The sequence below is a fragment of the Bos indicus x Bos taurus genome, chromosome 17 (assembly GCF_003369695.1).
Source record: "Bos indicus x Bos taurus breed Angus x Brahman F1 hybrid chromosome 17, Bos_hybrid_MaternalHap_v2.0, whole genome shotgun sequence".
NCBI lineage: Eukaryota > Metazoa > Chordata > Mammalia > Artiodactyla > Bovidae > Bos > Bos indicus x Bos taurus.
Window position 1 is genome coordinate 28,321,582 of NC_040092.1, and position 58,874 is coordinate 28,380,455.

At 47.7% G+C, this 58,874-nt stretch overlaps 1 protein-coding gene across 5 annotated transcripts; it reads right to left on the reverse strand.

Moving 5' to 3' along the window:
• Positions 1-278: 278 nt before the first annotated feature.
• Positions 279-47,200, reverse strand: GOLGA3 (golgin A3). 5 transcript variants are annotated; one of them, XM_027567151.1, is made up of 24 exons: positions 46,845-47,031; positions 40,379-40,695; positions 37,597-37,836; positions 35,383-35,495; positions 30,012-30,670; positions 29,286-29,397; positions 24,302-24,608; positions 21,756-21,958; positions 19,578-19,715; positions 17,794-17,955; positions 17,186-17,554; positions 16,355-16,432; positions 15,304-15,567; positions 14,078-14,172; positions 13,092-13,308; positions 11,392-11,535; positions 10,563-10,760; positions 9,648-9,764; positions 7,207-7,346; positions 6,483-6,615; positions 6,145-6,267; positions 5,235-5,399; positions 4,207-4,370; positions 279-3,626 (listed from the first exon to the last, which is right to left on the reverse strand). In XM_027567151.1, exons 2-24 carry the CDS (start codon positions 40,509-40,511, stop codon positions 3,410-3,412), a joined length of 4,491 nt encoding a protein of 1,496 aa, XP_027422952.1. In that variant the 5' UTR covers positions 40,512-40,695; positions 46,845-47,031; the 3' UTR covers positions 279-3,409. The 5 variants fall into 5 exon arrangements, with proteins under 5 accessions (XP_027422952.1, XP_027422954.1, XP_027422950.1 ...); XM_027567153.1 differs by lacking the exon at positions 46,845-47,031 and adding an exon at positions 47,069-47,200 and having other exon boundaries at positions 1,827-3,626; positions 37,717-37,836; XM_027567149.1 differs by lacking the exon at positions 46,845-47,031 and adding an exon at positions 47,069-47,169 and having other exon boundaries at positions 1,827-3,626.
• Positions 47,201-58,874: the final 11,674 nt, after the last annotated feature.

A 58,874-nucleotide genomic window follows, 5' to 3' on the forward strand; every position in this document is an offset into this window, starting at 1 on the left:
GGAGCGTTCCTCTGTGAATGTGTCCCACCTCTATCATCACTAGCACATGGCGATGAGTGAAGCTACAAAAAGAAGGAAGAGATACAGGCCAGGTGCTGCTCTTCTGCTTGGTCAAAAGCAGTCACAAGAAGCCAGATTTCACAGCCATCTGAAGCTTTGGCAGAATAAATTTCTTTTAAGTGTTTGAACAGAGTTGGTTAACAACATGAGGTAAAAGTTACTCCCAGATATGACAAAATATATAGCTGAAAATGAAGCCACCCCCAATGAAATATAAAAATCTTTAACAAAAAATAGTTTATTGCACAAAATTCAAGGAATTCCCAAGCATACTTAAATTTATAAAAAAATCAACATGCTTTTTAAAGTTACAATTTCTTGTGCATGGTGACACCTTTCCCCTGAACAGCCCCAACCTGAGGACTCCCTTTTAATGAGGAAATTTTTAATAGACATGAATAACTTAACACCACCGAGTTTTTCTAGATCCTCTAAAACATGACCCTCAAGGATCCTATCGTAACCTGAGACCACCATACGCTGAGAATCGCCCGGCATGGGAGTGAGTGACTTGTTTGAGTAAGGCTCAGAGCATCTCACACGCCCCCGCACTACGCATGTCATGGGCTCTTAGGGAGGCTCCGGGACATCTGTCTTTCAGATCTGCTGGTCCCTTTCACTACTAGCAGTCTTTACATGACATTTAATTTTTGTTAAAAAAATGCTCATAGGAATATATGTCCTGATGACTCTGCAGGCCCATGGCTTTAGCAGTATCCTTAAGACCAAGAAAGTCTTTAAACTGAGGAAGAGTTTAATGAGAATCTTCCTAACACAGCCTTCCACGGGCTGTCTTCTTCAAGGCCCATCTTGGTACCTGGACCCCAGGCCAGAGAATGAACCAGTTTCACATCCTATCAAAAACAATGCCTGTTACACCTCCTGAAGAGTAGAACGAAGGCATGTAAATCCGTGGCATCTATGTGATGGGTACCGTGGAAAAATCAATGATAACCACCTCGCAGGAAGTTATTTTTGGAACATAAGAAAATCAAGTCATGATATCGTGAAGTGTCCAAGCTGACACGCCCTCCAATGAGGACACGAGATACAGGATTAATAACATACACAAATGCAACGTGACGACGAACGTGTTTCTACAAGTACTCCAGAGTTGACTGTTGTTTTCCATGAGAAAATTCCTAATTCCCACTTCTGCCCACGGAAGAAGAATATTTCAAATGCTGTGAGGCAGGAGTGCCAGTAAAGTCCCTCAGAGGAAAAAAAAAAGCCTTAACAAACCAAGAGCAGATGACTTCAGTCCAACTTCCTCCTTCAGGATGATCTGTTAAGGAAGCCTGGACACAAGGGCCCCAGATTAGGAACTGCAGGCCAGACATGACGGCACAAGGGGCACACACAGGAAAGGGCAGGGGGTGGGGGGCAGCCAGAGCACTTGGGCCAGAGGCAGGCCAGGCTGGCACAGAACTACGGACAAGGCTGGCACAAGAGGTTGGCAGGAGCCCCAAGGAGGCGCTGCTGCTGAAACAGAGGGTGACTCCACAAAGGAAAAGGGGTGAAAAACAGAGACTGGCTTTCTCTTGATGGACACACTCAAGATTCGCTCATCATTTCCTAAGGAAGAAGATGCACGGTGATTTCCCAGAAGACCTTAGCAAGGAGCGAGAAAGCAGCTACAAAGTGAGGCTAAGTGACTTCTTGGCTCTAAAATTAAAGGATAATGCAGCCAAAATAAATAAGAATGTAAATTACCATTTTTCTTTTCCAATGGTACAAAAACAGTTTTGTCAAAGATGATTTCAAACTTAGAAGGAAAAGTAGAATATATTTATAATGAAGGTTCAAGTATAGTTTCCAAGAATAACCCTGTACAAATGATATACGTATTTTAGAAGTTCCAATACTTGCTGGAGAACTTTTAAAAACGCTAAACATCTTTCTGGTTAGTGCTCTTTTAACCTTACTGGTTAACCTTCTAACAGCATATCGTGAGAGAATGCAAGCAGCTTAAAAACACCACGCTGTTTTCTCCACAAGAGACCCAGGTGATGAGGTGACACGAGCGTGTCTGGCCTGATCAGTAACACCGCAGACTTCATCTTCAGACCAGCCGCCCTGCACGGGGGGCACACAGACCCATTCTCTCTCTCTCTCAACTTGGAACAATAAACATTATTTGACATCATCTTAGCAAACTAGCAACAGACTTTCAAACCTCGAGTCTCAGTCATTCTAGGTGGGACCTCACACACTTGGGGTGTCTCGTTTCCAGTAAGGCGTCCCACATGGGAGGCTCCAGAGACCATCTTGTGCTGACCTGCCCCTTTCAGAAACCTTGCTGCTCTCCAGATGAGAGGGGAAGGCCCTTCTGAAGGCTGTCACACACACAGGCCGGCAAATCTTGTGATGACCACACAAGTGCTGATGGACACTTCCACACAAAGGTAAAGTGGAAGGCCTGGGGAAGCCTTGCTCCCAGGTTGGGAGCCTGCAGGCAGCCCTCCTTATTCTCCTCACCGCCCCTCCTCTCTTCTCCTGAAGCCCCTCCCCACACCTCACGCGTCAGGTCAGTGCCTGCTGACTGTAGCGTCTGTGTGGCATCCTGGTGGTCATCAGGCCTGCCCAGGGGTTAGCTGGGGTGAGTGAGGCCATGCAGGACCAGGGCTCGAACAGGTGGGCGTTGTGCACTCATGACAAGGAAAGACCCTCAAAATAGAGTGAAACTAAAATAACAAAGAACTTCTGTCTAAGAATATTTGGCTTTGGGAGGTGAATAAATTTCTTAAAATATAGTTTTTTGACATTCCTAAATTCTACATGTACATTATTTCCTAACAGCAGATTTTCAAAAGGCAATCAATAAAAAGACAATTCGGGTCATTCTTAAATAATATAAGGATATACTTTTTAAAGTTTAGATTATGATTTTCAGTATTTATATACATATCCTATGGAGAGATGGCTATTGAAATCAAAATAAAATAAAATAAAAACCAAAGGTGCAAATGAAGCCTCACTCCTGCAGGGTAGTAAAACTCTTACTGAATCAGGCAGGAAAGTGAGAAACCGGACTCAGCTGTGCAACATCTCTACCAGCAACCGTCCGAGAGCAGCGTCTATGGTCATGCCTAAGATACCTCCTCTACACATATGCTTCAGACACATCCAAAAATGTCTCACTGAGACCTAAATTAGGTTTTTAAGATTTGGTCACTTCATGGGAAAAGCTGGTTGTGATCTGCAAATGATTATTTCTCAATCCTTGGCTCCTGTTTTGTTATTTTACTCCTTGTAAAGGCAAACGCAAAACTTAAATTTCACCTCTTAGAAAAACATAGAGCACACAGTCAAATAAATAACATTGATGAGAGAACATTCCTCGGGGTAGTTACAAACACTTGGGGTGGGGATGCTCGGTGGTCACTGTTCCAAGCCCTTCTTGCGAGGCCCTGCCCTGACCATGCCGCTCTGTGTCTCCTCTAGGGTTGGCGTGATCTCCTGGTGGTGAGGGGCTGGCAGGGTCCCCCTGAGTCCACGAGGACAGCGACTCATGCACAGTGACTGCGTGTGCCTCCATCTGGCGCTGCAGGCTGTCCATCTCCTGCCTGCGGAGACAGGGGAGGGAGAGGAAGGGACGCAGTCAAAGGAGAGCCAGGGAGGGCGCCGCTGCTCCCCTAGAGACAGCCCATCACCTGGGACTCGGCCCTGACGAGCCTCAACTGGACAGCAGGTGCTCACACTCACAGGACCCACTGAACTTCTCTACTGGGACCAGCAAACTAATTGGGTCACAGAACAAAAGGGACTCTGGGCATTTTCCTCCACCCACAGAGGCCCACAAGCCAGGCAGCTCTGCACACGCTGACTGCTGCTTGAGGAGAATGTGGGGAAGACAGAGCTGAATCTGTCCTTCCTGGCTTCTTCAGGGTCAAAAATGATACCTGCCCACACCCTCCAGACACAGGCCTCCTGTTGCTTGGCCACTGAGGGTCATTTAGCTCAGGACAGCTCCCACCTTAGAGACAAAGGGAGAGGCATGGGACCCCATGTTCCCCTCCCACCCTCCACCCCCAGAGCTGCTCAGCCTCTGCTGGACGTGGGGTGCTGTAACAGGAAAGATTCTTCCAAGTTAAACAAGCAATTTATCTGTAAAGACTAAGCCGCGGAGCCCAGTGTGGTTCGTACTTGAGCTGCTGGAGGCAGCTGTTGAGGTTCTTGAGGGGTTCCTTGCTCACGGCGGGAGGGGGCCGCAGCAGTTCCTCCAGCAGCGAGGCGGGGACGGGGCAGTCAGGGATCTTCACCGGTGTCACGGGGCTGGAAGAGCTGGCTTCTCCTTTTGGCTCCTTTCTCTGTTTTTCAAAGCACACAGCTAGTTTCCCACTTGGAGGCCTACCCCCGACCCCTTCCCCAAGGGTCCCTGCCATCACACGTGCTTCTGGAGGCACCTCCTCAGCTCCCCAAAGGTTTCTGGGGAGGCAACTCCCACTCTGCAGAGCTGGAAGCCTCAGGGGTTCAGGAAATGTCTGCTAAATAGAAAATCTTCTTCCTAACCACGTAACAAATACTATAGTCCTGGCTCTTCAGGGGCATGGACCCGACTGGAGGCCCCCTAATGACAGCTCACAGGTGGGGCTTTCCAGAGAGACCAAGGCCTTGACTCTGAGTTTCCCTGAGAAATTAAGTCAATTTTCCAACTCGTAAGACTCCCCTTCCTTGGACTTCCTACTTTTTCCATAGATAACCAAACCATGCTAAATAAACCTCTGAATTTGAGTAAGTTCTTTGCACCAGCAAAGTATTTACATAGGCTGAGGAGAGAAACAAACTGTGGGTAAACAGATAATCTGAAAGAGCTCATGACAGCAGTTTCAGGGGTTCCTGGGCCCCCGAGCCTATTCTGGCAGCTGTGTGTCCCAGCTGGGCTCACCTAGAAGGCCAGGGACTCTTGTTAACACAAGCAAACCATGCCCTCATTTTGTTTGTAAAGCATATTACAATAAAATGGCATCTGAATTCATAGAAAGAGGCCAACGTTCTGTTAGAAAAAGCACTAAATTAAAAAGATTTGGCCGGTGGTCCAAAAAGAATATGCCATCATCATCTCACATGGCTGTTGCCCAACATTGGTTAAATGTAACTTTATGACTGAATGCCTGCCGACCATCCGCCAACACATCTACAACGGCCTGCTGATGGCCCGGGCGGCCTCATACCATCTTGGCTGCTCCCCGCCGCAGGTCCAGCTTGAGCTGCTGGTTTTGCTGGAGCAGTGTCTTCATGTTGTTCTTCAGTTCCGACACTTTAGCTTGAAGCATAAATTTATCTTTCTGGGTCATGGACAGGTCTTCCCGCACCATCTCCAGCTCAGATTTAATATTCTAAAGAAAGTGTAGTCATAGATTTTCAAAAACTGAAAGATCTTAAGCACACTGCACAAATCTTAGTTTGTATGTCACAATTCTAAGGGGCTGGGGCTACTAGCCTGGCTTTGTACACTAAAGCTTTCATGTGACGCTCCCCTCTCACCAACATTCCTCTCTAGGAGTCTACACTGCAGAGAATCCAGTTACAATTCTGTCCTCAATGTTCCCATCCAAACTTCAGAGCTTCTGCTGAGGAACCAGTAACATTTCCATATCCACAGTTGACAATGAACCCAATCCTTGTTTAAATTCCAAGGTCAGCTACTAGAATAAGCTTAACTGTTCCTGAGACAGAAGACAAAGCAGTTCTGATGATTACTCAAGCTGTCCATCCACATGTAGGAATCTCAGTCAGAGTCACCCCCCGCCCCCCTACCCTGATCCCGTCCTCGAGCAGTCAAGACTATATGTATATAGACTTCTTCTCAGAGAAGCTCATCACACACTGGTGAATTGCACTCTCATATACTGGACTTAATGAGATCTCGTTCCTGGGACAATTCCACAGCTCGGCCCAGGGGCTCTGGTCTCTCTGCTCAGTGTCCCTCAGCTGCCTGACCTGGGCTGCTTTCTGAAACATGAACGATCTAGTGTGAGCACTCAATTCATAAAAAACTCTTGCTGTACATGTAGCATACTGCTTGGCATGATACTGGAAAGAGCTGGGGGAGTGCTGCTGGGGCCCTGACATGACCTGTACCTGTAATGACTGCTGTATTCCATCCAACTCCTGTTTACTCTGGTGCTCGGTCAAGTCCAGCTGCTGTTTCAAGGACTGGATTTCTCTCTCTTTCTGATCCACCTCCCATTTGAGATTTTCCATCTAGAGATGGAAAAAACATCACATGACCCAAAGAATTTTAAAATGGCTTTCTTGCATTATAAAATTGCTGTAACGCTATCTCTTCGTATCATTTAAAACACTTAGAAACAAAAAAAATCCCTTTCCAAGAAGACAGGGAATGAAGTGAATGTGTCAAGCAGAGTCTTGTTCTATAAGCCCTGTTAACTGGGGAGGGAAAGCTGCCAGTGAGTCACCTCTTGGTTTCCTATGGGTTCTTTGCTCAGCTGCTCATCCAGCTGCTTCTGCAGCAGCTGGAGCTGGGTCCGGGCCTCTGCCAGCTCCGCCTGGAATTCTGCTATTTCCTGCGAGTGCTTCCCCTCCTGGATCCTAGCACAAAAAACAAGAAGGAGTAAAATTACAGCATTCTTCCAATGACCTTCCTACTCAAAAATGCTTTCAGTTGACTGTTAGATGTCCTGGGTAACATTCATAAGGACAAAACTCGCGTACCGCACCCCCTGGATGGGGACTGTTCTAGGAGTTGTGAATGCACTCGCTCAACTAACGCTCACAACGCCTGGGAGGGCGTCTCCATGAGTGCCCAATCATAGATTACAATGGGAGGGAAAGTGCCGCGGAGTTCAGTGCGTGTGCACTGCCCAAAACGTGTGCACTTACACACGTTCGAGCCGAGACTCCCCCAGTGGGAGCCCACAGTGAGCATCGGTGGTGGGTGCAGCCCCCAGGCCTCTCTGTCCTCACAGAAGGACCAGCAAGGCATAAAGTGGGAGCGCACAGCATCAAGGCCCAAGTTTCAGTGTTAAGGTGCAGGCGTTCTGAGATAGCAATTGGATGCATTTCTCCTCCTTAGATCTGCCTCCGGAGATCTGCCCAGCAATTTGCTAGAACACAGGGGACCCTGGTGTGTCAAAGGTGCTAACTGGAGATGAGACGGTGGCAACACCCACTCCCACTTACTGGAGCCCGTCGGCCTCTGCCTGTAGCCTCTGCACCTCCTGCTCCTTGGCCTGCAGCTCCTTCTTCACCTCGCTCAGCTCTAAGGTGGCAGCCTTAAAGTGGCGGCGGTTGTGGCCTGCTTCTGCCTTGGCTGCAGCAACCTAAAACAAAAAAACATTAGCATTGTCAAGGACAGAGGCAGAACCTCGCAGCACGTGTGGAGGCAGCTGCCCCAACCCCCGCCTCCTAGCCGCTCTTGCAGGCCTTCCTTCCACAGCTTTTCAAGGTGCCTGTCAAGGACGAAAGTACTGAACACACACTTGGCCTGAAAGCATGCGACACGGCAGCAGCACCTGCTGAGTGAACCATTATGTTCAACTTTCTTGGCCTCAGTGGTTCTTATAGTCTTTTTCAAGTGTATCTACATATTTCTTGTTACTTTTGTTCATAATTCATGTATTGAGGAAGAATCTACCTTTCCATCAGACCATCTAAGTATAATAACGCTACTGCTCATCTTCCTTTAAGGATGTAACTAGCTTTTTCATGGTTAACAACATTTTATCTCAAGGTTTCTGAGAAGATAAGCAAATTCTCAGAATATAACAACACATTTCAATTGCCTTTTCAATATTTTAGTTTTCTTGTCTAACTACACTAGCAAGTACTTCATGTAAAAGAAGTTTAATAAAAATATTTATAGTATATGACAAATGAATATAGAAAGAACTCATATACACTTGGAAAAAACTCCAATAGAGGGTATTAGCAGTGGTTGTCATTAGGTAGAGATTCCAGATACTTATTCTCCACATGCACTAAAAATTTCTGCTGCTGCTGCTAAGTCGGTTCAGTCGTGTCCGACTCTATGCGACCCCATAGATGGCAGCCCACCAGGCTCCCCCGTCCCTGGGATTCTCCAAGCAAGAACACTGGAGTGGGTTACCACTTCCTTCTCCAATGCATGGAAGTGAAAAGTGAAAGTGAAGTCGTGTCTGACTCTTAGCTACCCCATGGATTGCAGCCCACCAGGCTCCTCCGTCCACGGAATTTTACAGGCAAGAGTACTAGAGTGGGGTGCCATTGGCTTCTCCGAAAATTTTTGCTAGTATGTACTATTTTTACAATTAGGACTATCAGACCAAATGTACTTGGAAAAATAAATAGGCATCATTTACAATTACTGCCCTTAAAAAAAGAAATCAATTATACATCATCCCCCCAGCACTTCCAGTTAAAAATTGCCTAGTTACAACTTAAAGGTGAGAATAAAACTATTAAGTGATACCTGAGTACAAATCAAAAGACAGGAAGGTGGGGTACAGAAAAGCAGGGAGAGTTGCTGACTTAGTTTAGAACCATCAGATGTGCAGCAACTGCAAGCAAGGATTAAATATGGCAAACAAGGCACATGTGGGTCAAGAAGAAGCTAATAACTGATCACATAACAATATTCCTAATATATCTTAAAACTAGTACTACTTTAAAAGAATGTCTGGGGATGTCCTTGGCAGTCCAATGGTTAAGACCCTGTGCTTCCAATGCAGAGGGCACGGGTTCCGATTCCTAGTTGGGGAACTAGATTCCACATGCTGTGCAGTGCAGCCAAAAAATATTTTAAAAAATAAATAAAAGAATGTCTTACTGTCTCACTCACGAAATAAAAAAAAACTATCTTCTTCTATCTCTAGTACATTATCATGGAGAAATGTAAAAGTAAGTGGCAAAACCCAGGTGACAGGCACCTACACACACAGGAGTGTGCCCACAACAAACGTATTCTGCCATCTGCTCTGAGAAGGCACTGGGGACACGAGGACAAACAAGCCACAGACCTTGTCCCAGGACGCTGATGTCCTCATGGGGAAAGGGCTACACAGAAACCACAGCTGATGCATCATGATGTTAAAACTTTAAGTCTACAGCCTGACGTCCACTCCGTTTGTGGGGTGGCTGGGGCAGGCCTCTCTGTGGGATGAGCCACCTGATGCACTGGTGAACATCTGAGCGTGGAAGGCAGCAGCCAGGAAAACTGCTCTAGATGTCAAGAATGGCACGGGTCTCCAGAACCACTGCTCTTGGGTGCTTCTTTAACACAAATGGGGTCACCACATACTGTTCTTCAGTTTGCTTTTCAGCTCCACACTACATGCAGGGCATCTCTCCCCAGCAAAGACACAGCTATGGAGCTCTGTGCACACATCTGAGATCTGCACGACTGTTCCTTAGTTTAATCTAAGCCCTTTCTTCCACTGATGAGTACGGAGACTCCCTCCAGGCTCTGTCACCAACCCCATGATGACACCCTATCCTTGGACCCATTAGCAAAGGTATTCACAGAGAAGTTCCTGGAAGGGAACTGAAGTGTCAAGGGTACTAATACTGAGTTTTTAGACATTTACAAGTTACATTCCAAAAGGCTCTATGAGGTTGCAGTCTGATACCAGCTGGAAGTTATATACCTGCTCCTCGAGGCTGTGCACCATCACCTTTTCCTTCTGTAGTGCGGCCTGCAAGGCTTGGACAAGCTGCTTCATCTGGCGGTCCTCTTCTTCCTTGCGCTGCAAAACTGCCTGCACCTACAGCACATTCCAAGAGGGGTAAGGAAGGAAGGACATCAAATTTCCAAAGCCTGAAGAGCCCTGGGAGAAAGCACAGGCCACTCTGATCAGGGTCATGTGAGGGAATCAAGCATCATGTGGGAACAAGACATCACGACATGTTATCAACAAACGTACAAGCCAGGAAAGGAGTGAGATTTCTACTTCTGGAGAACATTGTTTTCAAAACTGAAATCTCAGAGCACATGAGCACAATCATATGATCATATTCAAACATAGGGTTAGAAGCCCAAAGGATGCATATAAATCAGGGGTTATCAATGCAGTTGGCTTCATGGCGAGGCAGGTAATTCAGATGGTGGGAACTAGCACATAGGAAAATCTGGAAGCTCTTTAAAGTCTGGATTATTCAAGGCAGGGGCTGGGCTGGTAAAAAAATCCCAGAGGGGCTGCAGAGCTGAGGAACTGACAGCGGGGTCTGTAGGGTGACATCCACCAGAGTTCGAACCCCAGAGCTGAATCACAGGAGGCCCTCAGGTCGGAGCTAGGAAAGGGTCTCCTCTGCATCCCCAGAGTCGCCCACCCCCAGGGAACCTTAGGGACTGAGTCTAGTTCCTTTACAGCTCAGCTCCCCTGCTTCACCCCCACCTCAGGACAGGCAGAGGGGCTGAGGCTCCAGCAGATCCTCTGGGCCTCCATCTCCATGCCTCTACTCTGCAGGCATCTGTGATGAAGCAGACGATGCAGCTGAAGCCCTCAGAGTCTGCCTGGCCTGCAGCAGGTCTCCTCCTGCTTCTGGCAAATGAGTTCCAATACCTGAAGGTTCAGCTGAACTAGGTCTGCTTCCCTCTTGGCTAATGCTGTCTCTAAGATGCTGTTGTGTTCCCTCAAGGCCGCATTGGACTGCCCAAGGCCCGTGAGCTTCCCTCTCTCGTGCTCCAGTTCCAAAGCCAGCTTCTTATTTGACTCCTCAAGGCGCTTTATCTTCCTCCTGAAGCCTCTGGACTCTTGAAGCTGAAACAAATCAAAGTCGCCGGTTTGTGGAGCCACTGCACTCCAGGCACCGAATGATTAATACCACAATGCAACAACACACAGCTGAGCACCAGATGCAGCAGACCCTCGCTCCACTGCTGGCAAGGCTGCCGTGGCCATGCCTGCTTCTCTCCTAGACCCACAGCTGACAGCCAGTCCTCTCCTGTGGGCTGTGGGCTTCTGGAGAAGCACATCCAGGTTGGAGCCCAGGCGGGCCCAGAGCTGAGTGTGACAGAGATGACCACGAACTGTGTACGCAGCCTGCAGCTCCCGACAGCCACCTTGGGACCCTGTGCAGAACCCAGGGGCATCACCATGCTGCAGCGTGTGGCACCACCTGAAGCCACAGCTGACTCTGAGCCTGAGGGTTACGTGGAGATCTTCCAGGCTGGGTTTCTTATTTGCCACACTGGAGCGAGAGCAGGCACAGCAGGCCTCACTGAAGTGCATGTAGGGTGTCCAGCAGTGCAGGTGGTCAGACCCAGGGGAGTGGCTGGACAACCCCCAGAAGCACAGAGTGGAGGCCAAGCACTCAGGCTGGGCTGTGCCCTGACCCTGCACATGGGGCGGCACTCATCCCTGGGCAGTGCGACGGCAGGGCTTGGCCTACCTCGTCCTCCAGCTCCAGCACCTTCTCCCGCTGCTCCTCCAGCTCCTGGCCAGTCAGCGAGATGACCTCCTGCAGCTCCCTCTCCAGCATCATCTTGCTATGGCCGACAGCCTGCAGCTCCGCCTCCAGCACCTGGACCCGCTCCTGACGGCCGGGATGCAAGGTGCGTTTGGTCGGGGTCTCACCAAAGCCCCCCACATAGCCCAGCTTCCCACTGATGGCGTGAGGCTGCCAACCACACGCAACAGCCTTCCCTCTCCTTCAAGAGATGCAATCAAGTACCAGGTGTCACACAGTAATGACTAACTTTTTCAGTTAATGCTTTGGAAATACAGAAAGGTAGGAGCTATAAATTATTGTCTTTGGCAAATATGTGAGTAGATTAATTAAACAGACAGATACTTTAAAACAAAATGGAAACTGCAAGTAAGTTATCCTCCTGACACTGTATAAAGTGTGTGAGAGGGAATACTGAATTTATGTATTTTGGCAAGAGAACACCACACTATGCTACAGTGTCCTCCAACTCATGAATTCTCAAATTGATAAAAGAGAAAAACAAATATGAGAAAAAATACAATTACTAAGCTTAAGTGAAATGACTCAAATCTGTGGGTAATAAATGAAATGCAAATTAATTGAGGCAGAGTTTCATGCCTACTAGCAGGTGTGAAGCGAGGTGGTAGGCTCCACACTGCTGGGATCTGGGGAGCCAGGGCACTTGTGACTAACACAGAGTGACAGTGCAGCCCCAAGGGAAACCCGAGGGCTTTTACGTACGAACACACCCCCCTACACACACACACACACACAGAGGACAAGCACGCCTGCCTGCTGCCCTGCCCTCCTTCCCACAGGCTCTCCCTCAGGACGCCGGACTAGGAAGAGAGGCTCCAGAGGACGCGGCGCTCGACCCTTGCCATGTGCACATTCCCTCTTTCTTCTGACCCCAAGCGTTTCATAGCCACTTCCATCCACTATGCTGCACATACTGTCTGTCCCACGGGCTTGTCTCCAGCACCACCCCGACCCCCGGTCCCCTGGCACTGGCCTCCACGGGGCACTGGGCTCCGTGAGGCCTCCCCATCAGCTCCTCCTGTTGCCATCCTGCCACCTCCACTCAGCTCCCAGCACCTCAGGTACCGTTATTACCCCTGGGGCTCCCCACCGCCTCCACCTGGGGCTTTCCAACAGGACAGTGGTCAGGTCTCAGTCTGCTTTGTCTCACATAAGACCAAGCCCAAACTTACCCTACAGCCAGACACCCACCCAGCCCCATGCCCTCCAGACCCAGCGCATAGCACAGCCGGCACAGGAGCACCCCTCTGCTGAGATGCCCCCCTTTCACTGAAGATGAGTTCAGATGTCACCTTTCCCAAAAGCTTTTCTGGACTCTCCAATCCTCACCCTGAACCCTCGCATGCCGCACTCGTGCGCTCACAGAACTTCACCTACTTACAGAGCCTCTTCCCCACAATGAGGCAGAGGAGGACTGGAGCGAGCAGGGGACACTCCACACGCTTCATCAGGGTCCCTGGTCATTTCACGACCACGAGGTATTTGAGAAAAACAATCCCCACACGCTTACCCCACACCGTTTTTCTAGACCCTCTTAAGAGGGTTTCGGAGAGGAGTTGCCTATAAATGTCATGCCCCTACACGAAGTCTCTGCAAGTGGCCGAAGCAAACGAGTTACCCACATGCAAGGTGAGGTCGCTGCCGCCGGCAGCCGCCTGGGCTCTCAGCTGGCTCAGCTCGGCCTCAGCTGCCTCCTTGGCTGCAAGGGCCTCCTGCAGGCGGCGGCTGAGGATGCCCACTGCGTTCTCATAGGCTTTGTGCTTGGTCTTCATCTCCTTCTGTGCGCTGGTCAGATCTGAACCCAGACGCTTCATCTTCTGCTTCTGTTCGGTGATGGCCCTGGGCGTGGCAGAGACGGAAGGAAGTCTCAGCTCACCTCTGAATTCACATGCCGCACCAAGCACACGCGAAGTACATGTCCATCCGAGCCCCATTCCTCCAGGGCTCTAGACGGAGGCTGTGCCGGCTCCACCCTGTCCAGCTCTGCCACTGCCCAGATCTGCCTCCTCAGGATGTGGTTGGTGGGTGCTCCTGAGGAGCCCAGCACTGCATTTCAACTGCCCTGCTCCCCTTTTGGAGCTGTTTAAATGATTTGGTGGAGGCAGAAAGAGTCCTTTCCTACCAAAAAGAAAGGCTTCCAGCGATCCTCCTGATCAGCAGCAAGAAACTCAACATTCAGGCTCAACGTAAAGCAGCGGCTGACCAGAGCAGAGGGCTGCGGGACACGCCTTGGGAGCGGAAGGGCCTGGCATGGGTTGAGGGGGACCAACACAAGCGTCCACCCTGGGCAGGGAGCTGGGGCAGGAAGGGCATTGCAACAAGTTCTTGACATGAAAAAGCAACAAAAACAAACACAGACAGGGGAGTGTTTGTGAAAGGACATGTTAGCACATCCACGTGTAACCGTCAAGTCTGGACGGAATCACTTTTGCAGCTTTAAATCTGGACTCTGACATCTAAGCCTCCTGGGGTAGACCAGTGAGGGCTGGACATACCGTGCTGGGGTCCCCTGGTGTGAACCAGTGAGGGCTGGACAGACAGTACTGGGGTTCCCTGCATGGTTCATAACCCCGCCTGACCTCCCCCAGCACACGCCCTGCCCACATACTTTGTGGCTTCTTGCTGCAGCTCTTCTATTTGTTTCTTGAGTACCTCGTTGGCCTCCGTCACAGCAACCATCTGCTCCTTATCAAACTGCAAAGACTTCAAAGAAAGACAGGAAAAGACAAAATGAAGAGCGTCAGGCCTTCCACCTGAAGCCCCAATGTTGGGATCGGCTTCCTCGCAGGTAAACGGCGCCCTCTCGGGGCTGCCTTACAGGACATGGGTTTTGAGGAAGATCCAGACAGAGGGGCTGAGGTAAGTGACCACTTTAACAAAGGTTAGGAGCATCCTGAGTTGCTGGTGCCAAGGAATGTGGTAAGGAAACAAGTGAGAAGAACTGGCCAGTGGGGAAACCTCTGGCCTCCGGATCCCACCCAGGGGCCCCACTGGACTCGCTGACAGAGTCCCCAGGCCCCTCCTTGGTTTCTCCCAGCCCCTCAGAGCAGCCTTGTGCCCACTTCTGGCCTCACCTGCTGCCCTGTCTCTTCCTGTGCAGTGAACACCAGCCCCGAGTCCCAGCTCGGCCCTCATAGACCGAGCCCCTCAGTGAGCCCTGTGCTCCCACAGCTCCCAGCCCTCTTGTCCCGCCTGTACTCTCACAGTCTCAGCTGTGACCTCCAGCCCACCTGCCCTGCTTGTGGGATTTCTGATACATCACATGTAAGACAAAGCCCTTGGTCTGACTCCCTGCCCACTGCTCTCCCCAGGTCTACCGTCTACCTCAGTTTCTCACACTTGACATGCTCCTCAGCTGCAGGAATCTGGCCTGAGGTCTCCCTCTCCCCATCCCATTCCAGAGACCCTCTCTGATACTGCCACCTCCATCTCTCACGGGCTCCTGCCTCCACGCTTGCCTCCCCTCGACCACAGGGGCCTTCGGGCATGCACAGCAAATCCGGCTGCACCACACTTAAAACCCAGAGCACAAACCAGCGTATTCCTCACGCACCCTGGCACCCGCACAGAACTCTGTGCCATCCCACACCCAGCAGCCCCCTGGCTTTCTGCTGACTTTCCACCTCTCAGACGCTGGTTCCAGGCCTGTCTCAGTAGCTCCCTCACAGCTGTATCTCTGCCTGGACCACCCCTCCCAACCCCCCAGCATCTGAGCTCCAAGAGGGCCTTTTCCAGGCTACTTTTCTAAAAACCTCTCCACATGTCCCTGCCCACCCACCATACAGCCCCAGGCACATTCAGCTGAACCCTCACACATCAAAGACACCCCCAAACCTGTAACTGCGTCTCCATTTCATCACGCTCCCTCTGTGCGGACTGCAGGTGCCCTTCGAGATCCACCACCTGCTGCTGGATCTGTGACATCTCCTTCTGCAGGCGTGAGTGCTCCACCTCCACGGACCTCTTCTCCCCTTGAAGTTTCATCAACTCCTGCCGCAACTCCTTCACCTCCGAGTCCAGCCTCTTCTTCGTGGCCTTCAGCTCACTGATGAGCTGGTCTTTGGAGGTGGCGTCGCGGCGGTAGGCCTCCACCATCACCTGCCCAACAAAGACAGAAGCTGCAGCCAGTGGGGTGGGGTTGAATGGGGTTTAAACAAACCAAGGGGTTGAATGGCATAAACAAAAACACTCACCGCTTACACCTACAACACTTTTGGGGAGCGAAAGATAATGTATTTCACCAAATGCAAGATACCGCCCACTGAGATGTCACAATTTTACACTCCTCAACAGGTCTGGGTGAGACACACAGCAACTATGCCAGCTGCTGGGCTTTCTGACCACGTTACCTTCTTGGGGGAATGTAGCCATTCCTTCTCCCTCTACTTGCCCTGCCTGACTTCTGAAGGCACCCCTGCTTGCATCTCAGTGATAAAATCCCCCACCACTTTTAACATTCTCAGTCGCCCTTCCTTAGACCCTTGGTGACACTCTGTGTTCATTCCTCCAGAGCAGAACTAGCTTCACTAACGTGAAACACCTTATTTCAATGCTAGACTGTAGTGTGACCTAAGTTAATCAAAGACACGTTGAACAGGACGCTTGGGGCTCTGTGGAAGCAACATGTGCTCACGCTACATGATGGCAGGGCACACAATCCATGAGATACAGATGCCAAGCCCACCCTGAAAATGCACCTGACTTCAGAGATGTAAAAATGGGAGGGGTGAGATGCGTGTTTTAGAATCAGTGAAGTGCCTTAAAAAACCTGGAACCAAGCTGTTACCTTCCTCTTGAACGAATTCTTTCCAGTGAAAAGATTAAACATATAGGATTTTCTTCATGCACTTGTTTCGTGGGAAGAAAACTAACCATATGTTCTTACCTTTTGTTGAAGAAACTGTTCCTTTATTTTCTGTGTCTGCTTTTTCAGAGCGCCAGCTTCCTGCTGCAGGTGTTCCACCTATGAGGGACATGAGTGCAGATGTTACACTGATAGCTCCCTCAGGAGGGCCCTGTGTCTCCGGGGGACACATGTGCACAGAGGCATCAACAACCTGCCCCTGAGCATCCTGTCCTAGAAGGTAACAGTCAGTCAGTGTCTGCAGAAAAAGTGCACCTACTCCCTGGAGAGAAAACATGTCACTGACTTCCTTTTGATGCTCATGGAACAGGATTTGAAGACAACATTGTCCCCGACACTAATTCTGCTTCCTCCACACCCTGCAGCTTTCTTGTTCTGTATTTGTTTACTGGTTGCTTGCATCACAGCATGGCAGCTCCCAGGTGTGGGACAGTCAGGCCATCTCCCCACCCTCACCCACTCTGTCGATGTGTCCTGGAGGTCACACTAAAGTCAGGCAGGAAAAAAAATCGAAGTTCTAAGTGGATTTTCCCAAGTCTGAGCTCCTCATCATAGGCAGATTGAAACCAGCATTTCTTGGCAGATTACTTTCAAAGCCTCAATCAATTCAGTTTTCTAGTTCTCAGCCATCTCCACACCCAGCCGCTGACCCAGGACTGGAAGTACCACACTAGAGGCTATGGACCCTTTCCCCACTGAGCCCTGGGCCCTGCCCTGCAAGTGTTCCTCCATGTTTAGAAAGCAAGGTGTTCCAAAATAGGACCAAACAAATAAAACGAATGGCCGGACAATGAGGATTACTTCTCGTATGCATGATTTCCATTCATAACAAAGTGACAGCAATTGCGTTACCTGGCTGGACTTGATGGCTAATTCTTGTCTCAACTGCTCTAAAGTGTCCGATGTGTCCTGGGCCCCCTCTTCCAGGCGTTTCGCCCCTCTATCGAATTCCTCCCTGCTGCTGTGGGCTGCCTGCAGAGCCACCTCCAAGACGATCTTCTCATTCTGCAGGGCCTGGATGGCGTCTTCTCTGGAGGCAGCTTCCCCCTGCAGCTCATCCAGCCTGGCCTGCAGCTCATCGTAGCGCACCTGCAGGTCCCCCAGGGACTGCTCCCTAGTCTGTAGAGTCTCCTGCGTTGAGGTGAACTGCTTCAACAGGTCCAGGTGCTCCTGCTGCAAAGCCTCTAGCTGCTGGTCTCGCTGATGCAAAGTCAACTTCACCTGGAAAAGAAGGAACCAAAGTCAATGTGACTGCTCTTGAACAAAAACACCGTGTGCTCCAAGAGTTTACTTTTTCCGTGCTCAGGTTTTAAACAATCTGGATGGATGCTCTGGAGGCAGCCTTCGGTGTAAAGCTGTGGCACAGAACATGAGTAGAAGATGGACAGACCAGCACAAATGAGCACCGTGAGGCCAGCCGTGGCACTGGGGCAGTGACGAGAGCCCCAGCAGGTGCTTGCCTGCTCCAGTTGCTGCTCCAGCACCGCCGCTGAGGCCACCATCTTTTGCAGCTGCTCCTTCTCGTCTTCAAACTCCTCCAGCCTCCTCTGCAGGTCCTCCTCCACCATCGTCTTCGCCTCTTGAATCTGCACAAAGGCAGCTTCCTGGTCCAACATGTCAGCCTGGGCCCAGAAGAAAGAGCATTTCTTAAAAAGCAGGACTTGGACTTCCCTGGTGGCCCAGTGGTAAAGAATCTGCCTGCGAATGTAGGGGACATAGGTTTGATCTCTGGGCGGGGAAGATTCCAGGAAGATCTTCCGGGCCCAGAGAAGGTTCCGGGAAGACGCCTCAGAGCAGCTGAGCCTGTGTGCCACAACTACTGAGGCTGTGCTCCAAAGCCCAGGAACTGCAGCCTCTGAAGCCAGTGCACCCTAGGGCCCATGCCTCACAACACGAGAAGCCACGGCAACGAGAAGCCAGTGCACTGCAACAGAGAGCAGCCCCCACTTCCTGCAACCAGAGAAAGCCTACGTGTGCCAAGGAAAACCCAGCACGGTCAAAATAAAGAAATAGTTTTTAAAAAGCAGGATAACCTGATGGCTACAGATTCAGCAGACAAACCAACCACCCTGGAGAGAAGCCCTGGTCTCCATCACTAACCTGTCCACGACCCACCGAGAGCCCAAAAGTGACAAGAGGGCAGAAAGCTGGTGCCCTCCCGCTGCCCATGAGACAGGTTAGCTGCTTACTCCTCTACCCACAACTCCCCTGCTAATTCCTGGACCCGGCTGAAGAGAGAAGCAAGCAGTCCACTCAGTTTTAAGAACTGGGATAAAGTGATGAATGAAACCGCCATGACGACCACTTGTGTGAAGACAGGCTGTACAGCACATCCCCACTTTGGGGTGAGATACACGGCACACTCTCTTCCACAAGATTATTTCCTGATGCCACTTGGTAAAACTAGAGATCAGGGCCAATGGGGCAAATACGGCATTCATCATGACTATGTAGATAAGACTGAACACGCCTGGGTGTTTTCTTAGGGAAAAAACATGAGCTTATAACTTAAAATCTTCTCAGTTCTTTGACATTGAGCCCTTGAAACATATGTTTGACAAAAACATGACTGTCTTTTAACACCCACATCATCTGTGAGGACAAAGGTGCATGTGGGAGACAGGAACCACCCTTGTAACAGGATGCCAACCTTCCACGTGCTTCTAAAAGACCACTGATGTTCTCGGCATAAAACTGCCCTGAATACACTGCCAGGATGCCGCAGACCCTTATTACTTTTCCAACAAGCCTGTCAAGCAGGTATTATTATCCACATTTAATACAAAGAGAACAAAACCCAGAGAGGTTAAGATATTAAATCCAGGGCCTCAGAGCTGACAAAGAGCAGAGTTCAAAGCCTCTGCATCTCCTTCCCCGGGGATAATCCACAGAGATGGCTGAACATGGTTCTAACTATTCCTCATGGCTGCTGGAGGGTGAAATGTTAATGTAGGCTGAGGGCTGAACTAGGCTGGCCCACATGGCAGCTCAGAGAAGGGCCACAGGTTACCACTAACAACTCAAGAGACAAGAGATGGGATGGGCATAGAGTGAACATGAGGGACAGAATCTTGAAACCTTAGATCACTGCAGATGGTTCAAAAAGGACATTTTAAAAGATATACGGACATACGGACATATATAGTACCAATGTTCACATGTATGTGTGTGTATTGTTTTATTTTCTTGATCAATGTAAAGGAAAAATACCCAAACCCCAAGACCCAGAAGCAGATTGGCCCACCTCAATGCCCTGGAGCTGGGCGGCAATGCGCTCCTTCTCCTTGATGGACCTCTGCTGGGTTTCCGTCAGCTGGTGGGACAGGGACACGTTCTCAAGCTTCAGGTGCTCCAGAAGACCCGCCTGGCTCATCTGTCCAACCTTCAAAGAAAAACAACATAAAGTTTCAGGTTGCTAGACTTCAAACACAAGCCCAGCCCAGTCCAGTCCCTCACTCTGGTGGCCTCAGGGTCTCTGCACAGTGCTGGCACCCAGGAGGGCCGTTCCCCAGGACCCCTCCATGCCAGGCCTCGCTGCTGGCAGCCACTGTGACACTTGGGCCACCCAGCTTCTGTGTGCTTAAGAGGGGTTAGCCGGCAGCCCAGAACTCAGTGCTCATCACCCCTATGACGGTGCGAGACCTGCACAATAGTTTTCATTGCAGCTGCATCTCTGAGCCCCTGAGGTGAGGGGCCTCATCTGGGTGGCAGGGACAGCCAGGAATCTAACCATCAAATGAACGGACCTATGGGGAGACACATCTTGGGCCCTGCCCTCTCAATGTCCGACTATTCTGGACATATCAGGCTGACCCTGGCCATTCCCAGGAAGAGGCGCTGGCTATCCACTCAGTGTCTGACCCAGACCTTCAAGGACATCCCTTCCAGAGCCAATGTGAATGTTCCAAGACTTGTAAGGTGCCAGGTGCGGCCAGATGTTGTGAGCTTCAGGGTTTAAAATAGAAGGTGCCCAGAGCAAGGGAAAGCATAATTTGCCGGGATTTTATTTCAAGGTAACAAAAGAATAAAGACCACCCTGCATTTTCCTCTCACCTGAGAATTCCTGGGACATATCTATGCTACTGGGAAAAGAGGGCAAAAACTTATTACACACTCTAATTAAGGAATTGGGTGCCAAAGGTATTTGAATAAAGCAGTTATGGTTCTCAAACTGCCATTCCCTTGGAATCTTCCATTTTTGTCTTCCAAATGCCATTTCTGACTTATGTCAGGACACATAAATCTGGCTTCTTTAAATGTTTTTATGCATCAAAAAATCCACAATAGCTTCAAAATTGCATTGACTTGCAATGATTTATTTCCACCTACACTTTATGTAAACAAATCCTTATCTATACGGTCCTCTTTTTAAACAGCGTATGTTGAATCACATTCTGTGCTACTGTTTTATAATTGTTTTCATTTAGCAATATATTGTGATAACTTTTTCTGATTAAGAATTAATTTTTGTTAGAAAACTTATGAATGAAAATAAAAATTACCAGAAATGGTACTGCCAAAAAAACACATAAAATTTTTGTATATTTGTAGATTACAGATTTTTTTAAAAAGGAGTTTTTGGTGAAGTAAGTACTTCATATTCTCCACTTGAGAAATAAAGTTTCAATGTTTTGAACATTTTAACAAGTTAAATTACAATATTTAATCTGGACCAAAAAAAAAAGGGAGGTGATAAAACCCACAGCAAAATTCAAAGAGAAGACAGGCTGACCAAGGCACCTTCACAATCGGTCCAATTAGTCCAAACCCTGAGATTTGGGGCAAAGTGTATTATAGCAATTTGCCTACGACTCCCGAGTGCCTCCAGAGCACCCTGCAGACCTGGACCCACACCTGCTCCCACTGACGCAGAATCAGGTGCCAACACGCTTGCACCCTAATAACATGGAAAGACAGAGTGGGAAGTGTTTCCTTCGGGGTCTGGGAAATGAGTGTTTTCTGGAAGGATCAGGTGATCACGCAGTTGGAGGAAGGAGGTTCCACTGGGAAGCAGCGTGTACCGTGCTCTCTGCGTGTCAGAAACACGAGACAGGAGGTGGTGAAAGGTGAGAGAGCCGGGGTGTAAGAGGTTCAGGACCCCAGCAGGCATGCATTTGATAGCTGGGTTCAGACACCAGGCGCCCCTCAGAGAGGGGATGGAATGGATTAGTCAGAGCCAGGAACACAAGATGTCCCAGAGAGGGCGACTTTAGAATTTAAAATGCTCTAGCAGAAGCTGTGTCAGAAGATCACAGAAGGCAGTGACTACACGTCATGGGGTGTGAGCTAGGCGGGTGGTCAGCAGATTTTAACAAAACCTCTCTGTGAAATATAAACTCAGAAGTCTTTTCAATATGGAGGAAAAGCAAGTGTTCCACGCGAGTCATGCAGTGTGGCCCTGTGGCCACGGTGGGGGCTGTACCTGGATGTGGGCCATCTCGCCCTGCAGCCTGACCCGGGCCTCCTGGGCCAGGGCGAGCTGCTGCTGGTACCACTGCCGGACACTCTGCAGGGACGCGATCTCAGCCTGGGATGCCTTCAGCTTGCTGGTGAGTGTGGTGCGCTCCAGCTGCACCTGCTGTAGCTGGCTCTGCAAGGCTGTCATCTGCTGCCGCAGGTCGTGCACTGAAACAGGCAAGCACAGTGCTCAGGCCGCTGCATGGCCTGGGAAGCCTGGCCTCCGCAGAGAGCGGGGACCCACTGGTTCTCCTCTTCAGCAGTGACGTCTGAAGTGCAAGCGAGGGCACTTAACCCTGGAGCAGGGCCATTTAAGTTGGGGTCTGGTCACTTCTCATCAACTAATTAACACAAAACCTTGTTTTACATGTGCTTCTGTTGAAAGACATCTGACTTCACTTTCTGTGGATTCATTAACACTGAACTGACAGCCGACAGCACCCAACCTCTGCCTGGATGAAGCTTGTCTAGCGTAAGGATTTTCTCTGAAAAGCGCATCAAAACCATCCTGCACTTAGCAACACCAGACAGTATTGGGGTTTACTGTAAATAGCAAAACCATCCCCAAAAGCACAAAAATAAACAAAAAAATGGCACTAAATCGACCATAAAAGGGCACTTGGGGAACAAGAAGTGAACTGGGAAAACTGAGCCTTGTACATCAGGCAACCCCCACGGTTCTCTGCTCTGCACCTGTCTGTAAACAACCGGAAAGAGCTCTGAGTAGATTAAATTCAGTGAGTCGGTGAATTCATAACTAGGGAATCTGCAAACAGGGAGAGCGACTGTGTGTCTGGGAACTTTCTGGCTTAAGACTTTGGCCTGATGAAGTCTGTGAGTCATCAACAAACTCAGGAACGGTATCCACAAGAAACTCCACTGGTTTGCTGATATGGTCAACTCTTAACACGGATGATGGCAGGGGGAGCAGACAAGAAATCACAGCACAAACCCAAGTCATAGTCCAAACAAAACCAGTCAAATATTTAAAAAATAAATTTCACCAAACACTTAAGAAAACACGTACAATTTTAAATTCTAAAAATTTAAAATGAAACAAAAAAAAAATAACAGGATTCATGACCCCTCATCTTGGGAGATCCAACCTCTGCTCTTGAAATCCTTGAGAACAGATGTGCCTCAAAGTTCAGCATGGTAGGGCTTTAGGAAGGCAACTGGAGCATCCCCTACACCCCGAATCCCCCACCCAGCCGGCGCTGTACTGGGTGTAGGTCACTGTTGACCTGCTCTGGTCAGGTCAGACCTTGCAACCCGAGCACTACAGAACTTTTTGAACATTATATTAATAATTTTCTTAAGGGACTGGGTATCATAAAACGCCTGGAGACTAAAAACAGTCAGCTGTTATATTTCTCAGCTGGTGCTCCCCACCACTTCCCCCCGTCCCCAGTATCAGGATAAGCTCTTGTGATAGCAGCTTGTCACTCTTTCTTTTCTGTCATAAGATCTGAAACCTAGTCTCACAAGTCTTACGACCAAGACTCCATGTGGGCAGACCTGGTCCCTCACAGCCACCCCGCCGAACCACTCCCCATCTCTCAGGATCCCAGACTTCAAGGATGAGGGTGTCATCTATCCAGGCTTCTGGAGGACCAGGATCTGGGCTGACACTCCCCTGGGCTCTGAGTGCCCTTCTCCCCATCCCCAACCCCCAACCCTTCTCCTGCCCGCAGTGCACAGGGAGATGCTGAGCCCACAGACCAGGTTCTTGGTGCCTGGACATGTGTGGCTCATGGACTCTGGGAATGGAGTGTGTGTCCCCAGAATGAGCAGAGAGCACGAGGGAAGGACCCCACAAGTCCTTCACTTACCACTAAGGCTCCCAGGCTCCACTGTTTCATTTGTCTATCATTCCGAAGGGGGCTCCCCTAGGGACCCAGCTAGACCCAAAATCTGAACTTAAGGAGGAAAAAGAAATATTTACTAGTCACTGGTCTCAGTGTTGCTTTTAAATATTCCAAACAGCATCTGCAATGCTGGAATAACCAGGCCGGTCTAGCCCCTCAAGCAACAAACGACTAGGGAGGCAGAACGAGTGGAAACAATTACATCTAACCATTAAGCGTCCAAAGTCCATTTCTAAGACATAAGCCACCCTTTGATGCGCATGCAAAAACATGCAGAATTCCACAAGTTCAACCAAAGATAACCCTCCGTTAGGCAAGTGGACACTTCATGTACAAATTAGAAGGGACAATAACCCCTCAGCACATTGATGGGACAGTAGGTCAGTCCCCAGAGCAGACAGGGAGAAGGGGATGACAGAGGATGAGATAGTTGGATGGTATCACCAACTCAACGGACATGAGTGTGAGTAAGCTCTGGGAGATGGTGAAGGACAGGGCAGCCTGGCGTGCTGCAGTCCATGGGGTCACAAAGAGTCGGACACGACTGAGCAACTGAACAACTGGAGCAGATGAGACGAAACCTCCAGGGGCACAGCCCCTGGGCACCTGCATACAACGAAGGGGCATATGCGGGACCGCTCACCTGTGTTGTCCTTACTGAGGATGCTTCTCTGCATCTCCTCCACTTTGGCCATTAGTCTCTGATACTGCTCCTCTGCCACCTGCAGGTCACTGTTGGAGGATGCCAGGCTGGCATTCTTGGCTTCCAGCATGTTCTGCAGGTCAGTCATTGCCTGCTCGAGGTCCCAGCAGGACTGCTTCAAGGTGTCCACCTCTGAACTGAGTGAGTCTTGCCTCTGCTGGCTGCTGTGGCTGTGCTCCAGCTGCGCCTGCAGCCTCGTGTGCAGAGCGGCCAGCTGCGCCTGCAGCTCGGCCTTTTCTTTAAGTGCCTGGAGAGACCCACAAACAGCCATGCTGACTCTTGGAAAAATAAGTCACTTCCGCCCTGCCTAATAAGAGGGCTGCCAAAACTCAGCCAGTGAGACAAAGAAAGGTGTCCAACAGGTGGCCTTTACAGGAAAGCGCCACATTGTACAAAATATTCAGGAACTCCAGCATTACAGCTATCCCCAAAGAAGGGGTTTCTCCAACCAGGCCCTGCAGGCAGGTAGGTGGGGTGAAGACAGAATGTGCTTGTTTTCTGCATGGCGGCACCTGAGCAGGCCAGCATGGGGGGAAGGCTCTGCGATCACCTTCTCGCCCACAAGGATGTTGGAAAACATGTTTGTTCAAAAAAGAAAAAAGCGCACAAGCGTGTACACACACACACACACACACACACACACACACACACACACAATACCTGAGAGCTCAGGGATCTCTAATAGATGAAGAGAGCAGCCAGATACAAGTTTGGGAAAAACCAAACCCACAGAACACATCAGCTGGGAAAGGGCACCATTCCATGAGGCCTTGAGGGCTGTAGCCAGGGGCACAGAGCAGCCTGAGGCACCATCTGTACTAGGTGGCAGGACCACAGGGACCCCTGTCTGATGGACACAGCAGGAAGTGACAGGAAAGGTGGGGCCAGCAGAAGGCCCAGGCGCCTGGAGCACCAGAGAAGAGACAGGGAGCAAAGGGCACAGTTCCAGCCCTTCAGCATCTCTCACACACCCTAAAGTCACCCTATTAGGACGTGGATGTACAGCAATTTCAAAATGCAAAAAGCAGCAGACAGCTGTACAACATACAATAAGAGAAAAACAACCTTGCGAAGACAAACAGATACAATAAACAGAAGAACAAATACTCAAAGAAAAGAAGCTAACTGAGCAGATGCAATAAAATTTTATAGGAAGTATAATCAGTGTCTTCACAGAAATGCCAGCAAGTTTTGCACCCGTAACAATCCACAAAGATCTTGGCTTGGACACAGCTGAAGAGCAAATCAAATTCCAGGAGGATCAGTTCAGTTCAATCACTCAGTTGTGTCCAACTCTTTGTGATCCGATGGACTATGGCACATCAGGCTTCCCTGTCCATCACCAACCTCCAGAGATTGCTCAAACTCATGTCTATTGAGTCAATGATGCCATCCAACCATCTCATCCGTCCTCTGTCGTCTCCTTCTCCTCCTGCCTTCAATCTTTCCTAGCATCAGGGTCTTTTCCAGTGAGTCAGTTATTCACATCAGGTTGCCAAAATACTGGGGCTTCAGCTTCTGCATCAGTCCTTCCAATGAATACTCAGGACTGATTTCCTTTAGGATGAATTGATTTGATCTCCTTACAGTCCAAGGGCCTCTCAAGAGTCTTCAACATAACAGTTCAATAGCATCAATTCTTCGGCACTCAGCTTTCTTTATAGTCTAACTCTCACCTCCATACATGACTATTAGAAAAACCATAGCTTTGACTAGAGGGACCTTTGTTGGTAAAGTAATGTCTCTGCTTTTTAATATGCTGTCTAGGTGGGGTCATAGCTTTTCTTCCAAGGAGCAAGTGTCTTTTAATTTCAAGGCTGCAGTCACCATCTGCAGTGATTTGGGAGTCCAAGAAAACAAAGTCTATCACTGTTACCATTGTTTTCCCATCTATTTGCTGTGAAGCTATGGGACCAGATGCCATGATTTTAGTTTTCTGAATGTTGAGGTTTAAGGCAGCTTTTTCACTCTCCTCTTTCACTTTCATCAAGAGACTCTTTAGTTCCTCTTTGCTTTCTGCCATAAGGGTGGTGTCATTTGCATATTTGAGGTTATTGATATTTCTCCTGGCAATCTTGATTCCAGCTTGTGCTTCATCCAGCCCGGCATTTTGCACGATGTACTCTGCATATAAGTTAAATAAGCAGGGTGACAATATACAGCCTTGATGTACTCCTTTTCCAATTTGGAACCAGTCAATTGTTCCATGTCTGATTCTAACTGCTGCTTCTTAACCTGAGTACGGATTTCTCAGGAGACAGGTAAGGTGGTCTGGTATTCATTCCCATCTTCTGAAGAATTTTCCACAGTTTGTTGTGATCCACAGTCAAAGGCTTTGGTGTAGTCAATAAAGCAGAAGCAGATGTTTTTCTGGAACTTTCTTGCTTTTTCTATGATCCAACAGATGTTGGCAATTTGATCTCTGGCTCCTCTGCCTTTTCTAAATCCAGCTTGAACATATGGAAGATCTCAATTCATATACTGGCGAAGACTCGCTTGGAGAATTTTGAGCATTACTTTGCTAGCGTGGGAGATAAGTGCCATGAAATTAAAAGATGCTTACTCCTTGGAAGGAAAGTTATGACCAACCTATATAGCATATTCAAAAGCAAAGACATTACTTTGCCAGCAAAGGTATGTCTAGTCAAGGCTATGGTTTTCCCAGTAGTCATGTATAGATTTGAGAGGTGGACTGTGAAGAAAGCTGAGTGCTGAAGAATTGATGCTTTTGAACTGTGGTGTTGGAGAAGACTCTTGAGAGTCCCTTGGACTGCAAGGAGATCCAACCAGTCCATTATAAAGGAGATCAGTCCTGGGTGTTCTTTGGAAGGACTGATGCTAAAGCTGAAACTCCAGTACTTTGGCCACCTTATGCGAAGAGCTGATTCACTGGAAAAGACCCTGATGCTGGGAGGGACTGGGGGCAGGAAGAGAAGGGGACGACAGAGGATGAGATGGCTGGATGGCATCACTGCCTCGATGGACATGAGTCTGAGTGAACGCCAGGAGTTGGTGATGGGCAGGGAGGCCTGGCGTGCTGCAATTTATGGGGTCGCAAAGAGTCAGACATGACTGAACAACTGAACCGAACTGAGATGAGTGCAATTGTGTGGTCATTTGAACATTCTTTGGCATTGCTTTTCTTTGGGATTGGAATGAAAATTGATCTTTTCCAGTCCTGTGGCCACTGCTGAGTTCTCTGGCATATCGAGTGCAGCACTTTCACACCATCATCTTTTAGGATTTGAAATAGCTCAGCTGGAATTCCATAACCTCCATTAGCTTTGTTTGTAGTGATGCTTCCAAAGGCCCACTTGACGTCACATTTCAGGATGTCTGGCTCTAGGTGAGTGATCATACCATCATGGTTATCTGAGTCATAAAGATCTTTTTTGTATAGTTCTTCTGTGTAATCTTGCCACCTCTTCTTAGTATCTTCTGCTCCTGTTAGGTCCATACTATTTCTGTCCTCTATTGTGCCCATCTTTGCATGAAATGTTCCCTTGGTATCTCTAAATTTCTTGAAGAGATCTCTAGTCCTTCCCATTCTATTGTTTTCTTCTATTTCTTTGCATTGATCACTTAGGAAGGCTTTCTTTTCTCTCCTTGCTATTCTTTGGAACTCTGCATTCAAATGGGTGTATCTTTCCTTTTCTCCTTTGCCTTTAGCTTCTCTTTTCTCAGCTTTGTGTAAGGCCTCCTCAGACAACCACTTTGCCTTCTTGCATTTCTTTTTCTTGGCGATGGCCTTGATCAATGTCTTGTACATTGTCTTGTACAATGTCTCAAATCTCCATCCCTAGTTCTTCAGGCACTCTGTCTACTTGTCACTTGAATCTATTTGTCACTTCCACTGTATAATCGTGAGGGATTTGATTTAGGTCATACCTGAATGGTCTAGTGGTTTTCCCTACTTTCTTCAATTTAAGACTAAATTTTGCAATAAGGAATTCATGATCTGAGCCACAGTCAGTTCCTAGTCTTCTTTTTGCTGACTGTATAGAGTTTCTCCATCCTTGGCTGCAAAGACATAATCAATCTGATTTTGGTATTGACCATCTGGTGATGTCCATGTGTAGAGTCTTCTCTTACGCTGTTGCAAGATGGTGTTTGCTATGACCAGTGCATTCTCTTGGCAAAACTCTGTTAGCCTTTGCCCTGCTTAATTTTGTACTCCAAGGCCAAACTTGCCTGTTACTCCAGGTATCTCTCATGTTCCATAGGACAAAGTGAAAACAGTGTACAACCAAAAGGAACCTTGAAACCTCAGTAATCAGCTCTTCAGTCTGGAGTTTATACAGCAGAGCAAGCATTCTAGTGTGGGTGCCCTCCCCATATCCCCACAGCACCGGTTACTGAGGGGACAGCCCCCACCCCCTACCCCACTGCCGTGACCAGACACCTCCCCAGGCCCTTGCCATCTTCCTGCCAAGTGCAGAGGGTCAAAGGCAGCTGAACTGATTTACTCTGATTATTGATAGGAATGCTGAGAATTAAGGGGTGGAAAATGATTTTTCAGGCATATGCTAACCAGATAAAGCAAAATTCGTACCAGAAAAACCAAAAACTACTAAAGGGACAAAGATGACAATTTCACTGAGCCAGAAAGAGGTGAAATCCACTCCAAAAGATTGAACTGTTATGGACTGTTGGGTCTCTAATAGCAAAGCTAGGAGGTATCCAAGGCAGATCCTAACAGAGATACAGGGAGAAGCCCCACAGTCAGAGTGGGAAACTAGCATACCTCTTTCCAAGGCTGACAAATAGAACAAGGGAAAAATAAATGGTTACAGAGGAAAAGGCTGCTAATGATGATAAAGCTTCTTCTTAAAGACATGTGTAAAACTTGGTGTGTAGTGAATAGGAAAGTGCACATTCTTTCCAAAGACATGGCACATTAATACATCCATCAAATTTCAATTACCTGACTAGCTTCTAATGATAAAGCTTCCAGCTGTCCTTCGAGTCTCATTTTTTCTTTAAGAACCTGTAACATTTCATCATGAGTTTCAGCAACAGAGCTTTCCAGGGACACACTAGAGGATAAAGACAAAAGGATCAGGTGGTGGGCATATAATTGATCGTTATCTTCCTTTATGCTATCCATACTCTCCAGATTTCATACCCCTCTGGCTACTCTCCCCTAATTAAAAAAAATTTTTTTTTTCACTGTGGTATAGGCTTCTCTCTAGTTGTAGCACTTGGGCTTAGTTGGCCTGAGGCACATGTGACCTTAGTTCCCTGCCAGGGATCAAACCTGTATCCCCTGCTTTGGAAGATGAATTCTTAACCATCTTTTCTAATTTTTAAAATTAGGTCAAGTCCTTAGGTTTAAGCCCTTTCCCTAATTTTTTTTAAAAAAAACAGATAAGTAAAAAGATTTAAGTAGACAGTTAAAGCTCAAACTCTCGCCCACAGTAGGGCCTTTACAGCCAGCACAGGGCCAGAACACCTTTATGGAGACGTGAGTCCATGTCACATCAATGCAACAAATCCTGGAAAGCAGAATACCTTAACGTTGCAGGTGAGCACTCATCAGACACAGTTTCTTTTCTAACAAAGCAACAGAGAGTGTATAAATCAAATGTTAAGGAGTGAGCGTGGAACTCTGAGGGGAAGGTGGTGTCTCGTGGGCTCCAGTGTCACCCACCTGCTGCAGATGCTATTGGTCCGGCTTCGTGTCTCCCCGTTGACCTCCTGCCTCTGCTCCTGGTGCTCGGCTGCTGCAGCCTGCAGGACATCTGAGATGGAGGGGAACTGGCCCAGGGCTCCAACTGCGATCTCCCTGCCACTGACCATGTAGGGGGCCTCACGCGTGCCCCCCATGTTCGCTGGGATGCCTGGTGTCCCGCGGGCGGAGACGCTGCTGTAGGAGGAGCTATCACTCTCCGTCCCGTCAGCCTCGGACACGTTGTCTCCAGTCAGGGATGCATTCTCCAGGCGGTCGTCGGCCTCGGGGCACAGGCTGACCTCAGACACCACTGATGTCCCGCTGCCTCGGTTCTGCTTCAGGGAGCCCCTGGTAGAGTCCGGAGCTGGAACATTTCCACCAGAATTCCGAACGTCTGAATCTTCAGTTCTGTAATCAGCCAGAGACCGAATTTTGCTTGATTTGGAACTTTTTTTCTCCTTAGGATGTGCCAGGAGCCCTAAGCTGCCCACCTTCGGCCCCCGAGGGACACTGGTGCGCAGGAAGGAATATTCTTTTGTCATAGCCACGGCACTGGCCCTCGGTAAGGTTTCTGGGTTCAACATGAGTTCAGGATCAAGTGTGCTAAAAAGTCTCGTTTTAGTTACAGGTTGACTGGACTGAAGAGGAAAAAAAAGTACAAAAATTATGTTTAAAATTGACAAGCAGCATTCAAAAATCGCCACCCAGAAAGGCCATACCGATTACATAAACAGAGCACCCTCCCGCCATGCTCCCACGTCACGGGCCTTCCATTCTTAACCTCACTCCTCCATGTCCATCCCAGGGAAAGTCCAAGCACAGGCCTGTCATAACTGTGACCTGATGACATTTTAAAACACCTACTAGAGCAAGTCCTTCCTCATCACACCTCCTTCACAAAATTTCCCTGCCTATTCTCTCATGTTTACCTTTTAGATAAACCTTTAAATTTTTCAAGTTAAAATATTAGTCCTGTTGAATTAGAATTACCATAAATTTATAATTACTTACGGGATAATGAGCATTTTCCTTCTATTTATTCATATCTATTTGCATGATCCTCCACAGAGAAACTTATGTAGTGTTTTATCTAGATTCTAAACCATTTTTGTTGCCATTTGATACTTAGAAATTATTTTGTTGATACTGTAAATATTACTTTTTTCCCTCTAATTTTATAACTGGTCATATGAGGATAACTACTTTTCATATCTGTATTTCAAACTTACAATTTCTGAACCCCAGTTATTTTATAATATTTTTATAAATTTATAATAATAGCAATTTTCAGTTGATTCGCCAACATTTTTCTAAGGTGTTACCAACACCTGCAAATAACAATGTCATTTCTCTTTTTCTTTTTAAAATAATTTTCTTTCTATTTTTTGCTGCACTGGGTCTTTGTTGCTGCACAGGCTTTTCTCTAGTTGAGGCAAGCAGGGACTACTCACTGGTTGTGGTACATGGGTTTCTCATTGTGATGGCTTCCCTTGCTGCTGAACACAGGCTCTAGGGCATGTGGGCTTCAGCAGGTGCAGCATGTAGGCTCAGGAATTGCAGCTCCTGGGCTCTAGGGCATGAGCTCAATAGCTGTGGCACATGGGCTTAGTTGCTTCACGGCACGTGGGATCTCCCTAGACCAGGGATCGAACCCATGTCTCCCACACTGGCAGGCAGATTCTTCACCACTGAGCACCAGGGAAGCCCTCTCCTATTTTTTAATACTTATATCTCTCATTTTTTTTTCTCATATCATTGTGTTAGCTAGAACTTCCCAACTGGCCTTGAATGAAGCTGAGGATGTGAGAAGATGACATTCCTTGATGCTAAATCAACATGACTTTCTTTTACAAATTAATGTTCAGTTCATGTTATTCTATAAAGTCAGTGCAGTCCCAAAGTGGTGAGGGACCAGGTGGGTGAGGAGCATCTCAGAACGATGCTGTGACACAGCAGCAAGGATAAGTGAGTCGGAGCAGTGAGGAAGAGTAAGGGATATGGGGCGACAGACTGACCGGGCCTCCCAGACAGATACACACACTATAAAGCTGCCATAATTAGAGCCACAGAGACCAAGAAAAGCAGCAGACGGACTGATGACACAGAACACAGCCGAAGAACTGGCCCAAGTATTGGTGGCGTCTAAAGATATTAAGGGAGAACGCCAGAAAGGGAAAAGACAGACTACAAAATAAGCAGCCTTGAGATAATCGACCAGCAGTCCACAAAGAGGCTCATTCCTACCTCTCGCCTCCATCCAAGCAAGTGGATTATATCTACATAATAAAATAAAAAACACAACTTATGAAAATTTTTACATTATCTCTTACTTTTAGTATAAAAAGAAAAGAGGTGAATTTATATCCTTCAAATGGGAAGATCTTAAATACGATATAAACCCTAAAAGAAGTAACAGCGAAGACTGAAAGTTCTGAATGTAAACGTTCAAATCCAACGTGCAAGGTCTTCCCTGGTGGTCCAGAGGTTACGACTGAGCTTCCACTGAAGGGGGCTCAGGTTCAATCCCTTAAGATCCTGTCAGCTGAGCAGCAAAGCCAAAATGAACAAAAACAAAAAGCTGATGTGCAGCAAAAAATATACCAGAGAAGAAGTCATGGAAAATTAAGAAAAAATTATTTGCAAAAATACTAAAAGGGAATAATTTCCTCATATATAGTACCAACACAGCAAAAAGACAAACTGAAAAACAGACAAAGGCTGACAAAGACACTCAGACACTCAATATGTAAAAAGGTGCTTATTGTTCAGTTCAGTTCAGTTGCTCAGTTGTATCTGACTCTTTGCGACCCCATGAATTGCAGCACGCCAGGCCTCCCTGTCCATCACCAACTCCCGCAGTTCACTCAGACTCACGTCCATCGAGTCAGTGATGCCATCCAGCCATCTCATCCTCTGTCGTCCCCTTCTCCTCCTGCCCCCAATCCCTCCCAGCATCAGAGTCTTTTCCAATGAGTCAACTCTTCAAATGAGGTGGCCACAGTACTGAAGTTTCAGCTTTAGCATCATTCCTTCCAAAGAAATCCCAGGGCTGATCTCCTTATTGTTAGGAAGTACTTTTTTTCTCAGCTATCTGAGAACAAAGATTCAATTTTTATTATTTCTAATGCTCCCAAAGATGAGAAGTCTAGCAGTCTTACAGACTGCTAAATGGAATGTAAACCAGTCCTTATCAACTAACAAATACATAAAACCTTTTACCCAATAATTTAACAGTTAAGGATTTACCCACAAAAGTATACCAAGACACAAAACATTCACTGCAGCATTGTTTTCAATTTCAAAAAATTAGAAACAACCTAAAATGTTGATCACTTCGGGCTGGTTAATGCAATGCTGGTATGTGCACACAGTTACAAAGGGTGAGGAGGGTCTCTACTGCGCCGAGGCAGGACAGGTGTGTGAGAAAGGTCGCGTGAAGAGCAAAGAGCAGCACAGAGAGGGTGCTCCCCTTGTGCACAATCTTCGCCTCTACATGAAGGAAAACTTTGACGCTCTCAAAGTTTTTACCAGACTATAAAACAGGGGGACTTTCACTCATCCTCTCTAACCTTTAGACATAAGTATGAACTACATTCCTAAAGAAATATCTTTTTATTCTTAGTTTGGGCTTCCCTGGTGGCTCAGATGGTAAAGAATCCTCCTGCAATGCGGGAGACCTGGATTTGATCCCTGGGTTGGGAAGATCCCCTGGAGGAGGACATGGCAACTCACACCAGTATTCTTGCCTGGGGAATCCCCACGAACATGGGGTAGCAAAGAGTCAGACATGACTGATCAACTAAGCACTAAGCACATTCTTAGTTTAACTGTTTTTGCTTGCTTGTTTTGTTTTTTAATTTGCTGCATTGGGTCTTTCTTAGTGCCACGAGATCTTTGGTCGCATCCTGTGGGTTTTGATGCAGTCCACAGACTCTCTAGCTGTGATACGTGGGCTCCAGAGCATGCGGGCTCTGTAGTTGCAGCTTGCAGGCTTAGTTGCCTGAAAGCATGTGGGATCTTAGTTGCCTGAACAGGGATCAAACCTACGTCCTCTGCATTGCAAGGTGGATTCTTAACCATTGGACCACCAGGGAAGTCCCACGTACATATAATTTTTAAAGATGGGAACTGATGTTAAATTTCACCCTGAACTCCTGACACATTAATTGCCTAATGCTGGATGACCCAGACAGAGCTTGGACTTGCGGTGCAAACCTGAGAGGCAGGCTGTGCACAGGATGGGGCGTATGTACACTGGCTGGTCTGTATCTTGGTTCCGCCACTTTACTGCTTAGTGACCTTTGGCAAGTTCTTTACCTGACTGAGTCTCATCTGTGGGGAAATTAACATTGCCTGGTGCACGTAACTCCTGACTGCTGACTGTCACTGTAAGGTTTTCTGACAGGCCATCTGGATAGATGCCTGAATGCCCCTGACCGGGTGGGAGCCTCAGTCAGTTCAGAGCCTGGTGCTGGCTCTTCCAGTCTGTTTACATTGGCTTTGGAGTAGTGACACTCGAAAAGCCAAGATCCTCTCTTGGGAAAACAAATAGCCAACCCTGATAAGGACTTGTCACAACTAAATCATTCACTGAAAGTGTTTTATTTTTTTAAAGCGTGTTTTTTTTTAGTTCATTTAGTTTCAAATTCCTTTAATTTGAAATTTCTCAACTTCACGATAAACTTGGATTAAGACTGAAGTGAACCTTCACACACTCCTTTCCTAGAGTCTTGACTTCCTAGAGTCTTTAATCACTTGACTGATTAAAAATACTATTTTCATTAGTATTCTAATGAGGGTTTCATACCTGAATAAAACTGATTTTAGCAAAGCTTATGCACATACTTTGGAGAAGTAAATGGCAATCCACTCCAATATTTTTGCCTTGAGAATCCTATGGACAGAGGAGTCCATGTGATCACGAAGAGTTGGACATGACTGAGTGACTAACATACATGCACACGCTTATCATGTGTGTGACATGCCACACAGTCTAATACTGTACAGCAAAGTTCAGTAGAAACTCTATCACTTACACAATAAACAAGTCAAACCCAGGACTGGCTGCTCAAGTACAGAGAGCAGTTACACCCACATGTTCGCTGCCTCTGCTTTTCTAATGGCAGATTTAGACATAAAACATGCCTATTTGGAGGGAAGAAGGACCAGAGGGGTGGGAACCAGAGCCCCGTGGAATCTCCTCAAAGGGTGGGAGCTACATGAGAAAGATGATCTTTGCAGAGACACACACAAGCCCATCCCAGCAAAGAGAAATAAACAGCAGATCCTAGAATTATGACTGACTGACTGCTGTTTTTTCCATTAGCTGGTTCGAGAGAGGGAGACTCACTCTTTCCTGCTGGCGTTTCACCCTGTACTGTTTGAGCTGTTCTTCCAGCCGTTTTCGAGCCTGCAGTCGGACCTGCTCCTCCTTCTCCAGGGGCAGCGAAGCCTCTGTTGAGCCTGAGGTGGGGAAACGGCCATTTAGAAACTCACAACACAACAGGACACAGAAGATAAATCAGAAGAGCAGCTTGGCTGTCTAGCGTTTTATTACCAATATGATTTAGCTTTAAATAACACATGGCTGTCTAGTTTGAAAGAACTGTTTGCAAATGGAGAGAGAAATGTAAGCCTTGGACTGACCACAGACAGGATCCACCTGGTGGCAGACACAGTGGCCCAGCACAGCCGTGGTGCCTCCGCCAGCAGCACACTGCCACCTATGGGCATCCTGCCAAAAAACAGGACGCGCGCTACTTGCGCCTTTTAGTAAGTAAAGAACTGAACTTGAAGTTGGTGTCCGTGTGAGTGTTCTGAGGCTCCCACCAAGCTCTAACTCTGCTCCCTTACATTACAGAGGAACACGAACAGCAATCCTGATGGAATGACAGACAGCAGCGGCAAACAGGAACATGCTACCAAACTCGCCTTCTTTACCCAGGAACGTCCCAGCAGATTACCTCAGTTTCATACCCGAGGCGACTCCAGTCCAAGGGCCATGCTCAGGGACAAGAGGGGAACTATGCTGACAACTTTCAGGCAGCTAACAAAATTTAAAATATCTAAAACCCAAACTTTCACTTTGGGTAAAAAAAAGAGCTGAACAATGAGTGAAAGGAAGGCAAGACCCAGGCCTCCCAGCTCAGGGCCAAGGGGCTGGTGAGAGCAGAGGAATGCCATAACTGAGCCCCTTCCTGGGTGGCACCATCCTCAAATATGAATTCTGGGAGGGAAGCTGCTGTTGTTTTAAATAATCCCTAAAACCTGAGCAGTCACCAAGATTTCACTAGGAATTCACCAGTGTTGTTACTGATTGTGCACTCATACTCTTCAAGTAAGTTTCATATGAAAGAGCTTACCTACTTTTCACATTACTAAGTGGTCCAGATGGCAGAGACCACCAGAGGCATGGCCTCAGGGCTGGGCACATTCCTGGGAGGGGCGGCCAGGGGAAAAGCAGGAGAACGTGGGGCCAGAGCTCACAAAGCCCTCAGGTCAGGACGCAGGATTTCACACAGCATCCTGGCTGTTTAAAGTATGCTGTGACCCAAACAGCATAATGAAATAATTCCTGTGAACACCCTCTAGTAAGCATGGGAGTGCAAGTTGCAAATGAAACATCAAGGCGGCATTGCTGCACACCCAGCAGACTGGTGAAGACCGAAAGGAAACAGCATCTTTGTCCTCTCACAGGGCATCAGCGCCCTTGCAATGTGACCACCTATGATGGAGATAAACACAACCACTGCTTCTGACCAAGAGTTCTGCTCCTGGGATGGAGTGCATAGAAATGAAAGCACCAGTGCTGCAGCATGCAGCCACACTCGGGGCTCCTCCAGCCTTAAAAGAATGGATGTGGAGCTGCATCAACTGACGTGGAGCAATCTCCAGGTGACAGCGCTAGGTAAGAAGAGCATGCAATGATGTGAAGGACACAGGCCCATTTTAAGAACAATGATCCTCCAAACCTGGCTGTTTTCAGAGGCCTGTAAGGCACTATGTGAGAAGGTGGCTGACCTGGAGGGGAGGGAAGGAAGTACTGAAGCAGGGATGAGGTGTAACAACTGCAGCTGTGAAATGACCCCATTAGGTAAGATTATACAAGTCTGTGTGTGAAAACTTGCATGTTAGAAAAGCCTGGAGGCTTCAGGGCTCTCAGGCTGACAGTTTGCAACTTATTCGCCCCTGAATCCCCAGGGATTAGCACAAAATAAAGGCTGATTAAAGTAACTCATAAAAGAAAGCCTTCAAGCTGTAACTGGCAAGATCAAATCCCCACTGCTGCTTGCTCACCACCCCGGGTGATGGAAGACATGCATGCACAGGCCCTGCAAACTGGGGCCTCCAGTGCCGTTGTCACCATCAGGCTGTGACAAAGCCTATCTTCCCTCTGAAATGGAGCTATTTGTTAAACGCACAACCCACCACAGTGATAAAACAGCAACGGCGGAGGGGCGAGCCCTTCAGGGCCTGTGCCTCTCAAGGATGGTGAGTGACAGGGGCCCAGGGGGTGGGATGGGGAATGAGGGGGTCGGGGAGAGCCCGGCAGGAAGATGCTTACACAGTTGCGTTTCTTGCATAGGAAGACTGAGTCTGAGGGACTGCAAAGCTTCTTTTCTAACAATGCCCTCAGCACTAGTCCCCTGAGACTTCCTTAGGTTGTCATGGAAACCAGCCACACCTGGAGACGCATCAGGACCCGATGGCGAGGGAGGCTCTGGGAACTGTGGTGTCGGCCCATTCAGACAGGTGTCCCCCTGGCGTCCTTCATCTGAAGTTCTGTTTACCTTGGCACTGGCACCTGGAAAAGAGGGTGTGCTGGGCCATCATGTTTTAACAACTAAAATAGGACAAGAGGGAATCTAGACACGGGAGTACTCTCACATCCCAGGAACCTGTTCACTCCTCGAGGACAGCAAGCCTGTCCTTCCGAAAGGCAGGTGATGTGGGACAAGCGACTCAACCTCGCAGAGTGATGCCCTCACCTGCAGGACGCCCTCCTCACCTTCCTCACTACAGCCGTAGAATTTCAGTAGTCATGTTTCCTTTCCATTTAAACAAGACCAGTAAGAAATCTTATGAAAGTCTGTTTTTAAAAAAATAGCAAAAAAAAAACCCTCTACAAATCCTTAAACGTGGCCAACAATGTTTCTAATGAGTGTTGTTAACAGCAGTACTAACCAGTGTCATAGCCTCACATTTACAAAGGGCTGATTCCAAAGTTATTTCAAGGCATAAGTTTATCATCCAAAATGAGACGTCAAAGGTGAAGAGTTAGAACAGCTGATGAAAATGATTACCCCAAAGCTGAGGACAGAACCCAGAGTCTATGCTTCTGACTGACAAACACCTAATGGGTAAAAAACGGTTAACCAGTGATGACTATTCACCTGCGTATCAAGCTCAGTCTCCTCTACTAACATTACTACAAGTTGCTGCTGCTGCTGCTAAGTCGCTTCAGTCATGTCCGACTCTGTGTGACCCCATCGACGGCATCTCACCAGGCTCCCCCGTCCCTGGGATTCTCCAGGCAAGAACACTGCAGTGGGTTGCCATTTCCTTCTCCAGTGCATGAAAGTGAAAAGTGAAAGTGAAGTTGCTCAGTCATGTCCGACTCTTAGCGACCCCATGGACTGCAGCCTACCAGGCTCCTCCTTCCATGGGATTTTCCAGGCAAGAGTACTGGAGTGGGGTGCCATTGCCATCTCCTACAAGTTACTTACACACTAACTGAAACCTACTTTTGTATCAAAAGGAAAGCGCTCTCCCCCTGATGGGCAGCCAGTTGGCAGCCAATGAGTCGAGGAGATACATTGAGGGGTTTCCAGACATGTTACGGGGGCCCCCAAGCACTGCAGTGCCCCAGGTCCCCATAAGGTTAGCACCACTTGGATCTCATGATGTACCCAGTATGCAACTAGGAAATTCCCTCTGTACCCAAGCAAATTGAAAATGGGTTTCTGTCACTTGAAATGTGAGTCCCAACTAACATAGCCGCTTATTGTCATGCCTCCCTGAAAGGAAAACTAGAATATAAAGTTGAGGGGAGAGGGCAGACACAAAACAGAGTGGGAGGACCCCACCACAGCTCTGACACAACCATCTGTTCTTTTACACAAACAGCTGAGGTGAGGGGTGGGGTGGGAGTGGGGAGGAAATCGTGCATTTCAGATGCAAGTTAATCAGGTCAATACCACTTCCTAATGGGCTTATCAAATCTGGGAGAGTCTCTAAAGCGTTCTGCTTACATACAAAAGTAATTATTTGAGTGTCACACCGCACTTTAAAAAAATCTAAAAGAAGGCCTAATAAATAAGACTTGATTGTTTCCAAACAGAAGTCTAATTATGGCTAAACAAATAATGATGACACAAAAACTGGCCAGCCCCACCTCCTGGGTGCTTCCCAAGTGCTCACATTTCACATGGGCGTTCACCACCACCCTAAGATGCAGGGTGGAGAAGGAAAGGGCAACCTACTCCAATACTTTTGCCTGGAGAATCCCTTGGACAGAGCAGCCTGGAGAGCTACAGTCTATCGGGTCGCAGAGTTGGACATGACTGAGTGACTCTCACACACACACACACACACACACACACACACACTCACACACACACACACACAAGATGCAGGGGCCATTCATCTTTCCATTTTCTCAGTAAGAGAGTGAGGTGGAAATAAATTAAGGATCTTGGTTGAGGGCTCATTCCTGTTAGCGGCAGACCTAGGAGTTGTTCCAATTGCAGAACCCTTGATACTGGGCCAAGCCGCATCGGCCTCACCTAGCACTTAAGAAGCAGGAAGCAGCAAAGCCATTTCAGGTGCCTGAGCACTGTTTTACCAGAAGGGAAACGCAGTTTCTGCTAGTAAATCAGTGCATATACATGTTACGATGTTCAAGCATACACTGCCCAGGAAGGGGCATGAGGAAGCAGTCATTTTTTCTGTGCTTCCAACACATGAATAACCCACTAGCTAACATGGAAATGTGATCCAGTAATTCTCAGATCACTAGTGGCACACTTTCCAGTTAGTAAAAATCTGACAACCAACCAAAAAGGTAGAAATGTTAGGCAGGGGACAGTGATGTGTCAGTGAAGATCTACACAAACCTTATGGGTAAACCATGCTGCTCCGTCCCTCTGGAGCAGACAGCTCCAGAAATTTCCCATTTAACACACATGGTGTTTGAGTCAAAGTTGGCCTCAACTAAAAAAATACATAAAAACACACTCTGAGTGAAGCTCTTAGACACCACTGTCTTCTTCCAAAAGGCAAGACGACCTCTGTTCTCCTGTTTCAAGGTAAGATGTGAGCAGAACACAGAGTAACTGGCAACTTACACTGGGCTTCATCCCACTGATCCAGCGGCGCCAGTGAGCCAGGGGGCTTTGGGGGGCCCTCAGGTTGAGCTGAAGAGCCACTGCTGGATCTGTCCTCCACCAGGCCCTCCTGCATAGCCGCCGCACTGTCCATGGTCAGGGTGACACGGGCTGGGCTGACGCTCAGAGGCTAAAAGTGAACTGGGAGCGAGTTCAGTTTCTGCCATTAGCAACGGCCAAAAGCTCCTGGGACGGACCACACTAGGTTTGCCATTTTGGGGAAGAGATTTACAGTCTCACAGATGGCCTGAAATCAAACCAGGTAATGTGCATGATACCTGCCAGAAATAAGAAGAGAAAGAAGGTATTATGAAACTCCATTTGTCAGATTTGAAGTAACAAGTCCAAGACTAACATTTGGTTCCCAACATGCATCTGTATAATAAATATATTCATACAACAAATAATCCTTGAGCACCTACAGCATCCTATTTTTTGAGGATAAAAAACTGACCCAAACCCATTTGGCCCATCCCTGAGGCCATCTGCACCGATGACTGCTGAAAACCATCCCCCACCAGGGTGAGAAGCTCCTCCACGGACAATGTAATCAGCAGAGCTGGGGGTGGGGCTTGGATGACTGAGGAGCCGAGTCTTTATTTATTTAAACTTAACTGACTTGTATGTAAACAGCGCATGTGGCCAGTGGCTTAGTATTGGATATAGAGGCCCAAGTGCTCACAGGGGTCAAAGGGTGAGCTCCTCTCCCAGGAGACCTGGCATGTCAGTGCCCAGGCCATGCCTTAGAATCAGAGGTCAACAAGGAAGACGTAACAGCATGGAGCATGGTAAACTGGACACTAAAGGAGGAGGCGTGGGGGGACGAGGACATGTGGAAACTAGCCACTGGGGTCTGGGGGGCAGAGAAAGGACCTCACAGCAGGTGATCAGATGCATTCTTCATTTCTCACAAGATCTGCTATCTTTCAGCTTGTTCTGCCAAGCTGAATTTAAGGGAGCAAAACTGCCCAAAGCCTGGCAACTGGTTATTGCTTTTGAAGTGTAATGAGGATATTATCACTTCGTTTCCTCCTCAACAGATAAGGTGCTGCTATTTTTCTGCAGAAATGGTGGCATTTATTTCCTTGAAGATTTCATATTATCCTATGTACTGTTTGGTGTTTCACGGGTTCCAGGACAAAAATTTATGGGACTTTCCTCCGCGGCTTCCAAATGCCACATAGATGTTTTTGAGACGAGCCTAAGCAACAGCTGACTCTCACTAGATGATCCTGTTTCTCCACAGTTCTCTGTCACCCTGTCACCCATGAACAGGCAGCCCTTAGTGGCTGGCACAACCTGTGAACACCTAGTGATGGGAACCCAGCAGTGTTTGGCCTGCAGTGTCAATCATCCACACATTTCCCTCTGCTATCTGGCACCTGACAGGCCAGCGACATCATGGATTACTAAGTGTTGTTATGAATATAAAAAGGCTACGCCGACTTTTTTTTGGTGGCCTCATGGCTTGCAGGATCTTAGCTCCCCAACCAAGGATTGAACCCAGGCCCTCAGCATTGAAAGTATGCAGTCCTAACCAGTGGACTGCTGGCGGATGTCCTATGTCTACTATTAAGTGCAGAGCTAGTACTAAGACTCTGTACTTGAGAGGATCACAGAATTGTGTGAAAACATGAGTAGCTACAATCCAATGTAGTTAATCAATAAGCACCGGGTGCTGCTGGCTCATGGTGCCTGGCGTGAGGAAATATTTGAGGACTGAAAGGATGTCTGAAGCGGGGTACCTAGGTCAACCAATGATCCATGTGCAATGAGGTCTCAACTTGGTTTCTGTCTCTACAACATTCGGTAACCTCTTTCATCCACGGAGACACTTTCCAGGTTGGAGGGTGGGTGGACAAACAGGCCAGTCCACAGGTCCCTCTGAAAACCACCATCTCACAGGGACCTGGCTGCACAGGACACCACTGTGACACCTGCTGAGCCTGCCCTCACTCCGTGGGCACAGCTGGTGGTAAGCTGGCCAGAGTGACACCATAGAGGAGGTGATGCCCACAAGGCCAGGCAAGGGCACACTCAGGCTGTCCCTTCACCACAGGCTTCACTTCACAGACAGGTGACTACAGATGGTCGGGCTGGGACACACACAGTGGACTGTGGAAGCAACTGTCCCTGCCTATGGTGTATGGTGCTCCTTAACAAAGGAATACATTTGCATTTTGCTTTGAAATTCTTTGTTCCTGTCTTGTGGGGGTGGGGTGAAGCTGCCTACATCATCACATGCTCCCTAAGATGCCTGCCTAAGAGGGTAACAACAACAGATAAGTGCTTTTCAGAGCTGGTCCCTCTGTTGCCAATGCCCTTTTCCCTTTGACCACCGGGCAAATCCCCCTGGATCCTTTCACGTCTGCCATTAGGCACTGCTCTCAAGTCTCCTGAATCTCAGGTAAAGCACCCCTCCCTGCCACCATGATACCCTGTGTGCATCAGTTCAGTTCAGTTGCACAGTCATGTCCGACTCTTTGCGACCCCACGAACCGCAGCACGCCAGGCCTCCCTGTCCATCACCAACTCCCGGAGTTTACCCACACTCATGGCCATTGAGTCGGTGAATATCACACCGCAATTGTGTGTGTGCCCATCTCTTCCATCACCCTGTAAGATCCTACACAGAAATCACCACTCCAGGTCTGCCCCTACCCCCTCAAACATCCCCTACACAGAGTAGTGCTCAATGCAGGCTGCTGACAAATACATCTCTGCCTCCACCAAGTCCTACCCCTTAGCAACCAACCTAGTAGTTCAAAAACAAAATGATACAGTATTTGCATCCTTGAATATCCACAACGCTTTGTCAAATACAGGATTATCTCTACTACTCAGTGCAGTTGGGAGTCACAGTTCTGGGAGAGCAAAGAACTCCTGGGAGGTGCAAACCGGGAGAGCAGCATGTAAGTGGCCACAGGTCAGGGAAGCATCTAAGGAGCCACGGGAACGTGCTACTGAGGCAAGAGTGACAACACCTGACCCTGACACTATGCAGGAAAGAGAGCATGGCCGAGACGTTTGTGTGCACTGAGGAAGGCACACCAAAGACAGAAAGAAATGTGTCAGGCTGTTTGAGTCTAATACCAGTACACAGTCCATGCATTTGCTTGCCTTTATTTGGATTTCTTGCTAAACAAGAAGTCTTCTGATTCCCAAGGAGTCCTAACTGCCCCGCAACCCCCACCCCTTGAGATGAATGGTGCAGCCCTGGAGACCCTGTGACTGTGACTTGTTCTTGTAACTTATGAAGGTGGCTCCTATTCACATGCAGCTCTGCCTGAAGCCAGACAAGAGACGGGATTCACAGAACACCAGAAGCAGCCTCTGGGGAAGGGACATGTCTCCCTATCCATAATACACTGGCATTCTCCATGTATCCTCAGCCTCATGTGAATTTTACTTAGCATGACTCAGTCATCCAGGCCTCATTATTTCAGACTGCTGACAAAAACAGGACAAGGTGGGTTAGACAGCTGGGAGTACATCACAAGGAAGCTGTTATTAGTAACATGCACTCCATTTTGTGATTTAGAAAAACAGAGATCAGCCTAATCATAGTACCATTTCTGACCACCTGCATTCTGTGTTTCCCGGAGGGAAGAGATGAAGCAAAGTTATCACTTAGAACTTCAAAAAGTATGTAACTCTAGGTTCACCGCTGTCTGACATTAAAAGACTTCAGATAGAGAAACTACCATCTCAGGCAACTATGTGAGCTCCAGCTTCCTCGAGACAGATCACTTAGATCTGGTATATGCATATCAACAGCTCCATCTACTCCACCTTCTTTATGATGGTCCTACTGGCAATTTAGAAACAACAGAGCATGGGAATTCCATGGTGGTCCAGTGGTTAGGACTTTGCTCTTTCATTGCCGAGGTCACAGGTTTGATCCCTGGCTGGGGAACTAAGATCCTGCAAGCCATGCAGCATGTCCCAAACAAAAAGAGAAACAATAGAGCATAGCCAAAGTGAAAGCCCAGAAAGCCTCATGTCACTGCAGAGCAGTACAATGTAAAGAATAGACTCAGGTATCAGACATCTTGGCTTTAGGTCCTGAGTCCTCCACACTCCGCTGTGAGATCATGGGCAGATTTCTTAACCACTCTTAGATAGTGATCCCATCAGTAAGATGATGAGAAAAAGACCAAAAAACCTGTGCCAGGATTAAATGCAACAAGGGACATGCCCCATGACTTCAATAAATGACAGCTATTATTATTAGTGTTACTTTTTCCTTCAATTGTTTCTTGTCAAAATCAACAGGTAAAAGCCAACTGAAGATATTCTCATTCAAGAAAGCATACTGCTTGGATAAAGAAGATACGGTGTACACACACATACACACACTCTGTAATATTACTCAGCCATAAAAAAGAATAGAATTTTGCCACTTGTGACAACATGGATAGACCTGAAGAGCATTATGCTCAGTGAAAGAAGTCAGACAGAAAAAGTCAAATACTGTATGTTATCACTTGCGGAATCTAAAAAACAGGACAAATAAAACAAAAAAGAAACAGACTCTGAGATACAAACTACTGGTCACCAGAGAGGAGAAGGGAAGGGGGGTGGGCAAAGTAGATAAAGGGGATTAAGAGATGCAAACTAGTAGGTATAGATAAGTTACAAGGATGCAATGTACAGCACAGAGAATACAGCCAGTATTTTATAATAACCTTGCATGGAATGGAAAGTATAATCTACAAAAACATGAGGACCCTCGTTGTCCAGTGGTTATGACTCACGCTTCCACTGCAGGAGGCACAGATTCAATCCCTGGTTGGGAATCTCACATGCCTCAGGGTGCAACCCAAAAAGAAGAAAAAAAAAAAAAAAACCCCATCAAATTACTATGTTATACACCTGACACTCGGAGAAGGCGATGGCACCCCACTCCAGTACTCTTGCCTGGAAAATCCCATGGACGGAGGAGCCCAGTAGGCTGCAGTCCGTGGGGTCGCTCAGAGTCGGACACGACTGAGTGACTTCACTTTCATTTTTCACCTTCATGCATTGGAGAAGGAAATGGCAACCTACTCCAGTATTCTTGCCTGGAGAATCCCAGGGACGGGGGAGCCTGGTGGGCTGCCGTCTATGGGGTTGCACAGAGTTGGACACAACTGAAGCGACCTAGCAGTAGCACGCCTGAAACTAACATAAGATTGTAAGTTAACTATACTTAAAAAATTATACTGCTGCTTAAGGCAACTGGCCAAAAAAAAAAAAAAAAAAGGCTACTTTATCAGATGATTTTTATTTCCTTTTCTTGCCATTCAAGGTCCACTGTAACTGAAGGCCATCACTTCAATAAAAAGTTATGTTTGCAATATCTAAGGGACAATTTAAAAAGTAAAAAAATAAACCCATGAGTCTCCTGTAAATGTCCCAGTGGTTTCCAATCACACTGACAATAAAATCTAAGCCTCTTACCCTGAACTAGGAAACTGCACACCATCCGGCCCCTCCCCACACTGCATCCTTGTCCCTTATCACTTTCTTCCTTTTTCATTACACACTTGCCATACTTCTTTAAGAACATCAGACTTACTCCTCCCTCGGGGTCATCACACTTGCTGTTCATTTTGCTTGAAACACTCTTATCCCACCGTTTTTCATGGCTAATTTCTTGTCATAGAAGCCTTAGGTCAAAAGTTACCTTCGAGGACAGGCTTTCCCACAGATCCACCCTAAGCACCGCCTAATACTCTCTCAACAATGTCTCATTTATCCTCCACTACTACGTAGTAAGCTCAGTGACAGCAGGGATCCTGACACCATTTCAGCTCTGGATTCCAGGACCTACAATGTATGTCGCCCATCATACGACCAACAGTTGTTGAATGAAGGCGGAGCTGTTCCCGCAATACCTGCACACTACTGACAACGCCTGGCCTCACTACCTCTGGAAAGTATTACTGCACCGGTGAAACGCATCTAAGTACCCAGGATCGAGATGGAATCGAAGTGGACTGAGAGACTGAGATCACACGCGTTCTTTAAACCAGGCTTCACACTAACCGCCCGACACGAAATCACGCATGCCATCTTGACATAACTTCTGCAAAAGGACAAGAGCTGTTTCTCAGCAGCTCCAACAGCAGCTGCGGGTACCCCTGAACAAATCTCTCCCTGGCACGGGTAGACAGAGCTCCGGAAGGGCTCGAATGTATGTTTATTTATGAACCCAGTTCCTTAACAGCTGCACAAGCCAGCTTCCAGGCCCGGAGGCTACCAACGGTGAGGAGCCAGACTAGCGCGGGGCGTTGCCGCTCAAGAGAGTTGCGGTCGGCCTCCCCGTCCGCTGGGGCCCCGCCGCCCTTCTCCCAGCCCATACCCCGACTGTGCTGCGGTTCCCTGGATTCTCGCGCCCTCCGCGACCAGCGCTCCTGCCCAGGCACCACCCCGCGACCCTCACCCCGGCGGTGCGGAAGCCGCGGCGAACGCCCGGCCCGGCCGCTCCGGTGGAGACGTGGCCCCTCGAGGGGCGGAGCGCGGAGCAACGACGTAATCTGGCCCCCCCGGAAACAGCCTGTACGCAGTGCCTCCGTTCCGCAAGACAGAAGGTCCCTTTCTGCTAGCCCGCAGCCGCCCTCAGGCGGGGACTGCTTCAACCTCAAGGTCTTGATAGAGCCCACTCACAACTGGTCCGAAGAGGATTTCAGAAAGTAAATCTGGGGCGCCTTTCCCTTTCAGAAACGCAGCTCATAGACTTGCCGGACCAACTCCAACAGGAAGCCGGGCAGTTAAGCTTCCGGCGGAAGTGGCGTGGCTAAGCTCCGGTCCCGCCCCCACCCCGCCCCGCCCCGCCCCTCTCCAGCTGTCAGTGTATGGGCATGGTCATTCTGGCCCCGCCTCTACCTTATTGGCTGCATGCTCGTAAGCACCTTGGTGAGCCTGGGTCAGTGTGGGTGGAGGTGGTGGTGCTGGCGGCTGTTCTTCTAAACCCTCTACAACGCTAGTCCTTATCTTTCAGGTACAAATGCAAGAGACTCGTGGACTTTCCCAGAGGTCCAGTGGTTAAGACTCTTCCCTTCTAGTGTAGGGGGCAGCAGTTCCCATCCCTGGTTGGAGGACTAAGATCCCACCTGTGCAGTGAAACAACTCCCTCCCCGTCCCCCAACAACTACTGAGCCCTCCCTCAGCGACAAGAGAAGTCTGAAAGCCACAACTAGAGAGTGGCTCTGCTTGCCGCAACTAAAGAAAGCCTGTGCACCACAAAGAAGAGGCCACCTGCTGCAACAAAGACCCATTGACTGAAACATTCGCTCAGTTATGTCCAACTCTTTGGTACCCTATGGACTGTAGCCTGCCAGGCTCCTCCGTCCATGGAATTCTCCAGGCAAGAATACTAGAGTAGGTAACCATTCTCTTTGCCAGGGGATCTTCCTGACCCAGGATTGAACCTGGGTCTCCTGCATGGCAGACAGATTCTTAACTGTCTGAGCCACCAGGGAAGCTTAACAAAGACCCAATGCAGTCAAAATAAAAAGGAAGAAAGAAAGAAAGAATTGTTAGCATAGGGCATGAGGTGAAGGTTTTTTTCCTTTCTTTTTTTGTCCATGGATATCAAATTGCTGCGCTCAATATGTCAGCAAATATGGAAAATTCAGCAGTGGGCACAGGACTGCAATAGGTCAGTTTTCATTCCAGTCCCAAAGAATGTTCAAACTATTGTACAATTACACTCATTTCTCATGCTGGTAAGGTTATGCTCAAAATCTTTCAAGTTAAAACAACAACAACAAAATCTTTCAAGTTAGGCTTCAGGAGTATGTGAACTGAGAGCTTCTAGATGTACAAGCTGGGTTAGGAAAGGCAGAGGAACCAGAGATCAAATTGTCAATGTTTATTGAATCATAGGGAAAACAAGGGAATTCTAGTAAAACATCTATTTCTGCTTCAGTGACTATGTGAAAACCTTTAACTATATGGATCATAGAAAACGTGAAAAATTCTTAAAGAGATGGGAATACCAGACAACTTTACCTGTCTCCTAGGAAGCCTGTATGAAGGTCAAGAAGCAACAGTTAGAACAGGATATGGAACAATGAACTGTTCAAAACCGGGGAAGGAATATGACAAGGCCTCATACTGCCACCTTCTTTATTTAACTTATATGCGAAGTACATCATTTGAAATGCCAGGCTGGATGAATCACAAGCTGGAATCAAGATTGATGAGAGAAATATCAACAACCTCAGATATGCAGATGATACAACTCTAATGGAAGAAAGGAAAGAGGAAATAAAGAGCCTCTTGATGAGAATGAAAGAGGAGAGTAAAAAAGTTGGTTTAAAACTCAACATTCAAAAAACAAGGATCACAGCATTGACTCCCATCACTTTATGGCAAAAAAAGGGGGAAAAAGTGGAAAGAGTGACAGATTTTTTGGGGGGTGGGGCTCCAAAATCACTGGGGATGGTGACTATAATCATGAAATTAAAAGACTCCTGTTCCTTGGAAGGAAAGCTATGACAAACCTAGATAGTATATTGAAAAGCAGAACCATCAGTTTGCTGACAAAGGTCTGCGTAGTCAAAGCTATGGCTTTTCCAGTAGTCATGTATGGATGTGAGAGTTGGACCATAAAGAAGGCTCAGCACCAAAGAATTGATACTTTCAAATTGTATTGCTAAAGAAGACTCTTGAGAGTCCCTTGGACTGGAAGGAGAGCAAATCAGTAAATCCTAAAGGAAATCAACCCTGAATATTATAAGAAGGACTGATGCTGTTGCTAAAGCTCCAATGCTTTGGCCACCTTCTATGAAGAACCAACTGATTGGAAAAGACCCTAATTCCAGGAAAGATTGAAGACAAAAGGAGAAGAGGGCAACAGAGAATGAGACAGTTAGATAGGATCACTGACTCAGTGGACATGAATTGGACACTATCCAGGAGATAGTGAAGAACAAGGAAGCCTGACGTGCTACAGTCCATGGTATTGCAAAGAGTCAGACATGACTTAGTGATTGAACAACAAACAACAACAACAACAATCAAATTGTTTCAGACTGTGTATTGAAAAGTCTATCCTTCCTCCATTAACTTGCTTTCGCACATTGTCAAAAGTCATTTGGATGCTTGTTGGCTCTATCTGGGTTCTCTGCCCTGTTCCATTGGTTGACATGCTTCTGTCTCCACCAACACCACAGTCTCCACCATGGTAGCTTTACAACAGGCCATAATGTGGGGGAAATGATTCCTCCCACTTTACTTTTCTGTGACTGTTCTAGCTATTCTGGGGCCCATGTTCTTTCATATAAATTGTAGAAGAAACTCTATCCCTACAAAAATTGTTTATCTGTACAAAAACCATCTATCTCTACAAAAATCCTTCTTGTGATTTTGATAGGAATTGCATTTAAACTATAATTTAACTATTTAAACTATGTTAAATCAATTTGTTGAGAATTGGAATCTTTACTATGTTGAGTCTTTCATGGACATACTATGGACATGGTATGTCTCTCCTTTTATTTAGATCTTTTATTTCTTTCATCAGTATTTTATAATTTTCTGCATATATATCCTAAACATGTTTTGTTAAAGTTTATACTTTGTTGTGCTTAGTCACTCAGTCATGTCCAACTCTTTGCAACCCCGTGGACTGTAGCCCAACAGGCTCCTCTGTCCATGGGGATTCTCCAGGCAAGAATACTGGAGTGGGTAGCCATGCCCTCCTCCAGGTCTCCCAAATTACAGGCAGATTCTTTACTATCTTAGCCACCAGGGAAGCCCAAAGTTTGTACTTAAGTATTTAATTTTCTTTGGAGTGGTTATAAATGATATTTTGTTTTAATTTTGCTTTCCACACGTTCATTGTCAGTATAGTATAAGTCCCCTATAGATAACAAGTTTTGTTTGCAAGTTCAATTTATTTGTGAGTTCAACAAAGTTAGGCTAGGTACCTAATTAACACAATCAGCCATATAGTACTGTCCTGTAATTGGTTTATAATACTGATTACACAAATAATAATCTTTCCCTTGTGGCTCAGCAGTAAAGAGTCTGCCTACAATTTGGGAGACCTGGGTTCCATCCCTGGGTCAGGAAGATCCCCTGGAGAAGGAAATGGCAACCCGCTCCAGTACTCTTGCCTGGAAAATCCAGTGGATGGAGGAGCCTGGCAGGCTACAGTCCATGGGATCACAAAGAGTCAGACATGACTGAGCAACTTCACTTTCTTTCACTTTCATTTCTTTACACAAATAATACATAAAAAAGCAAACACACACAAAAAAACAAGAAAATATTTTAAAATTTACAATAAATTACCTTTAAAAGTACAATAGTACAGTACAACGGCTGACACACAGGGGCTGGCATCAAGTGAACAGAAGAGCTACTGACTGGAGGAGGGACAGGAGGTGGAATTGAAGGGCAAGCTGCAATTTCAGTGACTCCTGACACTGAAGCACAGGTTCTGGTTCTTTGCAGGATTCATTCAATTCTATCTACCCTCGTGAAAAATCAATGATGCAGTGATGTCTGGGTAGTAGTTCTTTTTTTCTTGTCATAGATGGCAAGTAGCACTAGATTGCATTCTGAACGGTGGCTGCAACCTTCATGCACTGTTCTACGTTTGAGTCCAGTGCCTCAACAACTTACGGTGCCTCCTCAAATAAAGAAAACCCTCTTGCCATTTCCTGCTCACCGAGAAGTTTCTCCATCTCCTCCATTATTTTTCCATGCCTCTTTGATATTATTTTCAATGTCGTTGACACAGCAGACTTTACCTGTTCTGTGATCTTGTCCTTGTTCTTTAGAATCGTGCCAGTGGTTGAATGATTAATGTTATAAGAATGAGTGAAGTCTGCCTTCATGTTGCCTAGCTCCACTCTCCCAATTGTTTTCACCTCTTGTCTCCATCGTTGTTGCTTGGTGCTTCTTAGCAGTACCAACTGCATTACCACAGCTTTCATGCTTGCTTCTGGACATCCTGGGCTTGAAATAAAGATAATGCACTGCTGTACTCTATACAGTGCTGCATGGTAAAGTACACAAAAGCACAACCATTTGTAGAGGATGCACACACGTGACAATATATGGGACTAACTTCTATGGTTGGATATGTGAGCACACATTTGCATGTTAGGAAGTTTGCAACTTGAAGATTCACATGTAAGAGACTTACTTTTTTGATACACGCAACAACTTGGATGAATCTCATAGACATCTCATTAGCATTAAGCTGAGGAAGGAAACAAATATCCAAAGGAATATGCTGTATGATAGGATCTCACACATAAAACATTCTTGAAGTCACAAAAGTACAGAGATGGAAAAGAGATTAGTGGTTGCCAAGGAATAGTGGGGGTGAGTGTGGCTAGAGGGGTAGGATGAAGGGGGTCCTCATGGTGATGAAGTGGTTCAGCACCTTCAATGTAGCAGTGGGTTCACGAAACTGCACATGGGATAAAGTGACAGAGGGCTGTGCCTGCACTCTGGACCAATGTCAGTTTCCTATTTTTTTTAAAAATTTATTTTTTATTTTTGGCTGTGTTGGATCTTCATAGCTGTATGGGCTTTTCTCTGGTTGTGGCAAGTGGGGGCCACTCTCTCGTTGTGGTTCTTGGGCTTCTCATTGTGGTGACTTTTCCTGTTGCAGAGTATGGGTTCTAGGGCACGCGGGCTTCAGTAGTTGTAGCCCATGGTCTTAGCTGCTCTGTGGCACATGGGATCCTCCCCGATCAGGGATCGAACCCATTGGCAGACGGATTGTTCACCACTGAGACACCAGGAAAGTCCCAGTTTCCTGGTTTTGATGTAGTACCACAGCCACGTACAACACAACCAGTGGGGGAAACTGAGGAAATAATTAAATTAGCAATTAGAGTATGACAAACACTAAACTTAAAAACAAACAGAAACAAATGAGCCTAATTATATATTAAATTGATGGAATATCCACACATAAGAAAAAAAAACCTAATCTCATACATTTAGAAAGTTTTATTAAAGTATTATTTACATACCATATACAATCTTTATAGTATGTATGCTCTTCAGTGATTTTTAAGTATTGATAAATTCAGTTATACTCACTAAATTTTAGTAGATAAACCTGGGTGCATCACATTTAGTAAGTACACTGGATTTACTACAGATTGTTTCAGGACATTCTGATAAACCCCAAAGGATCCCTCTAATCCATGTACATGCAGTCACTGCCCATTCCTTCTTCTCCCAGCCCCTGACAACCAATAACCTACTTTCTTTCTCTATGGATTGGCCTATTCTGGACATTTCATATAAAAAGTTTCACACACTATGCAGTCTTTTGTGACTGCCTTCTCTTTTAATTAGCATAATGTTTTAAGATTCATCCATGCTTGATGTGTATCAGAACTTTGGTCCTTTTATGGCTGTGTAATTCCATTGTCTGGATATACACCATTTTATGATGCATTAATCCATGGACGGACCCATTCAAGTGCCTCAAATGTGCTGGTCAGTGTTCTCAGGTGGGGTTTACATGAGGGGTACAGGAGACACAAGATCCCTGCTCTGATCCAGCTTCCTTTGTGTGGAGAAGAGCAGATCTTTAGAATGATAACTCACAAAACTGGTAGTGTGTTAGGGTGGGACAGACGCCGGTTCCACTGCATCATCCTTCCTTCCTTCTTTCATTGTGGTCTACTATATGCCAAGTATACCATGCTAGGTGCCATACACCAGCCTTGTGGTCATGGGGCTTACATTCTATTGCAGTGTGGTACTGTATCCCAAGTACCATTCTAGATGCCATACACAATCCTTGCTGTCATGGGGCTTGTATCCTATCACAGGGCCAGACAATAAGCACAGAAATATAGGACAGGAAGAACTGAGTTGAGAAGAGAAAAGGGCAGGGTGAAGAGAAGGGTGGAGCTGCATGCTGCTATTTTAGATAGCAGTTTAGGGAGGCCCCCTAAGCTGAGTTGCTCAAAAAACATGCAGAAAGTAAGAAAAAAGTTCATGAGTGTAATCGTGGGATAGCAAAGAGAACCATGTGCTTGGGATTTTTGTTTTTTAACTTAATTTTTAATTAAAAAAAAATTGAAATGTACCTAATTTACAATGTGTTAGTTTTAGGTATACACCTAAGTGATTCAGTTATACATATATATATATTAATATATTCTTTTCAGATTCTTTTCCATTATAGCTTATTACAAGATATTCAATATAGTTCCCTTTGCTATGCATAGGTCCTTGTTGTTTATCTATTTTATATATATTCACTGGTGTGTATATGGTTTTCTTTTCTTTTGGTGCTCATTTGTGTCCGACTCTTTGCGACTCCCTGGACTATAGTCCCCCAGGCTCCTCTGTCCAGGGAATTTTCCAGGCAAGAATACTAGAGTGGGTTGCCATTTCCTTCTCTAGTGTGTATGTTTTTTTGTGTTATGTATTTACTTGGTTGCACCAGATCTTAGTTACCACATGCGGAATCTTTGATCTTTCATGAGGCTTGCGGAATGTAGTTCCTTGACCAGGGATCGAACCCAGCCCCCTGCATTGGGAGCATGTAGTCTTAGCCACTGGGCCACCAGGGAAGTCCCCGGTGTGTATATGTTGATCCCAAACTTCAAAAGTTTCCTTGAGGAAGTCACACTTGAGTTGACCTTGCGTGATAAGGAGGCATGCGTGTGCAGGTCTATGGAGGAGTTTTACAAGGAAAGGAGTGGGAGGGGTCTGAGATGATGCAGAGAGGGCACACCACACAGGGTCTGTTGGTGTGGTGGGGCCACTGGCAGGTTTCAAGCAAGGGGTGACATCATCTGCCTGGTGTTGGAAGAAATGGCTCAGGTGCCATGTGGACTTGGGTTGTGGGCAGCTTGAGACTGGCAGCCCTTATGACCAGGGCAGAGGCTCAGCCACACCCTGCCAATGGATCAACTAGCTAAGGGATCCATAAGGGCTCAAGGCAGAGAGAATTCTTCACCTCTTCCTACAGTGCTTCAGAAAACACTAGCCTCTTCCTAAAGACTAAAAACCAAAGGAGAAGAGGGTGGGGGTGTGTCTTAGCTTCCTGTGGCCGCTGTAACAAGCTGCACAAATTTAGTGGCTTAAAACAACACAGATTCATTCTCTCACGCTTCTGGAGGTCAGATGTCCAAAATCCAGGTGTCACCGGGCCATGTTTCTTCTCCAGGCTCTCGGAGGAACTGTTTCCTTTGCCTTTTCCAGTTTCTAGTGCATCTCTTGGCTCGTGGCTCCTTCCTCCAACTTCTAAGCCATCATTTCACCCTTTAGTACTCTCACATCTTTTTTCTGCCTGACCTTCCTGCCCCCCCATTTATTAGGACCCTTGCAATTTCACTGAGGACCCACTGAACAGTCCAGGATGGTTTTACCTCCTACAAATCCCTTTTGCTAGATAAGGTGACATTCACAGGTTCCAGGGGTCAGGACATGGACTTCTTTGGGGACAAGGGTACAGAGCATTATTCAACCTGCCACAGGCTGTTAATAGTATATAAAATGTTGTTGTTTAATTGCTAAGTTATGTCTGGGCTTCTCTGTCCATGGGCTTTCCTAGGCAAGAATACTGCAGTAGGTTGCCGTTTCCTTCTCCCGGGGATCTTCCAGACCCAGGGACAGAACCCGCATCTCCTGCATTTTTTTTTTTTTTACCACTGAGCCACTAAAGAAACCTTATATAAATGTTAATCACTCAGTCGTGTCTGACTCTTTGCCACCCCATGGACAGTAGCCTGTGAGTCTTCTCTGTCTATGGAATTCTTCAGGCACGAATACTGGAGTGGGTTGCCATTTCCTTTTCCAAGTTATCTTCCTGACTTTAGAGGACTGAACACAGGTCTCCCGCATTGTATGCAGATTTGTCAAAAAAAAAAAAATCTGACTTTATAAAACCCTGTGGTGCTTGATGTCTGGGGACAAAGTGTTGTGACCTGAACTGTGTCCCTTCCCAAATTCACATGTTGAAGCCCTGACCCAGAGGACCTCAGAATGTGACTGTGTGTGGAAATAGGGCCTTTAAGTGGTGATTGAGGTAAAACGAGGCCGTATGCATGGACCCCAACCCAGTGGACTGGTGTCCTTCTAAGAGGAGGAGATAAGGACACAGGCACACAGGGACGACCATGTGAAGGCATGGGGAGGAGACAGCTGTCTGCATGCCAAGGAGAGAGGCCTCAGCGGGAACCAGCCCTGTGATACCTTATCTCCAGAACTGCAGGACTGTAAATGTCTGTAGCTTCAGCCTCCTCACCTGTGGTGAGAGTTACGCAGGTCCCAGGACCAGCACACAGAACCGCTACTGAGAGCAACCCCCCTCACAGCACAGCATACGACCATGTAACCCCTGGTCCCGTCAGCGCAAAACCGGTTTCCCACACCCCTCACGCCAGTCTGCTCCATGTGGGCACGGGAGCACCAAAGATAAGGGTGTGTTCCAGGCTCACCGTCTTCAGAAGGAAACACACAGAAAACAAAACAAGAGGATGCATTAGACTCGACAAAGATAAGGGAAAAGAGCCATCACCCATGCTTTGGGGAAGAGCCCCAGCAGAGGGATGTCTCAGCAGGGTCTTTGTGAGGACCAGTCAGCCAGCAATTATCAGACATTTCTGCCAGTGAGCAAGCCGGGTGGGGCCTTGTTCTGGAATTCTGAAGGGGAGATAAATAGTAAGGAAATGCTTCCTTTCAAATGATTGGTCAGCACCAGGAAAAAAGTAAACAGGCTGGTGCTAGAACGCTGGTTGGGAGGCTCCCTCCAGGAGTGGGTCTGAGGTGAGCCCAGAGTGGGGCAGAGGCCTGGCCACCGCTGCAGAAGCGGGCGAGGGCCCAGCTTTGAGTGGAGCTTCGGAAGGTCCTGGGGTGGGGTGGGTGGAAAGGGAGGGTTGCTCAAGGAGGGGCGGGGGCCACCCAGTGCTGGGCCTTCATGGGCCATGGCAGTGCCATTTGCTCCTATGTAACAAGCTGACCCAAAATGCAGTGGTTTCAAACAGCTGTTTATTCATGATTATACTGGTTGGGGGCAATGGTATGCTGGTAAGTGTTTAACAACCTCCTCTCCAGAAAAAGAAAAAAACAATGACCCTAGTTGCAGTATTTACCAGTTCCCATGTTGTGAATACTCATAGTGCGGCAAGTGTCAAGCTGCCAAAAGTGAGGGCCACAGACCAACCAAAGGCAGCACTGCAGAGAACCTATAGGTCCAGACAGGTAGACGCCCATGGGAGCAACCTTCTTCAAGAAGGGCTGAGTCCTGAGTGCTCATTACCTTTGTTTAATTATAATTTCAGAGTTCCAAGTTTATACAATTTTTGCGACAGTTGTATTTAAGTTACTGGTTGGAGTCATTCCTGAGACGGTGACATTTGTTCCCTGGTTGCTGGCTGGGTGGCTCATCTGCAGGTCAGTACTTTCAGCCGGTGGATCTGCGGGGCTGGGCCTCCTTCCAGGTTCTTCGGGGCCTGGGGGTGGCAGCTGAGAGTGGGAGGGACCGAGCACAGCTCGTCTCTGTTGCATTCACTTTGCTCACGTCCCGAGGGACAGTATGGAAAGGATGTCCACTTGAGACAGAGAAATGAACCAGCAGGTGGCACAGCCGAGCGAGTGCTGGGCAGCTTGGCTGGGAGGCTGGACAATCGCCAGCACGGCCTTGGCCTCACGCCTCAATACCCCTCACAGTGAGTTCTGCATGGCTTCATCTCACAGCGGAGCCAGGAAGGGGTGGGAATGAGGAGACAGAGCCAGAGAGGCCAGACTGGGTGGCACTCCAGTGACCCGAGGACCTCTGACTTACTTCTGCTGGAACTACAAACGGCATCCCAGGCTGGCACTTTCAGGGAGAGTAGCTGAGACCCAGTGGCACATTCCCGTTAGGGTCAGGTCTGGGAGAGCATGCCTGAAATGAGGATGTGCTCAGCTCTGGCGGGCTGTCTGGCCTACAGTGGCCAGTCTGCTTTCTTGAGAGTGACACTGGAGCCTGCCTTCCCCAGCCCCACCTGCTTACCGGGTGCTAGTAGCTGGAAGGTGGTGGAAAGCTCAGGTCTGCCAGGTCATCAGCTTTGGGATCAGGGATAGCCTTCTAATTGAACTGGTGGAGAAACCACCAGTCTACCTGTATCTGCTAGGAGGGAACCTGAGGTCTGGGAAGCTGCCACCATACACAGGAAGAGAAGGATCCCGCATCTAGCCACCCTGGGCTTTCTAAACCCAATCCATCCCCCCTTTCTCTTCCTTCCTCCAGAGCACAGGTCAGTTGTCTGGTGCTCTCTGTAGCAGCAATCCTGATTCAGAACCTGAGCTTTGTTGGGTCTTTTTTCTGCCTGCTACGTGAGAGCTGGTTTGCTGCAGGGTCTCCACTGGTAGAGGTCTGGGTACTCCACTCTCTCCGTGGGGTACTTCCCCTGGGGCAAGATCCACTAATGTCATGCTGGGACTCTCAGACCTGGGCCCGTGATCCCAATCCTGTTGTTATTTAGCTGAAAAGTCATGTCCAACTCTTTGTGACCCCATGGACTGTAGCCCATCAGGGTCCTCTGTACATAGATTTCTCCAGGCAAGAATACTGGAGTCAGTTGCTAGTTCCCTCTCCAGGGGATCTTCCTAAGCCAGACATTGAACCCATGTCTCATGCATTGGCAGGTGAATTCTTCACCACTGAGCCACCAGGGAAGCCCCCAGTCCTGTTAGCTGTGTGGTATTAAGATGACCTGCTGGGTTGCTGGTTGCTGGCCCAAAGAGGAATGCATTTGGTCATCTGGGAGCCAGGACCCAGGCCAGAAAGGGCTGGTGTGCAGCCCTAGGAGGCCCAGCAGATGGGTGGTGTGGGCAGGGCCAGCCCCTCTGACATGGGCACCAGGAGCCCAAGAGGGACTTGGGTCTTGGGTAGCGAGGCTATGAGAGGACACGAGCTGGGCCCAAGGACACAGGAGTCGCTCAGTGCCAGCCAAACCACCAGGATAGGAGCACACAGCAGGCTCCAACCCACTGTGGGCTGGATGCTGGGGGGTGGTGGTGGTGGTCAGGGAGGGTGTCAAGGAACAGGAAGTACAGAAAGTCATAAAAAACACTGCATGGTGCCCACCCTATAAAAGAGCTGGTCAGCAAGCCTGGATCCTGCGGCTCCTCTTCAGGTTAGGGCTGACAAGCTCTGTTCTGACCCCATGTGCTCATCAGAAACAGGGAATCTGAGTTCCACTGGAGTTGGCCTGTGCCATGGACCAGCTGTCTGAGGTGGTGTGGGCCCTTCCCTTCACCTACAGATCCAGTGTAGTCCAGGGAAGGCTGCATGTTTAGGCCTCAGCCAAAAAAGCTGCTACATCTGCTAAGGGTCCTGCATCTGTGTTCTTACTTTGGGAGAAGAGGTCGGGGTCTGAAGTGAAGGGGTTGATGTACCAAGGTCCTAAGCTTGGAGGGCAGCCTCGTGCCTGCATGAGCTGAGCCAGAGCTTAGACACAAAGCTGTGGCTTTAACCAGGGACCAGTAG

Bases quoted from the DNA above. Each gene is read 5' to 3' on its own strand.
- GOLGA3 (XM_027567151.1), bottom strand. From the start codon at position 40,511: ATGGACAGTGCGGCGGCTATGCAGGAGGGCCTGGTGGAGGACAGATCC. The intron at 16,433-17,185 runs GTAACGCAATTG...TGTCCCTCATAG, and splicing joins TAGCCATCAAGTCCAGCCAG to GTGGAACACCTGCAGCAGGA. The intron at 14,173-15,303 runs GTTTGGGGGTGT...CTTTCTTTGAAG, and splicing joins AAATGGAGACGCAGTTACAG to TCTTTGCAGTTTGATAAGGA.